Source organism: Gadus chalcogrammus, chromosome 12 (assembly GCF_026213295.1).
Source record: "Gadus chalcogrammus isolate NIFS_2021 chromosome 12, NIFS_Gcha_1.0, whole genome shotgun sequence".
Taxonomy (NCBI): Eukaryota; Metazoa; Chordata; class Actinopteri; order Gadiformes; family Gadidae; genus Gadus; species Gadus chalcogrammus.
This window is the reverse complement of record NC_079423.1, coordinates 19,699,804-19,771,892: the sequence shown is the minus strand read 5'-3', so window position 1 is coordinate 19,771,892 and position 72,089 is coordinate 19,699,804. Positions and strand designations below refer to the sequence as shown.

Genomic DNA, 72,089 nt, shown 5'->3' with positions numbered 1-72,089 from the left:
GTTCTTGAATTGACGTAGAATGGAGCAAAGACTCCTGGGATTGGGAAATGCGTTTATCCAATAAACAGATGGAGGTCAAATCTATTTTCGGAAATGTTGGGGGATATATGAGTGGCCCCACGTCGAATGGTATGACCCAAGATACGTCAGACAGAGAAAGCGCGCAAATTCGACGGTACCACCTTGTCATTTGTCTACCCAGGTGCCATGGCAACACCATTGCTACCTCTCATTGGCTGAATCTTTGAGAACGTTGTAGACTCAATCGATATAAGGTCGCGGGGAGACGAAGCTCTGTTCGCTTGTATATTTTATTTACGTTACTATATTTTTGTTTTATGTTAAAAAAAAGAATCAAAGAACCAGTTCTTCTTGTTTTGGGGAACCAGTTCTTGTCGTTCATGTTCGGGATTCGTTCGTTGTGAACGAATCGGTCGCGACCGACTCGTCCCTACTAGACACACATGCTACCGCTCGCTCTCCTCGCTCGTCCACTCACTCGCTGACGTCACTCACACACGCACACTGCAACTCTTGCGCACACACATACGCTACTCGTAACACTGCCTCGTTATTGCGACGTTCATGTTTTTTCCAATCTATTTGAAAGTTAGGCTATTAAACATGTTGCATTCTATACGGCCTGATTATGTCATTATTTAAGCTACATAGCCTAATAAGAAGCGCTATAGGATATTTGACCAAACCACCAAACTAGTTGAGGGTTTTTGCCTACCTGCAAGCATCCTCCAACTGCAATCTTTGGTTATTTATTTATTAATTTAGCTATACTTTAGTAGTATTCTTTCTGTTCAAATCAGTTCAGTGTTCCAAATTATTTGTTATTAAATGTTACATTAAGTTAATTGTTTTATAAGTGTTAAATAAAATGCTTTTTAATTTAAAAAGATCGTGAGATGTATCGAACCGTGGGTCAAAAATCGTGATACAAACCGAATCGTGAGTTGATGTATCGTTACAGCCCTAATGGGCACGCGTGGAGATACACTTAGTAGGGCATCTGAAGGATGCGTTACCTCTAGCGTTCTAGCCCCCTGGGCTATGTGTTGTGACTTATCTACTGGGCAGTGGACTCAGTTATGTGCTCTGATTGGCTAAGCATGGTGCTGAACTCCCGCCCCCCTGGATACCCGTATGTTTCTTTATGCTGTCCCTTGCAGCTATGTGTTGGCATTGCAACTTGGTTTGTGGTTATGTGCGGGAATTACACTTGTTCTTGTGGCCTTGAGCATCTGGGTCTCTCGAACATCTTGACCACTCGTATCTCTAGAATTGACACATGATGAATGGCCTCCTTATGAGCTGGACGCCTCCCTAGGCTCCAGATCCCTCCTTAGCGTGAGAAAGAAGCCTCTCTTAATTGGCACGGGCATATGTGGCCTGTTGGTATGAATGTGTGAATTATGTTACATACCATGATTGGCTTTGCAGCGTTTGGATGCTCCAATCGGTTCGAGAAGGGTTATTTGGCTTCCCCAAGGACCAAGTGCGCATGAAGAGATGGATGGCAAGGGTCAAAACCGTCAAATGACAGGGGCCAGCAACAATCGAAAGATATGTCATGTAAGGCATGTTCACAGAGGTCACTTGCTAGCATTTCAAAGAGCATCATATTTCTTAGTGTAGAGAATACAGTGAACAGTTTGTTGTTGTTTCTTAAGTTTTACTGGACTAGTATTTTTAAGAGTACCTTCCAGGGTCGGACTGGGAACGATTTTCGGCCCTGGCATTTTTCCATCTACACCGGCCCCTTATGGACCGACCGACCGACCCCCCCCCCTTTAGCGCAAATGAGCCGAACCAACTTCAGCGAACCTACTTAAAGGGGTAGTTCGGAATTTTGGACATAGGGCCCAGGCCCCCAGGACAGGCATATACTTCCGCAATCCACCCGTGCTCAGAGGCCAAGCCTGGTATTGCAGCTGTTTTAGCTGGGAGTGGACGGGGGTCCGTCATTTCATGTGGCCCAGAAGTAGATATCGCCGTCCACTCCAATACAAGTGGGGAACAGGATTGTGTCTCCGCAAAAAATGTCTGGATATCAATCAAAGGCTCATAATTATCTTTCTACCCTGTTCTAAAAAAATGTAAGTTTTTTCTTTTCAAAACGCCTCCTCAAGCGTTTTATTAGCAGTTGATGTTGGGTGGGCAGCTGAAAGGAGCCGTACTGAAACAAACGGCTCCTTGCTATGGACCTATTTTGAAGTGCACGGCTCCATTAACTTCCGAATTAAATTAAATTCCGAATTAACTTCCATTAACTCCATTAACTTCCGAAGTCTGAGATTTGTCCTTTTACTTAACATGAATGGCGTTGAACACGGATATATAACACACATCATTGAAATAGCTGTAACAGGCACGGACGTATTGATTACCTGAATGATTATGGGAGACCTACGTAATTTTCATAATATTGTTAATTGTCTAATATTAACATTTCAGTTGCGTTGGTAGGTATTTCATTTTCATTTGCTTGTTTAGCTATGTATGACAGGGTTATGGTTAGCTATGTATGACAGTTGACAATGTTGGTGTATTACAATTCAATATTTGGGTAGGCTACTCCAACTTCGTTGCTGGTCGATATGTAAACATTTACTTTTATATAAATTATTGATTGCATTCTTCGTAAAATAGTTAGTTGGAAGGAATCTGTTTCTTAAGCAATAACATTGAACTGAATTTTTTAGGCCTACATACGTTTACTATGTTACTATGGTATTATATGGAGCAATCTTACATATCTATGAAGTTTTCCAGATCAATAAAGTTCTATCTCTTTTTTATTTGAACTGCCTGTATGTCCTCTTGATTATAGTATTACAGTGTGTACCTTGGTTATCAGCTATCAATAATAACCGCTCTTAGATGGGTTGTAGATACTAAGTTTTATAACAAATAATTCAATGCGTGAAGATTTGGTGATAGAGGTAAAGCATCTTCTTTTAAATATTATAAGCCTTGGTTTAGTTATTCAGTTCTGTTGGATTCCAGCCCACCATGGTATATATGGCAATGAAATTGCTGATAAATTAGATAAAAGATACTAACCTAATTAGAAGAATTTAACCTTAAGTATATATATATATATTTTTTTTATTCATTTCTTTTGTTAGTTTGTTTTATTTTGTTTATTTTGTTTCGTTAGTTTGGTTTTTTCTTTGAATTTATTTGTATGATTTAAAGTATGATTTGCCAACGTCCTTGTCACAAACTCCTGTGTAGTAGTCCAGTAGGTCGCGGTATATGGGGAAAAACTATGATCCGCCACTAAACTAGAAGAAGAAGAAGATCTCTGCATCCGGTACGTCACGGACTAGGTCACGTGTCCTGGCCACATAACGCGGAAGCAAATCGCTCCTGTATGTTACCATGCGCCACTGAGCAGTTTGCATAGGAATGAATGGGCGGCCATTTTCCAGTCCGTGGTCCATCCTTTATTATGTCCATGATAGGGCCTGATTCCGAAGTGAGCATTGGTATTCTATATCACTGGAGACAGTTTTCAACACATTTCATTCAGTCCTTCTAGTTGCAGAGTTCGCTCTTGCTAGGCTAGCGCACGTCAACGGGCAATGCTAGCCTGCTATTAAAAACAGTCTTACCCACTCCACAGTACACCCGAGGTAAATCAATTATAACGACAGACTATGAATCTAAATGTCTGTTTATAGAATAATGTTAGAAATAAAACCAACCTTGCATTGCATTGCATTTTGAGGGAATTGCGGGGTCTCAGCAGCAGTGTTTAGATTCCTGTACGGAGGCTACTGCAGCGGCGGACTGATACCTAGGTTACCTGCCGCTGTCATTGCTACAAACGCAGAGTACAGTGAACGAAGGAATTCTACAAGCGTATTAAATTAACAAGATATGGCCACGTTTGGAGGAGTTAGCTATGCATCTGCTTTTGAAGACGATTATGAGGAATTTGTTGTATCCAACGAACCGTACATGTACGAGCCGGTGTTTTGATGTCAAAGCCAGCAGCAACAAGCCACAGTTGAGTCCTTTCTGGATCTCGCACTGGAAATTGGTGGAAACTTTGTGGTGCCCATCTGTACAGTTTATTTCTACAATTTCTAAAAGCACACTGAACCATCATGTTGCCTAGTCGTTCAATTGCGCTTCTGTCCCACGCTTCTCTGTTTACGTTCTTCTGTCGTGATTCGGTTACAAACCTAACCAGCGCATAGTAGAATTCCGCTTCTGCTGAGAAAGTAGTCCCTCGATGATTCATGCGATGCAAGGTTAGTTTTATTTCTAACATTATTCTATCAACACAGACATTTCAATCTATAGTCTGGCGTTATAATTGATTTACCACGGGTGTACTGTGGAGTGGGTAAGACTGTTTTTAATAGCAGGCTAGCATTGCCCGTTGACGTGCGCTAGCCTAGCACGAGCGAACTCTGCAACTAGAAGGACTGAATGAAATGTCTCCAGTGATATAGAATACCAATGCTCACTTCGGAATCAGGCCCTATGTCCAAAATTCCGAACTACCCCTTTAAGAAAGACCTGTGAGCCAAATTCAACATGTCGCGGTGGGCACAATTAAAAACCAAACGGCCTACCTTGACGCTGTCTTGATCGCGGGGCTTCTTGCAAGTTGCAATTATTCCACATTAATCCACACGGTTTAACATACCCGGACAGTCCTGCTAGCAAGCAATGGATTATGTTAGGTTGTAGCAGCAGGGACGTCGGGGGCACTAGCAGCAACGGTTGAAGCACTGGCCACATCAAACAAGCGATCTATTTTAAAACATCCAGACGCCTCAGCTTGTAGAGATTTCTGCCTTTTGTCCCGAATCTTCTCCGCTCCCCCTTTCTTCTTTTTGCCAACTCTTTCCATGATTTTTAGCCCATCCACTGAAATTAAAATATAAGCGAAGCAACATCCGCAGCATCCATGGACCGTTAACGTTCGCTGTTAGATTTATAATCCCATCGTGCACCGCAACATATTTTTGCAAAATATTCGAACATAAATTCGCCAAATATAAGAAGAAAATCGTAGTTTAGTTTAAAGAAAGCATTTTAGTTTTATTTTAATTTAGTTTGTTGCAATGATTGTACAGTTTGAAGAAACAGGATTTTACAGTTTGAAGAAATAGAAAATTATACCATATACCAACCGTCACATAGATGTGCATGACAAGGAAGTGCTATATATACTGGATGCACCATTGCAACAATTTGACGTTAGGTTCTTTCTTGGGCTCTTTGAGTTATCCATATTGGCAGGTAAGTAAGGCGGTCGTATAATCAGTATGGGGCCGGTATGATTGAAGGAGGGCCGGCCCTCGCACGCCGAAATGTGGACCGGCCCTTCTGGCAAATGCCCGGTATCACAGATTACCAGTCCGAGCCTGGTAGCTTCTAAACTATATCAAACATTTACCTTTACATTTAACATACACATTTTCTTATTACTGAACTTCAAATAACTTTTCTAAACCCGTTTTTAACAGTATCTTTAAAGTACTTTACAAAAATCAATAAACGTTTTAACACTTTCGAAAACGTCAAGAAATGAGCCACGTGTGGTGTAATTACAATGAAACAAAAAGGTAGAGACGAGCGTGGTCTGTACTAGCTTAAAGCTACTTCAAACAGACTTCAGACTACTTAAGACTTCAAACGGCGCCGCCATTACAAATCTCTCGGCGAGCGTCGGCCCTTACTAGCTAAACACATAACCCACCTGAAACAAAGAGAAAAGAATGCTGACACGAGAGACGTGGCTTGTCTTTTCAAATCCTCATTAGTTATGAGGATCCCACGGGGATTCAGGCAAACCACAATATTACTGTGCCTCCTACTGGCAGGAAAGTGCACTTGCATTGTAAAAATGTAAAACTATAAAAGATATTGCTCATACAAAATAAGATCAATTTAGTAGGAAATAAAGTGTCTTAATAATATAAAATGGTGCAGTATATAAAAACGTAATATACACAAATGTGGGCACACATTAGTGGGCAACACACATTAGTGGGCATCACACCGGTAATGAAAGGTTCTAAAAGACGCCATACCCATGTAGCTAATTACTAAGGAATAAAATGTATACAAAATCTGTCTGACACGTTTTATGAAGAAAACGTTTCCAAAAAGCATCGTACATATGACCCACTTTGTTCTGCTCCATGTATCCAATGTTGACAACGTGACAAGACATGGATAAGCTACCAACATAAACATGGAGATCTAGGAAAGGAAATTAACTGTGTGTTTAAGTTCAGAAGGGTCAAACGTGTGGCTACACACAGCGCTACAAAAGTCGTCAATATTGAAAAAGAAAAATATATTTTTTGCACAGCTGAACGCTGTATCACATCATGAGCTGGCTGTTCTCAATTCACACATTCCATCCAATCTAGCCTACATCAGGCATTCTGATCAAAAACTTATGCACTCCCCCCCACAATTATTCCAGAATTCAAGTAAAGCAAGAATGACCAAGTCACTTTGTGTCAACAAGAGACTGACTTCTGAGTTCTTCAAGGAAAGTGGTCAAATCCAAAGGATAGCTTTTAAGAGACTTTATTTGGTATAAAGTATTTTTGGGTAAGGTAAAAACTGATACTACGGAGCAAAAGGAGGTTGAAGCGTATCTTAACACGTGTCGAGCGTCTCCTAGCTGATCAAAAACATTAACCCTGTATGTCTAATAGCTGCAAAGAAGATTCTGGAGACCTCTCCCCCGTGTTCGCAGTGTTATCGTCTGGTCCGCAAGACCCGGAAGGAGTGGGAGGAGCCGGTGTGACGTATTACCCTCGGCTTCCTCCCTTGTCTGTGGTGCTGCCTTCTGTGGCTTAACTAATTATTGCAGCCTTCAGTAAGGTCTCGCTCCCCTTGTGGCTATGTATAGTATTTACGGCTTATATGTTTGGTTCTGCTTCATAGGGTCTATGTGTGGGTTGCTTAGGTTCTTAAAATACGTAACAATCCCTCCTTGGTCATCTCAGATGACCATACAATAATATTTTAAATCATAAACACCATTTACCACACCGAAAACATAGTCAAAGTAGGATAAATCATCAACACCACCAACCGAGTGGGAACAACACCATATTAGAGTAAAAACCACCACGGGTTACCATAACACTGTAACGGCATTCGCCCTGATGGGTCTCATAGGTAATACAAGTCATATTAACAATACAACAATGAACATATATCCTGGTTATCATACAATCATATGGTCAAACAGCACACAAACAAAAGTATCCATAGAAATCCTAAGCTAATACCTTTTGGTTATGTGCAACAAGGTCATACAATTTTCAACATGTGCAAAAGTAAAGTACAAAATTAGTAGTCATAATAAAAATTTTAAAAATTCAAGATTATTGATAGGCTAGCATGGATTTGGGTGGTTCAGGTGATCTTCGTGTATTGGTGCGCTGTTGCATGTGGGTGGTTTTGGACGTTGTTATTATCGCAGCCATTGTTTCTTCTGTCGCTGTCGGGGCCTGTAATTCATGAACCCAAGACTCGTCCCTCCTTGTCAAGGGCTCAGCTCACAGAGAGGTTACTTTCACATCATGGGAGCCTCCTTCAGGCGTTCAATCGTCGCCGTGTCAGCAACAGGAAATCTGTACAACCGTCTCAAAGAAGATCAACAGTACCATTATCAATGCAGCGATACAGAAATAACGGGTTGCACTTGCAACCAAACAATACTATATAATAACAAACACAACTCGTCTTGGTGGTTCAATAATTAATTATTCAAGTAAATCCAGGATATTGATTATCTTAGACACAGGTGCTACCAATGGTGATGTTTATTCTATATATTGTAACTGGATAGGTTCGGGTCCCTCAGGTGGTATTTCATCCAAGTTCAACGGATTATATCTGATTCCTACGTAAGCATGAATGCCAACTGGCACTTCTGTAGCGCCCACTGCTGTGGTGATCAGCCGATTCAGTAGCCCTTGTGCGCAGGGAATACAACAGCAGCCGACAACAATTAACACGGCTACTGCCATTATTCCCGTGATGAGTACTGACTGGATCATGCCTTTCCACCTACCAAACAGGTTCTCCATCCATCCAGCTATTGGGTCAATAATACCGGAGTTCTCGGCCAACTCTAACTTGAGGGATTGCAGTCCGGCCAACGCCCTGGCCACGGACCCATCTGGAGCTGTGTTATTGGGGATAAAAGTACAACATGTTGTCCCTATCATCCCGCACACCCCTCCTCGTTCTGCTAATAACATATCTAAGGCTAGCCTATTCTGATAGGTCATCCGGGAGGTGGCATCCAATTGTTTGGACAGTCCTCTGACTGCCTCTTCTGTAAAATTAACAAACCGTTGTTGATTATAGTATATGTAATTTATCCAGTCAACATTTTTATTAATAGTAACCACCAAAATAGAATAGTTTCAAATCCTGCCGCTATCTGATTCCGGGCTTTATGTTCGTTGGGGACCCCTCGGGGTACTCCTATTGCGTCTGTGTATATGTTTTTATCAAAACTACCCGGGACTGGTGCATACTCCCGTTTCCGACGGGTCAAATCCGGGAGACCACCGCCCGTGGATAATGTGAGATCCATCACAGTCTTGCTATTGGGTAAAATGTAGATGGGCATTATTAATTGTATGATTGCGCATGTTCCTGAGAATTCAAAGGGGAGAACTCCCCTGAGGATCTGTCCTCCAAAGAACCACCATATATCACTACGGGCATGGGTCATATTGGACAACAAATTTTATCTCTCTAGTGGTGTTACAAGACTCAGGAGGAAATGATCCCACCTTTCTCCCTGTTCCCCTTCCTGTGATACAATGATAGTCCGGAGTTAAATTAACTTCAAATCTGGGGGGTATAGATCTAATCGGGGTCTGAGGATACATGTTATTTAGTTGGGATTTTATTGTAATTGAGCACCCTGGGATGTGACCGTCCACGAACAATTCCAATAGACAAACAAAACCTTGCGGTGAATTATGCGGGGTGATTCTAGCGGGGGCTGTGGTCAAGGAGGGGCGGCCGGCGGCACAGATAATGCAGTTGGTCTTGCCCTGGGCCCGGGCCGTGTAGTTCATCCATTTTAACCACATGTTCTGATCAAGCTCACCCGTCTTTACCTCCCAATATTCTTCGTGCGTCCCTTCGTTTGGGTGCACTACCGGGGGTGGTGAAAGATGTGGCGCTTCTAAGGAATCATACGTCCCTTTAGGTGGAAATTTATTGGGCCCGCATGCATATCCTGATAGATGGATAACTACTTTTAGGTCCTGCCCATAAGTATCCGTCCTTAACACTAGAAAAACCAGGCCTTTGTCTGTCTTATGAGATCTGTTTTCGGGAACGAGTAAATCTGCCCTTAATTTTAGGAATATCGACTCTCCCTTGACTGCTAGACCATTATTGGTCCAGATTTCCTTATAGCCATATACTCTTCTGGTAAGGGAGATTCCCTTTTGGATTTCCTTGTAGCTGGACCTCAGGGGATAATAGCCCTCCTTGTACCCAGGATGGGTAAGCCACGATGCCTGGGACCACGCATGGTAGGCATAACTTCTTATGTAGCTTCCGTCTGGTCTGGTACCTACGCACATGTACTTTTCTGCCTGGTAGACCCGGTCCATCCTGGTCCCACAGGGCAGCATCTCACAAAAATCCAGCTCAAAGATACTTTCTATCCCTCGACAGTACCTTAACGAGACCTGACCTGTTGTTGTTGGTTTGGGCGGTGGGTAGTTGGCGATGTTGTCTCCCGCTCCTTCTTGGAACAGGACTACCAGAAGGAATCCTACCAGATACCTTCCCAGGGGCACGCTTTGGCCCATCGTCTTGGAGTGGGGCGTGTTTGTCCTTGGCTTGGAGTGCAGCTAGGTCGGTCAGGGTCTCAGTCCACGATCTGCCGGGGGTATCTGCTTTGCGGCACCGTCTCAGGTGGTGCCACTGGGCCCCACGTCGGTCTTCTACAGAAACAGAAAAGGGTGTGGCCAAGAGTACCTTGTATGGCCCCTCCCACCGGTCTTCTAGGTTCTTTCGATGGTGTTTTTTCACCCAGATCCACTCGCCAGGTGTCACCGACGTTGGTGAAGGGTCCTCTGGATCGGACGGCTTCTGGTCTGTGATCTGGGAATACAACCTTAAAGAAGCTTGAGTTAGTGCTTGCAGGTACTCCTGCATTACTTCATCAAACCTGTCAGATGGGGGTCCTTTGGATGGTGGGCTGTATGGTCCTTGCATGGGACATCCTGTGACTAATTCATGGGGGCTGAGAAGGTTGGTGTTAGAGGGAGAGGATCTTATGGCCATTAATGCCAATGGCAGAGCTGTCACCCAGGTCATCTTTTTTCCTGCTGTCTTTTCTTTAACTTTCCCCGTCAGCTGATTCACCTGCATGCGTCCTAAGGTTCGAGTTTCTACCTCCTCGGTGCTGTCCCTAGATTTCTCCAGTCTGTTGCTTCTGAGCATTTTTGCTAATTGATTCTTGATTGTCTGGTTTGCTCGCTCTACCAGGCCTTGCGATTGGGGTTGATATACTGAGCCGAATCCGTGTTTGAGTCCTATATATGTTTCCACCTCCTGAAGGTGGGCGTTGGCGAAGTGGGTACCATTATCTGAGCAGATAAGCTTTGGGTATCCCGGGGAATTAGTTCCTGTGTTAACCATTTGATGATGTTTTCCCGTCCTCCTTTTTAACCGGAATTGCTTCTACCCATCTAGTGAACCTGTCGACGGCTACTAACATAAACCGTTTTCCGTCAACTCTGTTCTCTTGTCCCATATCTGTGAAATCAATGTAGATTTCTTGAAATGGGAGCTGGGGCACGGGGAATTGTCACAGCTTTGAGGGCTGGATGCCACCAGTATCTTTCAATCCTTTCCCGGGTCTTGGCCTTTCCTTCGTGTGCCAATCCATGCTCCTTCCTTAGGAGGAACAGCAGGGCCTTGGAGGAGACAACCGGCTTTCCAGTGGAGGAGTAGTATATTCCATCCGGGCTCTCTCTGGCCCCTTTTCCTCTCCACGACGATTTCTCATAAGGTCCTGCTCCTCCTTGCATTTCTTTGACCATCTGTTCATCTGGGTCCAGGGCTGTTTCTTCATTGACCATCATCTGGTGTACCACCGGGGTGTATCCTCCTTTTAGATGTTCTACTGGGACGTATCCGCCTGCTTTCTTAGCTGCTTCATCCGCCGCATGGTTTCCTCTTGCCTCCGTTGTTTGTGTTTTCTGATGTCCTCGGCAGTGCATGATGGCTACTTCTCGAGGTAGTTGGGCTGTTTTGGCTAACAGCAAGATTAGGTCTGTGTGTTTTGCTTTGGTATTAGCACTGGTGATCATCTGTCTGTTTATCATTTATTGTCCGTTTAGGTGGGCCAGCTCATATGCATAATTGGAATCGGTGTAGAGTTTTAGCGTTCGCCCCTTGGCTATCCGTAGACCTTCACACATAGCATATAGTTCGGCTCTTTGTGCTGAAGCGGGCTGTTCTAATATGCCACTAGCCAGAGTGCTGCATATTCCTTGTTTGGTTTGTTCCACTACAGCCCATGAGGCCAGGTTTTCTCCATTGGCGGCTCTTTAGCAGCATCCATCGGTGTACAAGGTCATGCCCACTGGTTGAAGGGGTTCCGCTCTCAGTCCTGGTCGAATCTTCACTGCCTTCTTTATTTCTTCTGAGCATATGTGAGGTTCTCCATCGTTGGGTCCGGGCATGGTGTCCGTCATGTTGGCTCCTTGGGTGGTGAAGGTGACCATGGGATTCCCAAATATTCTCTGGAGTTTTGCGTTCCTGGTTGCTGTGGTGATTGTGTAGTCTGAACTATCCAGGTATGCTTTTACCCCGTGGATAGTGTGGACCACAACTGGGTGTGTCATTACTATGTAGGCCGTCTTGTCCAGGCTTTTGGCGATGGCGCATATATCTTTTCCACACTCAGGGAGTCCTTTTTCTGGTGGTTCCAGAGCAGAGCTGTGGTAGGCTAGGACATTCCGTTGTCTTCGTTGTTTCTGCCATTGGATTCCGTTGATCACACAGTCTCTTACTGACACATCCAGGTGAAAGGGTTCTTTGTCTGGGGCGGCCAGGGCCGCGGCACTATACATGCTTTATTTTAGCCTGGTGAATGCTTCTTCTGCTTCAGGGGTCCATTCCAAGGGGGCTTTTAGATTCCTGTGTCCTGCTTTGGTGATGAGTTGTCGCAGTGTAGTTGTTTCGCCGGTGTAATCAGGGATGTAGGTCCGGCTATATCCTGTCAGTCCTAGGAATGCTAGCATTTGTCGGACTGTGATTGGCTTTGGATAGGTTTTGATCGCGCTTCTGTGTCCTTTGCCGATCTCTCTTCTATTCCCTCCTATTACTTTCCCCAAGAAAGTAATCTCTTCTTTCACCAGTTGTAGTTTTGTTTTCTTGAGTTTGTATCCTTTTTGTGCTATTGTTTGCAGCAAGTTTTCAGTCGCCTGTAGGCAAGCTTCCTTTGTCTCAGCTGCCACGAGGAGGTCGTCCACGTATTGTATCAGGACCGTGCCTGAAGGGAGATCCAGTCCCCAAGGTCCCCCTTGAGGCAGGTGTTGAAGATGGTGGGGGTGCTTCGGAAACCTTGTGGCATCCTTCTGTACGTGTATTGTTGTTCTCTATATGTGAAAGCGAAGAATTGTCTTGACTCAGTGGCCAAAGGGATGCAGAAGAATGCATTGGCGAGATCCACCACCGTGAACCATCGATGTTCAGAGCTTACAGGATTTAGGGCCACGTATGGGTTAGGGACTGTGGTAGAAATTAGTGAGTATATTCTATGGTAAACCATGATTATTAATAGGTTTTATATTTTAAATGGTGGAAAGCATTGTGCTTGCAGAATCTGGTCTCAGAACAGATGGTGCACAGGAATGTCTAGGGAACTGGGGGGAAGCTAAATTGGTCTCAGCCTTTTCAGCCTTGGGTCAAGCTAAAGTTGACCTCAGCCTCTTCAGCTTTGGGTCATCTTGGCTAATGAGGTTGATCCATGCGGACCACAGAACTGGGCAGTTGATAACATGCTGGGACGAAGATTGACGGGCGGAAACCCCATTGTGACTCCATTGTAAACAAAGAAATTCCTATATGTGTATAAAGTGAGGCTGCAGCCCAATGTTCGACCAGTGACTCTGCAGACCCACTCAGGCTGTTGTCGTTGTTGTTTTTCTTCACGATAAAGTCTTTTTCAATTCTTGCTCCGGACCCCTCGATTTATTTTACACTCTCTCTTAAATTAGTCTAAGTGTTTTAAATCTCGATTAATCTCCGACATAATTTGGCGTCACGACCAGAAGGAAATAGGGACTCGTCAGCTGCCGGGCCAGAGGACGGGACGCGAACGGATCATACGACCAGAGCTCAAGGGTAAGTTGTCTTGCCATATATAGGATAGAGTCGTTTGATCTGTTCTTGCCCCGTCTGAACGCCGAGCAGCAGGTAAAGTGTCTCTTCGATCAAACAAACCAAAATTATAGATAAATGAGCGAGTGAGAGATACGGGGGCTCCGGGAGAGATTGACGTGCGCGCGCACATATGCCATAAGGCGTTCTGAGGTTCTAAATGACCAAGACGCTTTGTGGCTCCCTATTTTTGATACGGGTTGTTGTTATTTGGGGTTCTGAGTTTTTTGGGGTTCTGGGGTTCTGAGTTTCTGGGGTTCTGAGTTTCTGGGGTTCTGAGGTTCTGGGGTTCTGAGTTTTTGGGGTTCTGAGGTTCTGGGGTTCTGAGGTTTTTGGAGTTTTGAGGTTTTGGTCAAATAGACCTATTATAAAGTCCTGGGGCTGTATTCTAGAGGATCGAATTAGTGGAAAAGTTCCAATAGGACAGTAACAGGTCCGCAGGTCGATTGAAGTGCCTGTTGGATGTTTGAGAGTATCACAGAGAGTTGAGTTGGAATTCATTGCCGTTGATGAATTCATTTTTATTTTAGAGGTTTGCTTGGGATGTTGACTGGTGAATTTCTAGTTCCGATGTTGGCATTTTTGAGAAGGCAGACTCTCGCGTTTTTGAATAGATAAGTTTCTTGATTGGAGTACCGTTTGAGTTGGTATTTTGAGGAGTTTCTTGTTTGTTTGTGATCTGGTCGAGTGTGTATGTGATTAGCCATTATTTTGAAGGAATAGACTAGTTGTGCGAAGCATCGTTTGTATGGATTCAATGCCCTAAACGTGATTCAGTTAAGCTGCAGATACTGGATCTGGAGGTGGGGCCAGTCTTTAATTCTGATCTTGGTGCTTTGTGGCAATCATTCTTGTTTGAAATTCTGGTTGATTCATTATTTCATCCGACTGTTCATGTGTTAACCAAAAGGCCAGTTTCTACACTCGGTCAACCTTTTATTTGTAATTAATTACAAACAATTCGGACATTTTTCAATATAAGATAAAGAAATTGTATGAACCGGCTTATTGTCTGTATTTAAGTCGTGTTAGGATTAAGTTACCTCGGAGGTTTTTACGACCCGGTTCATTTTTTTATTGTTGATTCTGTCATAAATAAATTAGGCGGACAGAGAATAGTTAATTTGTTTAAAGTAGTTGATAATCATAAATAAATTAGACGGATAGAGAATAGTTAATTTGTTGAAGTACTGAATAAATGTGTAAATCTTCTTTGACATCGTCGCGCTGACTCTAACTGCACGTGCACGAGCAAACACACAGGGGACGAGCAGGAGCCTGCAGGCCGGGGTTAAAGATAACAGTGAAGGGTGGGGGCCACATTCCAATCTTCGGGAGGGAGACGAGCGCTTGAGAAGAGTTCACATTTGTAGCTTAGAGATAGTAAAGTATAGAAAATAACTAGCAGAATAAACTCAAATAAATTGTATTAATAAATAGTGTACTTCAGAATAGATAAATAAAGTAATAAAGTAATAATTAAAAATGGCACCAACAGCGGTAGAGATTTTGAGTAGAGACCGTCTATTGCTCAAAGGTGAGATGAAAAAGATCTCTGAGAATTGGGAAGAAAGGACAGAAGCAGCAGGTACTATATGGCCCATGGGAGGGACTTTTGATCCAATAATGTATCGGGACATGGAGGTAGTGATAAGGAACTACATAGATAACAGAAGTGGAAAAACGGCCTCAGCAAAGAGGGACAGGGAAAAGTTAGTACTAGCTTTGTTCTTAGAGGAAGGAGAGAGATGGCGAACATTACAGAGAGTGGCGGGAGAAATAATAGCTAATAACAACAAGGCTCAACCATTGCCTCTGAAGGTTGAGCCACCGCTGCACAAAGTAGTATCATTGCACCCATTGCTAAAAGGCAACGTAGAATCGAAAGGGGAAGTCACACTAGATCCGGGTTACTCATTGCGCGGCTCACGAGTCACATGCGGCTCGTCAAGCTATAATTGGTGGCTCGCATCGTAGCTTCCTATGTGGTAACACAGCCAATACATTTTTTCAAATGTGCTTCATAAACGTACAACATTGCACTACAAAAACGCAAACATCTGAATTATACTTGTCCCTTCACCCAAATAATGAAGGAGAAATTAAAAGTATTAAGCCTTAATGGTGATCCCTAAAGGGGGAATTGTCAACCTGTCAAACCTGGCAACGCAGCCCGCAAGCGTGTGGCATTGTTTACAACACGTGACCGCTCAAAATTTAAAGGCGGGCTAGTAAGCTCCGCTCGCTCCGCACGCTCCGCTTGCCAGCTGAAATACGAAATGGACCGGTTTTTAATAAAAAAGGGACAGAAAAGAACTCAAAAACCAGACGAACAGACAGACAGTGTTGCTAGTGGAGTGGATGAGGGAAATAGGTCTGAGGACAAAAATCAGCAGGAAGACATCGGAGAGGGGACGGGCAGAGAAACGGCAGGTGTAATTAAAAAACGAAGAAATGCACATTTGCAAAGGTGACTTAGCATGTTGTCATAAAAGTGGCTCTCCTTTTGATTTTGCAATGCCAATGTGGCTCTTGTCAAAAAAATAGTGAGGATCACTGCACTAGATGAAGGAGATAATAAATGTAACACACAAGGGAGGGTCAGTGGGGACCCAGGCACAGAGGTGTCTGGCTGCAGTACATCAATACAAAGCCCCCTGGTACTCCAGTCACGGGGGAAACTAAGGAGAGCACGAAGGGGAAAAAAGGCACCCGACACCCTCCCCGGTAATTATCCTATTCTAGTCAAAGGACAACAGGTCCATTTTCAACCGTGGGGTTCACAAGACTAAGAGGGAGTCATTTCTAAACTCCCTAACATAGTAAACGGGGCGTCCAAATGGATTAGAACATTTGAGGAGCTCACAGTGGGAAAGCTAATTGCAGTGGGGGACCTGAAAGCTCTGTTGGCAAGAGTGTTGTGGTTATCCAAGATGGAGTTTGTACTGAGGAATGGAGGGTTGAATATGCTGGATGGAAAGTATGATGAGACTACACTTGATCATTACAGAGGGGCGTTGTGGGCCACACTCAGGAGGGAGTTCCCGGTCCGCATGGATCCTAAAAACATGAGAGGTCTCCCCATTGGTGACACAGAGAACCCTGCATCCTACCTGCAGGCCCAAGTAGACAGATGGCGCATGGAGACGGATGAGGATCCTGAGATCCATCCGGTGTTCTCTGTCATGTTTAGAAACTCTGTGATAGAGACACTTCCCAGCCAAATCAAAGCCAAGCTAGAGGATGTGGTTGGACTGTCTACATCAGGATCTCATAGAAATTGTAATGACCATTTAGTTCATGCAGTGGATGAACATCGTCAGAATAAACAAAGAATACAGGAACAAAGCAAAGAGGTCCAGAGGAAGCTATATCAGCTTCAGCTGGAAGATCTCACAAGGAAGGAAAGAGATAAGAGACAGGCAGGTGTTTTAGAACCAGCTGCAGTAAATTCGCAAGCCGCCCAGCAGGGCGCACTTCAAAACCAATATCCACGATTGGCATTTTCTCTCCCAGTACAACAGCCTCAGAGCCAACTGTCACCTACTCCACCTGTTACACATGTACACATCCATAATTATGGGAACCCCACAAATAAAAATAGACAGAATCAGGGGCCCCGAGGACAGTTTAGAAACAATCAACAACCAGGATCCCAAGGACAACGCAGAGGTCCTTTAATATGTTTTGGGTGCAACCAGGAAGGACATTCTAAGAAAGATTGTTTAACTAACCCTTTTCCACCACAGCAAGGACAGGGTAACAGCGACCAGGGACAGGCGGGTCCCTTTGTAGGTCAGGGATACTAGGGGTGCCCAGAGAATCCACAGGGGGAGGGTCAGCTTGTAGCAATCACAAAACAACCTGATGAGGAACCAATACTGCAGGTTCTGATAAAGTATAGGCACGCCGATGATGGCCCACACTGGAGCCACTTACACTTGTGTAGGTCCAAATTATGCCTCCCCCTGGCAGGAAAATTCACCAAAACTTTGGGATTCTCGGAGCACACGCAGTTAATACCTATGACAGCTCCAAGGATGACAGTCTGTGAATTCTTATTTTAAGTTGTATATGTGAGCGAATGAGTGAGTGAGTGAGCGAATAAGTGAGTGAGTGAGTGAGTGAGTGAGTGAGTGAGTGAGTGAGTGAGTGAGTGAGTGAGTGAGTGAGTGAGTGAGAAAGAGTTAGCATTGAGTTGAGTTAGAGGGGACAGATGAAGTGATTTGTGAAGAGTGAGACAGAGAAGAGGAAGAGTGTGTAGATTGGCAACGAGAAGTGAGATTGGAAAAGGCTTTCCGGTTAGAATTTTCTTTGGGGACATTCATATCTTTCGATGGCCTTTTAAGATTAATAATCTAGTTTTGGAGTGTGTCCGAAAACGAATAAACCAGAAAGGAAAGGAAAGGATTACTGAAAGTAAAAATGGTTATGGAGATTTGTGAAAGCAAAGGAAGTAGATAAAGAGAGGTAAAGAGAGTTAGAGAGAAGGAACGTAAGTAAGGAAAACCCGCCGGTGGGGGCTGAACAGAGAGACAACAGAGAGAAAGAGATTGAATTTGCATTGTGCTGAATAGATTATTTGTGTGCTTGGATGTACTCTGTAATTGGTCCCTGAATGTAACCTATGTCCACTGTTTTAGAAAAAACGTAGAACCACCACTGGGATTGGTGATTCTGTGGCTCTTGGAGACTTTGCATCGCGTCGGAACACCATGTGGTATAGATCATTGCATCTTGGTACACAGAGCACTGGTGAGACAACGGGTTGGATCGGAGAGAGAAGGTGTTTGGAGAAGGGAGAGGAATGTAATGACAGCAAAAAGGGCGGACACGGACCGACCCGGAGGTAATAAATCAGCGGAGAGGTGGCTGGGGTCGTTTAGCTCAGGAGGTAGAGCAGTTGTCTAGTAACCGAAGGGTTGCTGGTTCGATCCCCATCTCTCCTAGCTGAGTGTTGATGTGTCCCTGAGCAAGTTAAATGGTGATTACAGGATTTAGGAATAATTATTTAGACTCAAACATGAGCAATTAGCGTTAAAAATTGTCTGCACACCACACTCCACAGGAGTCAATGGGTTCAATGGCGCCAGGGTAAAGTGACTCATCAAACGAGGAGCGGACCCAACCCATGGATTCTGCGTGGATAGGTGGATGTTATTTTGGTGCTTGGACCTGACGAGGTCTAGGTGCCAAGATAACACAAATAAAATATTTCCTTCAAGATTATGATAAGTAATAGACAATTTATTGAAAGTGATCTTATAATTTAGAAAAAACAATCGGCAATACTTAAAAATTAGACCAAATAAGTATGATAAAACATTATCCAAATTTCTAATTTAGGTTATCCACAATGACAAATGTCATTTAAAATAAATAAGTTAAATAAAATAAAAAAGGGTGTGTGTGAGCCTGTTCTCATGTGTGTGTCAGGGCTGCCGAGGTAGGGGAGAATCCTCTCCTACTCCAAATGACTGAGTACACAAGGGGATACCCAAGCACACTTCAGATAAAACAATATGGTTAATTAGTAAATAGAAACAATGTATCAATTCAGTGTTGAATAAACTAGTTAAGATCAACATAGAGGATTTGGGTTTGGTATAGTAGTGAATCAAAATATGGAAAACACTAAATGCAAGCAATAGGTAGAATAAAAGGTTTAATTAGGTCGTCCAATTTAAATAGATAGTGAAGGGCAATCAGGTAGGATTATGAAGAGAATTGTGATTTTGAGTAACGGTTAAGACAAAAGTGAGTCGCCCAATATTGAAGATGCAAGTTTTAATATTGTGATTTTTGTTGTCTTTCACATCTCCCTAGTTAAGGACAATAGTTGGATTGACGCCACATCTGCTGGGAAGGAGTCATACATGCTATGTTGTCAAATTGGATTCGAAAGTAGTGGGTTTACCTTCAAATGCCACTAATACTGCTGCAACACTTTAATAATTTTAACTCTGATAAATTATCTTTTGTTTTATAGTCGCCCTGATGTGTATTTCATGACGCACACATATGGTTGTATAAGGCAGATGCGGCTGACGACTCTGTCTCCATCCCTCCACTTTGCGATCTATACCACCATATAGGTGGGGATTGATCGTCTCCCAGGTACGGCATCCTGCAATAAGCCAGTATGGAAGGCTGGTTAGCCAACGACGGGTAAGATCCCACCTTGAAGCCCGGGACAACCTAATTCAGGCACAGTCACGATTACTTGGCAGAGTCACTGTGAGCACTGGCTCACTTGAACATGTAGTGACGAACTGCAAGGGAAAGCCGGCTGATGAAAGGTGGAGGGGGAACAGGAGTCACATATGTCAGCTCTGGCAGCAGAGGTCGTCTTGAAACGGGGCATGTCGTGTTTTATTTCATTTTATTTTACCTTTGTAGTATAGAAGGCCACTAACGCATGTACGTTTTTCCGGTTTAGTGCATGACTTTGGAACAGGGTGGTTTCAGGCGGCTGATGGTAAACCCACCCATATTGGGCTTTGGATTTGGACATACTGGTTTCGATTTCCCTTCCCAAAAGATTGGTTTCAGTTTGCTGATGCTTAAGGTTAGACTTTCAACGTTGGGTGCACCAACGGCGTTATTAGATTTGCTTATCATATAATGCGCATGGTTTTGACCATTGCGCAAGGGGGGAGGTATTGAGGAGAATTAGGAAAATTTTTGAAAACAAGGTTTTTCTTCACCATACTTGCAAACAATGATTGACATCCAACTAAATGAGTGTGAAATATTTGGAAAAAAAACAGTGTTCAACAGATAGGTAGAAGCAGTCCCATCAGAAGACCAAAGTGCGGCTACGGTAATCAAGTTCCTGACTACAGAAGTCATGCCAAGGTTGGAATTCCGTCACAAATTAGCTCAGGCGACAGAGCAGCGTTTTTTCAGAAAACAATCAAACAAGTGATTTAACATCTGCATGTCAAACAAAGATTAGGCTGTGTCTACATTCCTCAAACCACAAGGTATGGTGGAGAGAGGAATCGGACGCTTAAGACAAAGATTAACAAAATTAAATTAGAGTACTAAATTAAAGGACTAATGCACTACGACTGACACTAATGAGTTATCGCATGAAAACTAACAGAACGACGCATCTAACCCCGCATGAAATGTTTACGGGTCGACCCATGCCTTCACCTGTCAATCGAGGGCCTAATAAAGGACCTCCATTAGAACAATTGGAAACTGAATTAAGACGTTATATGGGACAACTAACTGGCATACACAGGCTTATTTTTCAACAAGAGAAAGGCAGAGTTCCAGAGTTGGAGAAGGAGCCACCAAGGGGGGTGGAGCCGGGTGACCACGTGTACCTCAGAGTCTTCAGGAGAAAGTGGAACGAGACTAGGCGAGAAGGACCATACAAAGTCACCAGCGCAACACCAACAGCCATCCAAGTGGAAGGAAGTGCCACGTGGTATCATCTCAACCACTGCACAAAAGCTGCTCAACCCAAAGCCAGAGACGATCGTGAGGAGGAGGAGCCAGACGCAGACACACGTGGGGCTGACCAGCTGCCCCAGGACCAGATCCAGTCGAGCCAAGAGATACAGCAGCATGAAGATGCTGAAAACGGGGAGCCTGTTTCTGATCCTTTACGGGTTGTGCCAGATTTCGCTGGCACAAGCACAGACCCCGAGGAAGGATGTAACCACGGGGACAACACAAACCTGGAAGGGCTAGGAATTAGGGGGTGGTAGGCCTACTGAAGAAAGCCAGAGAGGAACACAGGATAATCCGGCCCAAAATCATTCAGGACTAATTGACAACAAAGGGAAAACAGTCTTGTATGCTCACATACCACCGCAAGACCAAGTCAATGACTTTGTGTTTACTGTTATGTCGGATGAACAACACCTATGTGCATTAACCCTCCGCCAGAATTATGAACATGCACATAGGAAAGATCGGTGTAAATTACATATCCAATTTGATTCAATGAAATGGTGTTTAACAGTAACGTCAGGAATGCATGGGGCTATAACAGAAAGTATAAATTAAATATGAGAGAATATATACTTCTTAAAGCTGCGGCTTGGCAGAACAGACAGGCTTTAGATTGGCTTTTAGCAGAAAAGGGGGGAGTTTGTGATCTTATAGGTGAAATGTGTTGTACCTTCATTCCAAATAATACTGCCCCAGATGAATCATTTACACTTGCGATGAAAAATTTAAAACGTTTAAGAAAAGAATTAAAGGAAAACGCAGGCCATGATCAGGGAATGTTTGGATGGCTTGAAACAAAGTTTGGTATGTGGGGAATGATGTTCGCAAAGATAGGTGTAGTGCTCTTAATAGTACTAACAGTCATGGGTCTGATCTTCTGCTGCTGCATTCCCATAGTCAGATCCGTAATAGCATCCAGGCTTTCTAAAGAGATGGCCCTCATGGTGACTGGCATAGAGGAGTCGGGGGAGTGGGAGAAGATGCTCTATGGGGAGATAGATTGGAGTGACACTAGAAAGGAGACCGGAATGTGAGAATCAGACATCAGAAGGAGGTCCTATTCTCTTAACTGGTGACCTCTCCATGGGAACCACAACCATTTCAGACAGTGTGAACAAATGGACATTGGACTAATGGGTTCCAGGGCATGGTGGCTGCGAACAGGAGCAACTACGGTGCCCTAACCCCCCACGTTATATAGTATACCAGTACATGACGATAAATCAGAGCTATCCAAATCCATGCAAGCTTGTTGACAATTTAAGTTTTTAATTTCTATTATTTACTTATTTTTTGAAATATCATTTTTTGAGTTTCATATTTTTATGTCATATATTCTGAAATGCTAATTTTCAATGCATGCTGAAAATACTGTGTTATGTGTGAATTCTAGTTAGACATGTTAGACATTTGAGAGATCTTTTTTGCCTTAAACCAGGTTGAGACTCCTGAACATGTTGAAAGGTTTTTTAACGATGATCAAATGTAGTGCAAAATATGACCTAAACGACTGTTATGTTTTTGTTGTGATCTTAATAATCACAAAAGGAGGGATGTGTGGTAGAAATTAGTGAGTATATTCTATGGTAAACCATGATTATTAATAGGTTTTATATTTTAAATGGTGGAAAGCATTGTGCTTGCAGAATCTGGGTTCAGAACAGATGGTGCACAGGAATGTCTAGGGAACTGGGGGGAAGCTAAGTTGGTCTCAGCCTTTTCAGCCTTGGGTCAAGCTAAAGTTGACCTCAGCCTCTTCAGCTTTGGGTCATCTTGGCTAATGAGGTTGATCCATGCGGACCACAGAACTGGGCAGTTGATAACATGCTGGGACGAAGATTGACGGGCGGAAACCCCATTGTGACTCCATTGTAAACAAAGAAATTCCTATATGTGTATAAAGTGAGGCTGCAGCCCAATGTTCGACCAGTGACTCTGCAGACCCACTCAGGCTGTTGTCGTTGTTGTTTTTCTTCACGATAAAGTCTTTTTCAATTCTTGCTCCGGACCCCTCGATTTCTTTTACACTCTCTCTTAAATTAGTCTAAGTGTTTTAAATCTCGATTAATCTCCGACAGGACCTTCTCCGTGGGGGCTACGGTCCGAATGTTGATGGCCCTCAGGTCATGCACCATCCTCCAGGTCAGCCCATCGGCTTTTCTCACTGGCAGGATCGGTGTGTTCCATTCTGAGGTGGTCTTCTCCAGCACAGCTGCTTCCAGCAGGCCCGTTATGGTGTCGTTGATTCCCTCCTCCGCATCCGGCTTTATCCTGTATTGATGTCGCCATTCCGGGCGATGAGGGTTCTTCACGTTCACCACAATGTTGTGCTGCGGGGTGTGTCCCACATCATACGGTCCATTTGCCCACACCGTCTCCTTAATGCGTGTAAGCATGGTGGTCACTTCTGGGTCTTCTGGGTCGTCGCTCTCTGTGTTGTTGTCGTCGATCACCATCCGATGTCCGTCCACTCTTCGGCCGATCGCCTTGTTTGTGGTTCGTGAGGATATTCTCCAGAATTCTGCATCCGGGCTTCTGTACAGATATTGGTTGTCTGTGGATTGCCATTCACGGACCTCTTGTGCTCTTTTTACCATTGGTCCGAGTTGTTTGGGTTCGCGGTCTGTGCTGACCAAGAGGGAGACATGAGGGACACTCTCTGGTTACAGCTGGAACCAGGATAGTTGTTCTTCTGTGAGGTCGACTCCTGCCGCCACTCCTTCGGGTCCCAGGTATATATCTCCACATCGTAGGTCCTCCAGCTGTCCATCCTTCTGGTTGTACCATGGTTCATCGTAGGTCAGGTCCTGCTCGTGTGTGATGTTGAGCGTGCAGTGTAATGGGTCCAACAGTTCATTGTACTCCCCGATCTCCTGGATCCACATTTCCCAATCCCGATATGTGCTTTCCAGTCCTGGAGTTGTCTGTGCTGTTCCCGTCAGTTCCTGCCAGTAGATGGTGGTGTCGTCATGAGCTTCTGGCTTCGGGTCGTCTATTAACATGGACATGTGTGCTTCATCTGGGGCGGGTTTGGCGGGGTGGTACAGGGTGATGCCTCCCAAGTTGCAGGCAAGAGTGATTTGTAGGGAACCCATTAGGTCCCTTCCTAATAGATTGATGGGGCATTTTGGGGCGTATAGGAATGAATGAATTCCTTTGTTATAGTATGTCGAAGTTGAGTGGGGTTGTGAACAGTCGTTCCATGGGTTTCCCAGAGAATCCCATGGTTTTTAGAGAGCGGCGAGAGAGTGGGGGTGTTTTTGCCGCGAGACTTCCGATAGTTGATACGGATGCTCCCGAGTCCACTAGAAACGTGCATCTGTGTCCACCTACGTATGCGTCCACAGTAGGTAGTCCGAGGCCCAGTTCCGTTCTCGCCCGCTCGTCCTCTGGGCATCCCTATTGTTGTAAGGTTAACATGGAGTTGCCCGTTGCGGGCAGAGCCTTGAGGCCAGTATTTTGATTTTGTTGTTGTGACGGGAACCTAGATTGGGCCATGTCGGAGTGGTACTTGGGGCAGTCCCTGATCCAGTGTCCCATTTGGTTGCAATGCATGCATGGATACTGACGTATCGTCCTTTCTCTTCCTCTTCCTGGTCCTCCTCCTCTGTATGGATGGTTCTGTCTCTGTTGACCTGATTGTTGCATGGCGGCGGCCACGTATGCAGCGTATGCGGTGGGGTGGCCGCCCTGTCGTAGCCACTCTGGTAGTGGGGTCACCTGAGGGAATGTTTCTTGTTGATGTGGATATTTGGATTGGATCGGCCGCCGATATTAGCAAAAAAATGCATATCAATATCGGATCGGACTGCACAGGAAAAAAATCCCGATCCGGACTCCCGATCCAGTTTGTTTTCAAAATTCCATTCCAGTTTTTTTCAGCTTTTCCCCCCAAATCCGGTCCGCGTTGTTCAGCACACTTAGCGCACACCTAGTGACCTGTCCAGCATCCCACTTGTCTGTGCATGTCCCACTAAGGATTTAAAGTTATCGATAAAAATGGCAGCTGTGTGGGATTATTTTACCCTAAAAAACGAAAAAGACGAACAGGCGGAGTGCAATACTTGCCACAACAAAGTCAAGCGTGGTGGTAAAGCAGTAAGACATTTTAATACGACCAACCTGATCAAGCATTTAGCGAAATACCACCAAAAACAACATGAAGCGTTTCTAAAGAAAACCGAAGACAAGAAAAGGAAAGGTCCTACACAACTAACACTGGCAGAAACGTTTGCAAAGCGTGACAAACTGCCACAAAACAGTGCCAAAGCCAAGGGAATAACAAGAGTTATTGCCGAGGAAATAATACTGGATGACGAGCCACTATCTCTCGTGAGTAAAGTCGGGTTTAGACGCACCATCGAACACCTTCAACCGCGGTACAATATGCCCAGCCGCCATTACATCGTTGAGAAGACTATCCCCCAGATACACAAAGATGTTAAAGGTTACATTGCCAAACAAGTGGAGAGTGCAAATGCACTTAGTTTCACAACGGATATCTGGAGCTGTGATCACCGCCCTTTATCTTTATTGAGTTTAACTGCACACTGGATTGGGCCCGACTTCACCCCAAAGAGAGCTGTTTTGCATGCGCGTGAGTTCAGAGGCTCACACACAGCGAATGCAATCACAGACGCCATGCAAAATATGCTGTGTGCCTGGAAGATTGACAAAAATAAAGTCCATGTCATTTTAAGAGATAACGCGGCCAATATGAAAAAGGCCATGGATCAGCTTGGAGTGCCAAGCCTGGGATGTTTTGCGCACCTCTTACAGCTCGTTGTCCACCAGGGTCTATTGGCACAGCGAGCTGTAAGCGATGCCATCGCCAACGGGAGAAAAATTGTGACTCACTTCAAACACTCCCCCAAGGCCTACTCGGAACTCGAGAACGTCGAGGAAGAGTTGAACATTGAACCGAAGCGTCTGCAACAGGACGTACAAACCAGATGGAGTAGTACTAAGATGATGATCGACAGCCTACTACATGCTAAGCGGGCACTGCAGGCCTATGCATCGGATAGCAACAGCAATCTGCCAGCCACTATAACAGGCAACCAATGGTCGCTGCTGGAAAAACGGCGACAGTTCTTAAACCCTTCCAAGAGCTGACAGCCGAGGTCAGTGCAGCCTCCGCCACAGCAGCCGATGTGATCCCCTCTGTCCGTGTCCTGACACGCTTTCTGGACACTGAGAGCGAAGCACACCAAGGGATTCAAACCATGAAGGCCACACTACTCGATGCCTTTCACAGACGTTTTTACCATGTGGAAATGGAACCCCTCTATGCCGTGGCAACACTGCTCGATCCACGCTACAAAGACAAGTAAGTGGTTTATAATTATTTGGGCATGTTTTAAGCTTTAGTATAATATTATTGAAAATATTTTACTGTACAGCGGGTATTTATTTCTTTGTCAGTACTTCAATATTCAACAACGATCCACTAGACTAGATCATTCTCATAGATAAGAAAAAAAAATAGAAAGTGTGTGTTAATTGTTGTCATTGAACATCATTGAACATGTGGAGACTAGGTGAAACAATATAAAATAATTGATACATCTTTATGACATTATATTCATATTTCTTCCAGGTTCTTCACTAATGCAACCAACCTGGATCAGGCAAAGAAGGCACTAAAGGCAGAGCTGAAGAAAACCATGCCACCATCTGGAGAAGTGTCTGAGGCTGAGCCAGCAAGGCAAACACCAGGGGCATCATGTACTAAGGTTGCGTACGCACAAAAACGTGGCGTACATCCTTTTCCACGCTCACGTTCAGATGTACAAAACGTGAAATGACCGTAAAAATGTGCGGTCCCCACGCCAGCTCCAGAGCTGTCGTACGCACGTTTCTACAGCTATTGATCCTTTGGCGACACTTAGAGGTGACGCTGGGGAACTGGGAAAAAAGGTGAAAACAATGACTCAGAGTGATTTGCACATCAGAGACACACTAATGAACAATTAACACACCTTGCAATTATATGGGTGGCTATAAAAGCATGCGCAATGGATGAAGAAAATTGTTTTAAAAATGGCTGCGTTAGCGTTGTTAGAGGACATCGCAAATGGTCAAATCCGAAGGGCGCTGGAGACGCCGGGGCCGACGGAGCAATCCGTTCCCTCTCCTTGCTTGTCTATTCAAAAATAAAAAATTTAAGTTAATAAACACGAGTCAAAGTCTTTAATATCCTGGCATCTTTACGCACGACTTATGTGTATTGCAAGCAGCCAATTGTATGACCAGTATAATTACAGCATTTATGACTTCAGCATATTTACCTTGGGGATGATCGGCGTCCCCTTCATGGGCTCCCACCACTCCGGTGAGAGCTGTGTCACCGATCAAAGCGGCCACTCTCAAATCGAAGGGGGAGAGTTCCCCTACTCCCGTCCCCCCACCTGTTGCGGTCACGCTTCGGCGGTGGGCAGAAACCCTCCTCTTCACCTCCACCTTGAGGTCTGACCACTTTTTTTTAATTTCAGAGTGTGTGCGCTGCTGAGACCCCACTGCATTGACGGCCTCGCAAACACACTCCCACTCACTTCTCTTTTGTTTTGCATTTATCCCTGTTGACAGGGTTCCAATAGCATATGCTTGCGCATTTCTACCTCGTGGAGCAAAATCTCGAGCTCAGACTCCGTGAAGTTTCGTTTTTTGCCTCTGTTCATGGTGCCAGGTGATCGGATCAAGAGGTGAATCTCAGGTCCAGAGGCCTATTTAAATGAAATTGCATATTTAAATGAGGGCGTGGACAGGGAGGAGTTTGGCACCTCGGCATGTGCGCTCAATTCCACGTTGATCGAGATGTACAAAAGAAACGTGCTTGGATCCATGCGTTCGCACACTTTGATACATCTGAATTTATTTGTGCGTAAGACAGTTTCTGGGTTTTGGCGTACGCCAAGTTTCAGTATGAAATCCACGCTAGTCTTAGTACATGAGGCCCCAGGGGTCTCATTTATAACCGTTGCGTACGCACAAAACGGGGCTGAAAGTTGCGTACGTGACTTTTCACGCCAAGGTTGTGATCTATAAAAAACCAACTTGACGGGAAAATGTGCGCAGCCCTAAGCAAACTCTGACCCATGCGTACGCATGGTTTGGAGGAAAAGGAGAATTGGCGACACAGACGGTGTGGTGGTGAACTGAAGTCAGACCAAAGAATTGCAGAGTGAGAAGAACGATTATGTTTTATCATCGCCCTTCATCAATTTAATTTCAACCCGTATCATGCGTTAAATCCTAATCAGAATAATTTAAGTCCACTGCGTTATTTCTCAGTTATAACTCCAGAAATATCTCCTTAGAATAGAAATAAAAAGAAATTCTCTATATTTAATCCCATCGCTCCATACTGTCCACTGACGGCGCGACTGCATGGAATTAAGCATCTGTCCAACATGTGTCAATAACATAATATTTTTATGTGACACTGTAAACACATGATCAAATGTCAATTTAATCCCAAGTGTGAAAAACCAAGCCACACTCATCACAATCGTTGTCCGTTACTCTTGATGCTTTTCATGACAAATCAGGCATTAAAAAGGGGTTATGTTCAAGAACATTTTACGTGGGTACCTACAAACTGATTATCCAAGGCGTTCTCGTCAGTCTTATTACCGTAACCCTATAAATACAGAGGTGAGCGCCGTGGTAATGCTGCACCATATGGCACTTCTGGCGGACCATGCAGGATTCGGAGGGAGAGGGTATTTAGGGACCATAACGATTTATTGGTAGGCTACATAAAAATATGTAACTCTATGTCAGACCACTTCTTTTTTAATTCTGGGACTGTGCGCTCCGTGCTACTGACAGAGTTCACTGCTGCAGCAACATGTTGCCACTCACTCTGCTTTTTGTTGTTGGCGATTCCAATCCCGTGACCGCCGAACAAAACTACCTTTCGGGCCTCCATCTCACCCACAAGTGTCTCCACTTCAACCTCTGTGAAATTTCGCTTTTTTGATTTTCTCAGTACTTCTGCCATTGTTTCCAACAAGACATAATACCGGCATCTGAGTCTGTTTTATATGCAGATCGCATTCATGAGGTCATTTGCATTGACCATTTATGGTTAAAAAGGGGCGTGTAGAGGGCGGAACGTGAAACTGATTCAGCTGCGCACAATTATAGTCAGTATGTGATTTATAAAGCAAAGATTGCGTACAGGTGTGCGTACGCAGTGTTTTATAAATCCGAATATTTTTTGGCGCACGCAAAACTTGGCTTCTGGGCGTACGCACATTTTTAGTAACGATCCCACGCACAGTTTTATAAATGAGACCCCAGGAATGGAGGCTGAAAGCTCAACCAGCAGCCTGGGCAGCTACTTCGATGAAATACTGGAGGAGAGCAGCACAGCAGTAGCAGGTCCGTCTGAGCTGGAGATCCCCCCAGGGGCACTGATTCAGTTGGAGAGCTACCTCAGCGAGGCTCCACTTGGACGTAAGAACAATCCTTTTCATTACTGGAGAGACAATCAGGCTCGACTACCCACCCTAGCAGCAACAGCAGCCAAGTTCCTCTGTGCTCCTTGCACGAGTGTTGAGAGTGAGAGGCTTTTTAGCGCAGTCTCACTTATCATTGATGAGCACAGGAGCAGGCTGACACCTGAGCATGTTGAAATGATCACCTTTGTGAAGAAGAATCTCCCCATCATGCTCAGACTGCAGTCAGGGCAAACAGTAGAAATTGAAGGGAGTGTGGAGATGGAGATGGAGCAGTAAAGTGTGAAGGAGATAGCAATACTGTAGAAGGCGTGACCGTTATTTGGGTTGTTATAGCCAATTCAGTGTGTGTGTGTGGTAATTTCACTATTTTCTACTCAGGTTTTGTGTGTGTTGCTTTTATATATAATGTTATATTGTTTACAATATTGTTTACACTCTTGTTGTTCAAGAACAGAGCACTGATGCCAATTCAGTGTGTGTGTGTGGTAATTTGACTATTTTCTACTCAGGTTTTGTGTGTGTTGCTTTTATATATAATGTTATATTGTTTACAATATTGTTTACACTCTTGTTGTTCAAGAACAGAGCACTGGTGCCAATTCAGTGTGTGTGTGGTAATTTGACTATTTATTATTTTGTCTATTTTGTGTTTATTTAACCCTGAATAAACAGGTCAGCTTGTCATTACCAACTATTGTGAATTATTCAAACTAACCTAATTAAGTTGGCTAGTTGTTCTTAAGAGTAAAACCCTTTTCAACATGAGTAGTACAACAAAATAAGTAAATATCTTTAATCTTTAATACATGCTTGGATCGGCCGGTATCGGTGTCAGCCGATGCTAAAAGCTACAATATCGGTATCGGATCGGAAGTGCAAAAAGCTGGATCGGGACATCCCTATTGGGTTGTAGCTGTTGCTGCTGCTGCTGCTGGGTTGAGTAGGGTTGGGGGTTGGGTTGTAGCTGCTGTTGCTGCTGCTGTTGCTGGGTTGAGTTTGGTTGAGGGTTGTGTTGTTGTTGTTGGGTCGAGTAGGGTTGGGGGATTCCTTGTTGCTGTTGGGCTGAGTAGGGTTGGGCAATGCCTTGTTGCTGTTGGGTTGAATAGGGTTGGGGAATGCCTTGTTGTTGTTGCTGGGTTGAGTAGGGTTGGGGGTGTAGTAGCTGCTGCTGCTGTGTTGGGTAGGGTTGGGGGTTTGGTTGTAGCTGTTGCTGTTGAGCTGGATAGGGTTGAGTGGCTCCTTGGTAGGCCTGCTGGTTCGGGTTGCAGTCGTCGACGTTCGTTGCGGTCCGCTTGTCGACAAATTATGGCACCCGGGCCTCTCCTCCCTTTTGTCACGCGCTCGGTCCCATCCATCGGCCCCTTCGTCGAGTCGTACTCAACGCCACCGTAATCCTGACGTCCTCCTGCGAACGACGTCGGGGGTTGATCGTTGTAGGAGATATCTACAGGCCCCTTCTCTATGTGGAGTATTGGGAATTGGAGGGCGGGGTCCTTGGAATTTCGAGGCGCCGGGTGGTCATAGCAGCCGTATGGTGGTGGGGCCTTTGTAATGTTTGGAACAGGCGGGTTTTCTTCGAGGCTGGGGTAGGTGTTGTTGCGGAGGCTGGTGTTGTCCTCTCCACATGGCGTTCCTTTGCCCTCAACGTCCGCTCCTTTTAGGGTGAGTGGGGCCGCCCGCTCCTCGACGTGAGGTGGTGCAGACAGCCCTTTCAATATTGTTTTCTCTTGGTGGGAAAGGTCGGTCGGTCGCCCTTCCCTCTTCCGTGCTTCCATGTTGATTGCCGCATTGTAGGCGTTGAGTAGGGCGTAGGTGTACTTCTCCCTCTTCTTCCTGTAGTCGACTGAATCCTTGTCTCGTACCTTCTTCGCATTTGCGCGTCTCGTTGCAGCCCATTCGCTCTCCTTCAGGGTGTGCTCCCAGGCACACCCTGGTAAGGCCGGTGGTGACCTTTACCCCAACAGCCCAGACTCCAACCTGTTCCCACTCCTTTCTGTACTTTTCCTCTCGCGCAGCCCATTCTTTTTGTTGTTCACTGGACAACGCCTTGTCCTTCAGGGCGTTCGCTGCCAAATACCTGGCTACTGCCACCCTCATCTGGGCCGGGGTGTCTGGATCAGGTCTCGCTTCCGTTAGGCGAGGTTGCACATTGAGCGAGGCCATGATGTCTGGAAAGGCGCGTCTGCTGGGGCTAGGCGTGGGTAAGCAGTTGGGGGCCGCTGTCTGGAGAGTAGGAATGAGGTGTTGTGGCAGGAGTGAGGCAAGCGTTGTTCCGGCCAGCAGGGGGAGGCGTTGAGGTAGATCGGGATAGGCGTCGCTGCAAACCAGCAGGGGGGGTGTGATGAGGTAGACTGGGATGGGCGCCGTCGTTGGCCAGCAGGGGAAGGCGTAGAGGTAGATCGGGGTTGGCCAGCAGGGGGAGGCGTAGAGGTAGATAGGGGTTTGTCAGCAGGGGGAGGCGTAGAGGTAGATGCCGGCGTTGGCCAGCAGGGGAAGCGTCGAGGCAGGTACCGGGGTTGCCCTGCAGGGGGAGGTGTTGAGGTGGGGGCGTCTGTCGCGGCACAGGGGCTGCGAAGTACTGAGAGTATGACGGTTTGGAATTCACAAACTTATCTACCGATAAAGAAACTTTCCTCGAGTTTTATCTGTATGACAAAAAGCTGTGATAACCTATTACTTTTGGCCAACACTTAAATAACAAAGCACACACTATCCGCACGTCGCGCTGCGAGTGTATCCGTCACTAAACAAGTACTTTATGGGATGGGGACGTGGTTCCGCGACAGGACCTGCGGAGAGGGAGGAGTTAAGGTGGCGAAGGGTTAAAAAGGGGGGGGGGGGGTCGCACTCCAGGGCCTGCGGAGAGAGATGAAAAGGGTGGGAAGGGGGGGGTTTACGACCGGATCTGTGGAGACAGGGACAAAAGGATGGGGAGGGGGGGTCTGACGACCGGACCTGTGGAGACAGGGACAAAGGGTGGGGAGGGGGGGGATCTGACGACCAGACCTGTGGAGACAGGGACAAAGGGTGGGGGGCGTTTACGATAGGATCTGTGGAGACAGTGACAAAAGGATGGGGAGGGGGGGTCTGACGACCGGACCTGTGGAGACAGGGACAAAGGGTGGGGAGGGGGGGGATCTGACGACCAGACCTGTGGAGACAGGGACAAAGGGTGGGGGGGGATTTACGATAGGATCTGTGGAGACAGGGACAAAAGGTGGTGGGGAGGGTTTACGATAGGATCTGTGGAGACAGGGACAAAAGGGTTGGGGATATCAAGGGAGTTTTTTAGGGGGTGGGAGAGAAAGAACAACACCCGCTTTAGGTATCTTGTTTCAGTTGTTCCAGTCCTACCGGACTGCGCACCAAAAAGTGTGTGAGAGAGAGAGAGAGAGAGGGGGGGGGAGAGGGGGGGGGAGAGAGGGAGAGAGAGGGAGAGGGGGGGGCGGGGGGGGGGGGGGGGGGAGAGATAGATCCGCTATTGTCCCAGGTAAGAGATCATGCAGTCTTAACAAAAGACTAACTATTGCAGCCCCTACCGACTTGCAGAAGAGAGATAGAAAGAGAGAGAGAGAAGAGAGAGAGAGAGAGAGAGAGAGAGAGAGAGAGAGAGGGGAGAGGGGGGGGAGAGGGGGGGGAGAGAGAGAGAGAGAGAGAGAGAGAGAGAGAGAGTGGGGGGGGGGAGAGAGGGAGGGAGAGGGGGAGAGAGAGAGAGGGAGGGGGAGAGGGAGAGGGAGAGAGGATGTAACACTTTAGCTGGGCCCCCCGCTGCTCTTGGTCTATGCAAGACCTCCTACACAGAGCAAAATGGCGCTTTGTTTTTAAAAAGGGCTTTGACTACAAAGATGGCGGAGGTCTGTAACAAAAGAAACCCACGTGTCCAAGACGCGCCGTCTCTTTAAATCGTACACCAAGTGGTACATCCAATATCCACGGTAGAATCAAACTGGTTTGGTTCGACCCAGATAGCACTGGTCAAACACACTGTATTGGATCTCTATAAGAAGTATGAGATTCCTGCAAGTTTGTCTCCACGGCGGGTTAGCGAAGCGTACAAAACAGTCGGGTTAAAACTGCGCAAGTTTGCCTCTACGGCTGCGTTATACACTATACAAAATTGCACATTCGATTTTCACATGAACTGGGCCGGGAGGAACCAATCCCATTCGAACTCCACAGCAAACAAAGCCAAGCCACCGGTTATAATATGCAAGTAAGCTAGATTAACTTTAATACCTGACCTGTTTTCACCGCACCGTAACAGTTCAAACGTTTGTGGTCGGTTGTAAATAATACCTTATGCTGGTACCGGCTGAACTTCGGTACTTCACCATTTACCTTATGGTGGACTGGCTTAACATCAGTACTTCACCATTTAACAATTAAACCGCATTGAATATGTCTCCCACGCAGTACAAACATTAGATCTAGACGGGAGTGGATACAGTCTATCAACAATCCCATAAACAAACACACTCCTAGCCCTTTGCTCCTTGTATATAATTATTTAATCTAATCTGTTAGCGTATCCGAGGCCGTTTATCTAACCGGCTGTTATGAATTTCAATCTAGGCCGAGACCACGGGTCCCCGCAACCAGACGGAGGCAGTACAAGCTATTTGCCTAAATGTTACTATTCTAACTATTACAGAGATTAGTCATTGACAACAGGTTCTGTTTACCTTTCAGTGGCGCCTGCAAGAAGCTTGTATTGCGTCCCGATGGCCGGGCGGCCGCGAGTCTCGGTCCAGAACTTCCCAAGAACGTCAAGAGTCACCAAATTTGCTGAGTTCTTCAAGGAAAGTGGTCAAATCCCAAGGATAGCTTTTAAGAGACTTTATTTGGTATAAAGTATTTTTCGGTATGGTAAAAACTGATACTACGGAGCAAAAGGAGGTTGAAGCGTATCTTAACACGTGTCGAGCGTCTCCTAGCTGATCAAAAACATTAACCCTGTATGTCTAATAAGTGCAAAGAAGATTCTGGAGACCTCCCCCCCGTGTTCGCAGTGTTATCGTCTGGTCCGCAAGACCCGGAAGGAGTGGGAGGAGCCGGTGTGACGTATTACCAGAGAATGTCTAATATGAGGAGAACTGGCACTCGCGGGTTAGTTCCGGTTTTCTGGACTGGTTGCAGTAATAATCTTTGACCACGCGGGGCGCTCGTAGGCGAGTCCAGAATGAATGGGAGCCAACGGGGTTTTATCCTCAGAATCCACTTTTCTCACGATGTAATTTTTTGTCAAGTAATTTGAAAGTTTCTATCAAAGGGTGGGGCTAAGATAATAAACTCAGCTGAATATTGCATTTTTTAAGGTCACGTATCTGTTCTAAAAAGGCGTCAAAAACATGCGATGACGTCACACACTGTAATACTGTCAGAGGTACTGCTTTACGGCAGTTTCTAAAGCACTTCCCTTTTCCCGCAACGATTATGAGCCATTTCTTTCTCCTAAAATAGAAACCTGGATTAGAATCATAATTTTAAGACTGCATCAATTTAGTTTACATCAGTAAACAATCTGCTAGAGAGCAGTGTTCTGTTGTTCTCCTCATGCCTCTTCCTTTCTTGATCTCTACAGTCGGACCTTGATGCTGTGACAACGGACAAGTCTTCTTCCTCTGTCCTTTTCCCCTGCCTCTGTTCAGTATGTTCAGTGTTGTTAAATCATTTCTCTTTTTTTTTATTAGTTACTGTTCTTATTGTGTTCTTGTTAGTGTGATGTTTGATTAAACTTGCCTGTTGCAATGTTGGTATAATGTTTGTATAATTACTGTTATACAACTGTTACTGTTTCAATGTGACCCAGACCATATTTCTCATTTAACAAACATGTGTAGCTTATAATGTGTTGCATGGCAGAGCAATTATATTCAATGGCTTAAAACAAACCCATCTGTAAAGATCAGTGAATGCATAGAAATCAATGACAAGTGGTGTAGATGGTTTTCCCTCTGTGCAAGGTCATTAGCCCAAGTCCTACAAAAAAATAACGACTGTAATAGCAGATGTTGAAGTTGTTAAATCGTTAACTAACCATTTGTATGGAACAATCGGTTAAGGTAAGTTAAGTGCTTGAGTCTCGACACTTTAGAGAATGTCTAGCGCGCAACTTGAATAAGCCATGTGCGATATTACCCGTTTCCACTGTAAGTGAAGTTTATCATTGCACATTTACGAGGCATTTCTTTTTTAAACTATCTTTATTTTCGAAAAATAGACAATGACAGATTAAATGATATTGAGTGGGATATTGACTGTATTATTTAAGGTGGTCATACCGTACCTACCATGTATATAACACATTGAACATTGAACACAAGAAATTGAAGAAATTCCATTTATGCCCATGTACTTTCACCATACCTTTTCTGACTAATGTACGGCCAACAATGTTTCTAATGTGAAGCTTCAGCTTGACGCTCCGTTTTCCCTTCTTCGCATACCTCATCCACTATCCACGATAATAATCCACCGGACCACGACGTGATGTTTTTAAAGGGTTTACTTGTCCAACGCAAAATACAAAAAACAATCCTTTTCCACAATGAGGTTCTTATTAGAGGTACGAGAACGAGAGAGAAATTGAGAGAGGTTATCTAACAAATAAAAGGGCCTGCAGGAAAATATAAATACAGTACGCAAAAATTGAGTTAACACGTTTCTGAATGCTCTTCAGCTTCAGATGCCGTCAAGAGGGGTCTCTGGTCGTAATCAGTCGCAAGTCCGTCCCTGACCAATCAGCGTTCATTAGCAGAATGCTAGCGTGTATGGCCAACAACGGCCCAAACTGTAAGAAATCGAAAGGACATAAGTACTCACTCATTTGACTTTTGAACCATAATCTATATTGAACTTGCGGAATCTGCAATAAAATTTGCGATATTTCAACGACAAGCAGGTGAAAGAGGCATAATTAGCCGTTTAGCCCCATAGACTCCCATTCAATCTGGACTCGCCCGCGATCACCCCCAGTGGATGTCTCATGGAACTACAACCAAAATCGGTACAATGGGGCGTATAGGGAGTGCCCAGGCTCTTCGTAGACGGGCTCTGGTATTACTCTCGGCTTCCTCCCTTGTCTGTGGTGCTGCCTTCTGTGGCTTAACTAATTATTGCAGCCTTCAGTAAGGTCTCGCTCCCCTTGTGGCTATGTATAGTATTTATGGCTTATATGTTTGGTTCTGCTTCATAGGGTCTATGTGTGGGTTGCTTAGGTTCTAAAAATACGTAACAGACTCCACCGACTATCAATTGCTAGTTAAGTTAAACCAGCCGACCACTTGAGTGCAAAAAACACAAAAGACCTTGCCACAGCACCAGCAAATCTTAAGCAATAAATATTGCGTCTTACCTTTATTTATGTGGCAGTGGTCTGCAGATGCATCCCGTGGTTTAGCCTCCATTTAGTTCAACAGGTTATCGTTCTATCGGTTATGGTACTAGCAACGTGCTCTGGTGCTTTTTACCTATGTATTCAGGCTAAAATGACTTGATTGTCTGATGCCTCATCATCCCAGCCAAAGAGTATTGGCATTATTAGTATGGCAACTTGCCAAAACGAAAAAATAACTTCACACAGTGTGTCTTTTTCCAATGTATTTGTTATCATTCGTAGCGTTGATCAGCAGAGAAGTAGTTTGCTAAAGTAGTTGAAGTCACTTAGCAACCGAATACACAGGAGGAGGACTCCTTCTCCAGGTCGGGGAATAGGGTTTGCAGATACCCGTAGGCGCACTGAAAGGGAGAGAGGCCGGTGGATGAGCAGGTAAGGGTGTAATGCGCATACTCTACTGTTACGTCCCCCTGGTAACTCTTACCATGGAGGCGCTGTTTTCCCACTTGGGCAATTTGGCTCTTCCCTTTTTTCAGCAGGTGCACCTGATTTACCTGATTGGCCTATAAAAGGAGGAAGACATCCAGCCATTCGGTCTCTCGCTGCCTGGGTGACAGCAGCTGCTGTTGCCAAACCCTCTTCTTCTTTATTTAGGTTTTGTTGCACATTCTCACTACACCAGTCCATAAGACACTACACATAGTTAAGCTGCCATCTACACTGATACTTGATTTCCTTGTTAGGGCTTATATTTTGAATATATATACACTGCATGTCTCCCTATTTGGTATGTCATGCTTGAGCCATGCGGTTGTAACCCTCATGAAATTAGGGCTACAAACCTCAGGTGTAGTTAAAGTTATTGCCTAAAGAGGGCGCACTAAGCGCGCCGTTCAAGGAAACCCCTTATTCCTCGCAAGATTTCCCATGAAACGTGTTGAAAGAAGCTCCTGGATTTCGGTATGAAAGAACAGATAAAACACTCAAAATATTATCATAGTTTACATGCAATTATACTAATAAGGTTAATTTCCAACTAGATGTCCAACTTGAGAGTGTCAACTGATTGCAATAGAATATCTGATACGGGAAACTCCGGTGAGTGAACACGAGTTGGCTAGTCACTAATATAATCATAGTGAACTTGGGAAAGAACTAATGCTGCTTATAAGTTGCTGTTTGAAAGATTACCTTTTTAAAACCAATCATAATAATTGATTGGTTATAATATAGTAATTCTCAATGTTTCAAACGAACTTTAGTAGCCTGTTATCATAGTTAGCACCATGTTTAATGTCATAGAGGGAAAGAGTAAATGTTAACCCCCACGCTGGTGCTTATTGTATCGTTGAGGTTACAGCTAACGTTTTGACTGACTGGCGCAGCCTGCGAGTCGAGTCGGCGTTGCGTTTTGGAACGTTACAAGATTTGGAATGTTATATGATGCGTGGCACTAAATTGTTTACGGTTCAGCCACGCAGCTTACGTTAGTAGCGGATAGCAATGGTTTACTATGGTTTATTTAATAGCCCATGCAATTTTAAATGAAGTTCAAGTTACACTAAATTATTGTCATGTGTAAGTCAAGTATATTGAAGTGATAAAGTAATCATAAGTAAGTTAAGTTATCATAACATTACTGGAAAAGGATGTGTGGAAACAGATAAGCACTTTGCTTATCGGTGAAAATCATTTGAAATGCATTGCAAATGAAAGCTAAGCATTTGCGTTTACATTTAGGGCATTTAGCAGACGCTTTTATCCAAGGCGACTTACAATAAGTACATTTGTCATAAGAAGTGTAACAATATATCGCTGTCGGTACAGAAAGGATGTTCATAGAACCAAGTGCAAGTACAACAATCGCTAGGCTAACCAATTCCTCGTGTTACAGCAATGATAGCAGCTACTGCAGTTGCTACACAGGAAAGTACTATAATACAATACAATACAACACAATACAATACAGTGTACAATGGTGGCCAGAAGGGGGAGAGTGGCTATGCAGAGTCGAGGTGGACTCTGAACAGGTGAGTCTTGAGTCTTTTTCGGAAGATAGTGAGCGACTCTGTGGTCCTGAGAACGGCAGGGAGGTCGTTCCACCACTGAGGTCCCAAAAACGAGAAAAGTTGTGACTTTGCTGAACGGCCTTTGCCAGCTCTTAGCGATGGCGGTACCAGACGTCCAGCTGAGGTAGTTGAGCGGAGGGATCGAGCTGGGGTGTTTGGCTTTAGCAATGCTTGGAGGAAGGCAGGGGCAGTTCCATCGACTTCCTTGTATGCCAGTAACATCGTCTTAAATTTTATGCGAGCTACTACAGGGAGCCAGTGGAGGTCCTGGAAGAGGGGGGTCACATGGGAGAACTTCGGTAGGTTGAACACGAGGCGCGCTGCCGCATTCTGGATGCACTGCAAAGGTTTAATCGCAGAGGCAGGAAGTCCAGCCAGGAGTGAGTTGCAGTAGTCGAGGTGGGAGATGACCAGTGATTGGACTAGAAGCTGAGCTGCTTCCCTTGTGAGGAAGGGCCGGATTCTGCGGATGTTGTAAAGTGCAAATCTGCAGGATAGGGCCACCGCAGTGATGTTTGCGGTGCAGGATAACTGATTGTCCAATACCACACCGAGGTTTCTGGCAGTTGGAGAAGGAGATACAGAGATGTTATCAACGGTGACCAGTAAGTCCATGTGTGGGCAATCTTCCCTGGGATTAGAAGGAGCTCGGTTTTGTTGAGGTTAAGCCTCAGGTGATGGGCAGTTGTCCAGGTGCTGACGTCCGCCAGACATTCCGATATGCGTGTTGCAATCAGGGCTTTATCAGATGAGGGGAAAGAGAGAAATAGCTGAGTGACGTCACCATAGCAGTGATAGGAAAAGCCGTGTGATGCAATTACAGAGCCCAGAGATCTGGTATAGAGGGAGAACAGAAGAGGCCCCAGTACAGAGCCTTGAGGGACACCAGTTTCAAGCGTGCAAGGTTTAGACAAGGAGCCATTCCATGTCACTTGATAGGTGCGGTTCATCAGGTAGGATGTGAACCAGGAAAGAGCAGATTCAGCGATGCAAAGTTCGGCAAGAGTGGCAAGGAGGATCTTGTGGTTCACCGTGTCACGAGAACCGATGAGAGGGATGAGGCTCTGGCAGCACGGAGGGACTCAGTCACCGCGAGGAGAGCCGTCTCAGTGGAGTGTGCCTTCTTGAAGCCTGACTGGTGAGGGTCAATCAGGTTGTTGGATGAGAGATAGGAGGACAGTTGGTTAGCAACTGCATGTTCCAGTGTTTTAGGCAGTAATGAAAGAAGGGATACCGGTCTGTAGTTCTGGATGTCGGTGGTATTAAGAGTTGGCTTTTTGAGGAGAGGCTTTATTCTGGCAATCCGGAAAAACGCTGGAACAATGCCTGAAGTGAGGGAGGAGTTGATAAGTGAGGTGAGAAATGGCAGGATGTCGCTTGAAACATACTGGAGGAGAGAGGAGGGGATAGCGTCAAGGGGGCAGGTGGTGGCATGGTTAGATGATATTATTCTGTTGACCTCGTCAGAGGTGAGAGGGCTAAATTTGGTAAAGACAGAGGAGGGGATGGGAGGAGGGAGGATGGAGGCAGGGATAAAAGAGGAGCTAATGTCCTTCACTTTCTGGGTAAAGTAGGTAACAAAGTCATCAGCAGTGAGGCAGGAAGGAAAAGATAGTGGGATAAATCATTAGGACAGTCGGATCACTTCCATTTCCTCTCAGCTGCCCGCAACTTTGTTCTACAAGTCCGCAGAGGATCGGACAGCCAAGAAGAGGGGGTGAGGATCGCACTGGTCAGGAGTGAAAGGGACAGAGGGAATCCAAGGAGGAGGAGAGGGAGGATAGCAGAGTGTCTGAAGATTCATCTGTAGATAGTTGAGAGAATCGTTCGATAGAGGGTAGTGAAGACAGAACACTAACGTAGAGGGAGAGAGGTTACGGCGAGTGGTGGCAATGTGGGGACTCGAGAGGAGGGGTGGAGAGGATTTCAAGGGGAGAGAAAAATCAACAAAGTGATGGTCAGACACGGGGAGCGGGGTAACAGAGAGAGCAGAGGTGCCGCAGGACCTAGTGAATATTAGGTCATGCAGGTTCCCGGCCATGTGTGTGGGAGGAGAAGGGGATAGTGTTAAAGGTCCCATGACATGAAAATCTCACTTTGGGAGGTTTTCTAACATAAATATGAGTTCCCCTAGCCTGCCTATGGTCCCCCGGTGGCTAAAACTTGCGTTTGGTGTAAAACCAAACGCAAGTTTATATGATATTATCTAGATATAGAGCTCCAGGACTGTAACGCAAGTGTTGTACACTTCCTTGTTATTTGGATAACTGTTCTGCTGACGATATTATGAACGATATTATGAATCACAAACGACTTTGTCGGGTTCTGCGACGTCTCTGGTTCTTCCACTTTCACATCAACCTGAAGTCGACTGAACCGCGCGCTGCCTGCTGCCGGCTGCCTGCTGCCGGGCGATGGTGCCTCGCGGCAACCGGCGGCATGTCGCAGTTCATGTACTTCAGCGAGTCTAACCAAAGTTCCTTTCCCCCAATTCCTTCTCAACCATGGCTCAGATAACCCCCACGACAGTCTCGTTGTGGAAATACAAGACACGTCAAAGAACCGACAAGAAACACTGTGTGTGTATTCACATTGATGTGGACGTTGAAGAACCAGGAACGTCGGAGAACCCAACGCGGTCGTTTGAGATTCATAATATCGGCTCACACAGCTTTTGGCCGTGATAATATATATTATATGATATAGATATCTGTGTAGGCTATATGATAATATTTAGATATAGAGCTCCAGGACTCCCGTGTGTTCTAGAATATTTACAGAACACGGCTAAAGGCTGTGTGCGCCTCGCCATTGCGATACATCCACTGTAAACAGAGCGCATGGTGGCTGCAAGCTGCTCAGGGCCACACCCCCACCCTCCTCCTTGACACGCCCACCGAAACAGCGCATTTGGGGGAAGCTCAATGTGCGACTGGCTCGGAGTGGCTGTAACTCTGCACCACGGCTGAATTTAGGGAACGTCTTTGAATACTGTGTTAGTTGCCCACTAATACCTATATTAAAGAATACATAAAATAGCATGTCATGGGACCTTTAAGTCAAAGGTGGCGAAAAAGTTGGTTAGTTCAGGTGAGTGCACCTTCTCTGGCAGGATGTTGAAGTCGCCGAGGATAACGAGTGGTGTGCCATCCTCAGGAAAGCAGGTGAAGAGGTCATCCTTCTCGTCTTAGAAGTCACGTAGAGGACCTGGAGGACGGTAGATCACCACAATGGAGAGCTTGATAGGAATGGTGACAGTGACAGCGTGGAGTTCAAACGCAGATCTGGCACAAGTGTTCTTGTGGAAGGACCTGGTAGGACCACATGGGCGAGATGAGGAGCCCTCCTCGCCCGGATGGTCTAGGGGTGTGCGAGAATGGTGGAGAGGGCAGCAGGAGTAGCAGAGTTCTCTGGAGTGATCCAGGTCTGTCAGGGCCAGGAAGTGAAGGGTCATGAGGGACGCGTAGGCTGAAATCGAGTCCGCCTTCTTGACCACCGACTGGCAGTTCCAGAGTCCTCCCATCACCTCAAGGTCAGTGTAAGCAAGGTGGATGAAACAGATTAGACGGGTTACTGCGCCGAGCAGAGTAGCCATGGTAACGCCGTCTACGGGTAGAAATCCTGACAATGATTGAAGTACGACACATAGCTACAATAGGGCAGGTGGCCTCCCCAGGCTTCCTCTAGGTACTCCCGCAGAGAGACTCCCTTAGTCTTTGTTTCCCGGGTCTTGACTTCCGCGGAGAGACTCCCTTAGTCTTTGTTTCCCGGGTCTTCGTTTGCTGGGTCCTGACGCTACTAATAGCTAGCCCTTAAATGGGCATGGTAGCTCAGGCAGACTTAGCTCCGCCCAGCTATCAAGCCTTTTGTTCCCCCCTTAAGTGGCAGAAACTAGAAAAAAGTACTAACTCTTAACTGATAACAACGGCACAGGTCTAAATCACACTGCAGTAACAGATGGAAAGTTAGAACAAGCAATCGTAATTCTAAACACTAGGAATCTTAGTTACCAAACTCACCTACAGCCAGATATGAGACAACCTACTTGTAAGACAAAATGTATTATACTATACTGTACTGTATTATACTATAAGCAAGTGAGTAATACTAGTGGTTACTGTGATGTTGTTATATCGTCTCAATGTAATCTGAGTGCATCCAGGTAATGGTTACACTTGTAGAAAATAAGTTAATGAGATTTCATGTAAGAAATAGATTTAGAAAGCAGACACTGATTATTCTGCACTTTGTGTAGATTGGTTTTATGTGCACACTAGAAGAATCAGAACTCAGTGAATCTGAATGCTGAGATGGCGAGCTAAACCCGGATCGTGGATGCAGTGTTGCCAACTGTATGATCCAGAACAAACCTGATTCGCTTATCAAGAAGACATCAGACCCCAGTCCTGCCCGTCAGGTAGACAGTTAGTAAGATAGAGATACAGTACACATAAGGACCCGGAACTCGCGGAACCTTCAAGCATACCCCATTTCATTGGACTAAATGGACTATATCCTGGAACATTACACACACTGAAAGGATTGACGATTTCCAAACAATCTTCTCTTCTTTTTTTATTTTTCATTGATTTATATTGTGGTTGCTGCATGACCGATTGTGAAGCAATAAACTGTTCTTTTATTCAACTTATTCTATTTGGTTCTTAGGCTGCCTCTCCTTTGAATCTGGGTAGATATTTAGTGCTTTTTTCCAGTACTGGCCCCAGACAAGCGCTACACGTCATAACAAATTGGGGGCTCGTCCGGGATAGGATTTGTTGAGTTTTTTTTATTCATATCTTACCAAAGACTGCATAGTTAGTTTGAGAGTGATATTGTTGGGACACTTGCAGTGTTTGAGTAGTTGGTTAATTGTTTTGCTTGGTTGCATATTTGGTTCATTGGTAGTTTTGATCTTTTGTTTGTTTGAATATGGGTTATTGAGTTGGCCTGTTGATTGTTTGCATTACTACTGATTTAACTAATTGATTTGTTTGGCTTGCAGCAAGGGAGAGCTTGTGGGAAGGATTGGTGGCAGTTTTCCTTCCTTTCTGGTGACCTGGTTACCGGTTATGATCCTCGGCTGGTCGGTGGCATGGGATTGTTTTGTTAAATGTCACTGAAGCGAGTGGGTTAGATACGAGCTAAGTGAACCCCCGTGTAGGAGTAGAGCGCTTATCGCTGTTTTTGTTTTATTTGTTTGTTTTGTTTTGTTTGTTGTTTTTGGGTGTGTCGAACACGCTGGGGTTGCTAGCAATCAAATTGCATGAGGGCACACATCGAAGACTAGTTGGTAGCTAGATAGGGACTTCTACTTCCAGTTAGATACGGGGCAGCTCTGATAGTTATCTCTCCTGTGCTTTTTGGTGATATATCACGCTACTCACCGTTCTGAGTCGAGGCATTATAGCTGATAACAGGTTATTGGTACTGTTGCAGGCTTACAGAAACGCAGGCGGAGGCTGCAATTGCGTTGGAGTAACACTCTGTTTATTTTAAAGCAGAACAAGAAGCGATATGTTCCAACAATACAGTGTGCCAGCGTTCTTCTCTCTCAGGCTGTAAGTAACTCCATCAATCAAAAAACTTCTTCTTCTACACCGTAATAAAAACACATCAACAATGGAGCTTTTTTCTTCTGCTCCAAACCTCCTCAGTACTTCAATAGCATCGGTTAGTGGCGGAACTTAGTCATTACACCTTAGAATATTAATTGGCATGAAACAGGAAAACTCAATTATACAATTATAGAACATACATTAAATAACTTGGGGGCTCTAAATAACCGTCTAGATTGCCAAAAAAAACTAAATGAATACAGTTTTGACCATGTAAACCTACACCTCTACATTCTCCCCCACTTGAAAAAATGTCGTCCCGACATCTTAGTATACCTTCTTGCCTTTCACACAAATACAGCGACATGCATAAAATTGGATGGGAACATCAAGGTTATAACCTTGTTTATGAGATACCCAGACTACCGTGCACTGCAGTCAGGGATACTCCTAATGTCATGTCATTAGTCTTCGTACCCAAACACATTTAATGCATATTACACATCCCTGAAGTCGCACATTTGGTTGAGTCATTTATTTTCTCTATAACTGATACCCAACACACACAATAGGGAAGGGCATGATTGATCGACGATAGACTAATTGATCGTTAAGAATTTCGTTGATTATGTAAATTTTTCATTGATTAAACTAATGCATTGTGCAATTAAACATTTTACCACATGGGGGCAATATTTACATTTGCGGCTCCTCCCCCACAATAAACATCCCGCTTTGAACGGTGAACTCTTTACGCCTAGCAGCTATTTTTTGAGTATGTATTTTAATGTGTCATATGTGTGTGTGTATGCTGGATGTGAGTGGACCATCTGAGTCCTTAATAAAGATTTATATATAAAAAGCTATAAAAACTACAAAATGATTATTAATGCAGGCTATGTGGAAAATGCGCCGACTTTGGCTCAGCCTGGCTCGCCACACACTTCGCGATTTGACCGTTTTGAGTACACCATCCGGGTCCTTTCAGTACATTTATTTTCGCCCGATGTGAATCGGAACGCCCTACGTAGGCCTACTCAAACTTATGCTAGTAAGTACGGATAGTATGGATATTGGAACACACGCTGTTTTTGTATTTTCATTTCATTTTGATTCTAGCATATAAATACTTATATGCTAGAATCAAGCAATATCACACGAGAGGGAGTGCGTCAGCACGGCTGTGATTGTGCAGAAGATAATCACAGCTGTGCTGATATTCACTACAACAGCACGACCTCGAGTGTGATATTGCTTTTATAAAACAGTTCTACAAGCACCATTAATTAGTTAACATTTGTTTGTTTATTTAATGATTTATTTGGCACCGCCAACACAAATGGATCCGCGACTGGGACTGAACTGTTGCAAAGCAACACACACACTAGCTAGCAGAACATAAACAGCGGAGTGATACATGTATAGTTAAAAGTCCTGGTGCTGTTATACTTTTGCTGCATTTTAATGTAAAATATTAACGAATAATCGACTAATTGATCGTTAATTTTCCCGACGATCGACTAAGACAACTTCGAATGCCCATCCCTAACACACAGCACATCAATCAGCCAACAGTCTGTGTTACCTACTACAAAATAAACACAAGGTACATCACGGTACAATTCAAAATAGGTAAGGAGTGTCTTTTCAGTTTACAAAGTCCCTTTTAGTTCACTACCAGGGCCGCCAGTAGCCTCTTACATCTATCCCCTGGGTGGAAACTATTCATTCTGTGAAGTGAGATCATAAGTCAGTGTTTGGGGATGTCTCCTCTGTCTCTTTGGATATGAGTCCCGCAGCTCTGTCTCAATAATTTCATCCTCTGAGCTCACTTCATCGACACCAGCAGCCTCTTCTGTCCAAAGCTGCTGTGTGGGCCTGTTCGTCTTCAACAAGATGAGGCTCACACCCTTCTTGGACAGCCTCTTTGGCTTGTGGATACAACTCCTCAGCTGTGGGGTTAAGCGATGGTGGGCCTCGAGGTTCAGCTGGAGAACAAGTGAATGTCACTGCAGGAAAATCATCATCAGAGTCCTCACTGTCCATTTGTTGTTGTGCTTGTCCAGTCACATGTTTTTGTTTGTTTTTGTCCCTGTTACATCTCTTTGTATGAGTTGTGGTGGGAGTGTTCTCTCCATGTGTGGTGACTGGGAGGAAGTCACAGGGTAAGAGCATGTTTCTGTGAAGGATTCTTGTCCTGCCTCGACCACATTCCGGTTCCACTTCAAACACAGGACTGTCCTCACCTTTTTGACTCTTGATGACATAAATGTTATCCTCCCAGTAAGAGCGGATATTCCCTGGTCCTCCTCTCTCAGTCACATTTCTCACTAAGACACGGCTGCCTACTTGGAGTGTGGGACCGTACCTTTTTTTATCATACTGTCTCTTTCCTCTGTCCGCTGACTTGGAAGTATTTCTGGAAGCAATGTCATACACTTCAGCCATCCTCCATCCCCACTTTTCCACATACTCTTGGGAGGAGCGGGCGCAGCTCTCACTCTCTGTCTCGAACAACAAATCCACTGGCAGTTGAGGTGGCCTGCCAAACAGGAGAAAGAATGGAGAATAACCTGTGGCCTCGCTAGTAGTGCAGTTATAGGCATGAGTGTGGTTTCAATACTCAACATGGTTGCCCTTGACTGTCTGTTTGGTTTTTTCCTCTTGAGGCACTCACACACATTTGTTATGAAATGTTCAACATCCCTTTAAATTTTGGGCCAAAAGAAGCGGTCTCTGATCAAGTTTACTGTCCTTTCTGTACCCAAATGGCCCATTTCCTTGTGAAGCTCATTTAGGATGAGCGGGCGGTATGTTTCTGGGAGTACAAGCTGACTTTTTGTTTGAGTTCTCCGGTACATAGTCCTATCTGCTCTGATTTCAAGTTTGCCCCACTCTCTTAAACTCAACACTTTCACCCTTCAGCTCTTGTACAGTAGGCTTTTCATTTCTCTCTTTGTATTCATACATTCTGCCTATCACAGGGTCTTGTTGCTGAGCTGCCTGTATCTCTTCTCTGGATAACGGTTGAACAGTATTGAGCAAACGCTCATCTTCCATCTGTGCCTTGAGAGCATTAAACGACACTGAACTGAGGAGTGGGCTTGGTTCTTTTTGTTGGACTAAAATGCCCTGTTCTGTTGCTCTGACGGCATCCTGACAGACTGACTGGGTACACTGATTCATGTAGCTCTCAAAATCCATTGGCATTCTTGAACCGTCTGCATCAGCATTTGCTTTGCCTGTATTTAATTTTGAAATTAAAGTCAGCTAACTCAGCAACCCATCTCTGTCCAGTAGTATTCAACCTTGCTGTTGTCAAAACATATGTGAGTGGATTGTTATCGGTATAGACGAAAAAACGAGGGAGCGTGAAAAAGATAGTCTCTGAAGCCCATTTAAGCGCTAGGAACTCAAGCTTTCCAGAGTGACGGTTATACATTTTCTCTGGGGGGGTGAGCGTTCTGGACCCATAGGCTATTACCCTTAGCTTGCCGTGACTGCGCTGGTAGAGCACTGCTCCTAGTCCTGCCTGAGAAGCATCCGTGTGCAGGTTGAATGGTTCATTAAAGTCCGGGTAGCCTAGAATTGGAGGGCTGGAGAGTTTGTCAATCAGATAACACAACACCTGGTGGTGATTGTCAGTCCATGAAACGTGTGTCCCTGAGGGTAACTGTCCTGATTTCCCTTTTTTTGTTTTCCCCCTTTTAGCAACTTTGACATTGTTTTCAGGAATGTAGGCAGTGGGCGGGGCAGCTAACAGTTCATACAAGGGATTAGCAATGCGAGAAAAGCCTTGAATGTATGATCTATAATAGGATAGGAAGCCCAACATTTGCCTGACTTCTCCTACTGTAGTGGGGTGTTTTTCTTTTAGAGCCTGTACAGGGGCCACTTCAGCTGGATCCATGCTATGACCTGCGCTTGACACCACTCTGCACAAAAATCTCACTTTAGACTTAACCAGTTCACATTTCTTTGCAGTGAGTTGTATTCCATGTTGCTTGTACCGATGTAGCACTTCCCTTATTTGTTCTACATGGTCCTCAAAGGACTTACTGTTGACTAAATTGTCATCTAAGTAAGGCAGGCATGTGTCGTCAAGCAGACCCCACAGACACTCCTCCATACTTCTTTGAAACTCAGTTGGAGCTGAACTCAGTCCGAATGGGATCCTTACCTACTGGTATAAGCCCCACGGAGTTATAATGGCAGTGAGTGGCTGAGTTTCTTCATCTAAGAAGCCTTGGTGGTAGGCCTTTCCTTGGTCTAGCACTGAAAACCAAGAGCTTCCACTGAGACTGTCTAGCATATCCTGTATCCTGGAAATAGGATATCTATCCGGCACTGACTTCTTATTTAGTTCACAATAGTCCACACATAGTCTCAATTCACCAGATTTCTTCCTCACAAAAACTATGGGTGATGAGTATGGTGATTTTGATTTTGTAATCCAGCCCCGGTTAATCAGGTCCTGTAAATAATCCTTTACTTCCTGATGTAATGGCTTAGGCACACTAATGTATGTATTTTGGACTGGTGTTTGGTCAGTTAGAGTAATGTGCATACGGAGTGAAGTGATACAGCCTACGTCATACTCATCTTGGGCAAATGCTTCACATTCCTCTTTAAGCATTTCTCTTGCAAGGGCCTGCTGGTCACCAGCTAAGTGTTCTAATGTTACAGGGGGATCCCAAACTGCCCTACTGTCTGTGTCCGGGCAGTCTGTCTCTCCTGGTTTAACTTTGACTGAACTTACTTGTGCTAGTGTCACAGGTTGTATGGCCGCCGGGTACACAGCTTTAACACTCTCTATGTGTCTCAGGCTGATGCGTGGGCCCAGAGTGATACTGTGTCCTGTGGTATTAATAACAGAAACAGGGACAGTTGAACAGTTACCTCTTTTCATGGTGAACAATAATTCTTGTATTTGTAACCCCTCAGGTAAGTCTGTACTCGTTTTTGGACAGAACAACATTTCTGCATCTTTCTCAGCCCCTGTGTGTGTGCGACATCTCACTGTAGTGGTTTTACCTGGATGCAGTATCACTTTACTCTTGCCAGTACTTACTGGAATCCCCTCATTACTGGATTGACGAGTATGTTTCAGCTGGATAAATGTTTTTCCTGCACAAGAGTCAATGTCAAAAGCGCTATGGCACTGTCTGTATGTGTAACACATTGCTGTTGTTTCAGTTCCTTAACCACCTCCTCTATGACATTAAAGCCAATGATGGGGTCTTCTGCCACATTGGGGTCGCTGGAAACAAGTACTGGCACTAGCAGATTAGAACTAGCAGTGTCTGACATGCTTAGTTTGAATTCTACAGGTACCCACCCCATAAATGGTATCTCTGTCTGATTGGCAGCAAGTCTGATTAGTGGTACTGGCCCTAATAGTTAATCTATTGCTCTGATAGTGCTATTCGGCAGATGCTCAACTCGCCATTTGTCATTTTTGGATCACAGTTGCTTGAGCACCTGTATCCCACAATGCTGTCACTGGCCCATTATCAAATGTACATTTTACCATTTTACGTTCCCCAATTAGTTGGATAAGCTTTTTACCTTGTTTTGCTGAGAGGTAATTAACTTTAGCGATTTCTGGTAACTTGTTTTTTTGTGCCTCTTCCCCAGCTAGGTGTTGCTCAATCAACTTAACTGTTTTACACAGGGCTTTGTGTTCTTGCCAGTGATGCTTCTGACCTGTACATAACTGTAGCCTTCTAACGTGCCTATTTCCTGCAGACAGAAATGGCAGCCTCAGGACTCTGACGATCATGGCTGGGTCACTGCCGGTCCCTCAGCAGCAACCCCTGGTCGTTTCCCTGCGCCTGTAAAACTCTGCATCCTCTGTGGGATGTGGCCCAGCTCTCCACACTTGAAGCAGTGACTGCAGCGGTCTCCTTCTCCTTTGTCCTGGCACGTCCTGCAGCCTCTCCTCCGGCGCGGGTCCCTGTTGTCTGCCATTGTCTGCTTTGAGTTTGTTGGTCTCACCACACTCATGGAGGAAAGCATCATCCGCTTCATGTCAGCTACCTCCGTCTGAAGCTCTCTTACCAAGATGTTCACCTCGGGCTCAGATTGATGGTGAGCGACTTTTGTTTTTTCCTTGGAGGGCCCTTTGGTGTTCTTCTCTGGCTGTCTGTTCTGGGTTGAGGAGAAGCCCTGCGTGCTGTCCCAGGTGTTGCTGGTCGTCTGTAGCTCCACCACTCTTGGAGTCTTGGCATTGTTCCTCTTCAACTTCGTTATTCTCTCTGTCTCCAGATTAGTTGCTTCATTTATTTTTTTGATCAAGAGTTAATCAGTCACTTCCAGATTATCAAGGTATGGCTTAATCTGGAATTTGATGTTGTCATTTAGCAGTCCTGTACTCACTGAAGTGTTTCTCTCTTTATTTGAATAAAACAAGCGGTCTGTCCTTAAGTTCAATGGCTCTGAACAAAAAATCCTGTACTGACTCTTTTGGATCTTGAGAAATAGTAATAAACTTTTGGTACAGGTCCGAGGCATCATCCTCTTTGTAATGTCCCTTTAATATTAGTTTTAGCTGAGGCAGGGTCAAATCATGCTTTATTTCAAGCATGTCTCGAAGCTAAAGCCTGGGCTGATGGCCCTTATCACTGCTTCTATGACGTCTGACTCACCATCACCCTTACGGAGCCCGCTCTCTATCTGGTGGAGGAGATTGTTGTATGACAATTTGTCACACTGTCCTCCCTCGCCGATTTGGCCACAGATGCGAAACTCACGGCGGATGGTCACTTCTGGCGCTCAGGCTAGCGGCAAGTTCGGAATGTAGCTTGCTGCGGTAGCCTCAGTTTTATTTAATTTCACACCCAGCTCTTTTATTTCCTCTTCTAAGGCTTGGCGGGACTGCTGCAGCTCCTGGAACTTTCCTTCCATCTCATCATGCTCTGACTTTTCTTCGTCCTATTGGATGGCTTCCTCCACGATGAACGACAACAGTTCTTTCATTAGCTGTAGTGCTACATCTGTCTCTGTGAAGTTTTCTATCTCGTCCAGCTTATTTTCCGCCATTTTGATCATTGCGCGCCTACTCTTATCAGCGAGAGTTTCATCATCTCCTTCAATAAATTCCAAATGTTTGCAGACATTCAACAATTGGTCCCGATTTAGCTGACTTAGCCTGGTGGTGGCTCTGTCTAAGAGTAGCTCCAAATCCATCTTGTATTTCTTAATAGTTCTTTTCTTTTCTTGCTTTTTAGTTTTAGGTTTGTCTCCGGGGAAAAGTCCACTTCTCTCGTCGGGTGCCCGTAATGGCGACCCCGCGTGCGATTTCAACTTGAACTCTTCTCCTGGCTAGCTCGCCAAAATATTTTGCAGGCTTACAGAAACGCAGGTGGAGGTTGCACTTGCGTTGGAGTAACACTCTGTTTATTTTAAAGCAGAACAAGAAGCGATATGTTCCAACAATACAGTGTGCAAGCGTTCTTCTCTCTCAGGCTGTAAGCATCTACTCCGTCAATCAATAAGCTTCTTCTTCTACACCGTAATAACATCGTAATAACAACTTCTACACATCAACAACTGAGCTTTCTTCTTCTGCTCCAAACCTCCTCAGTACTTCAATAGCATTGCTTAGTGGCGGAACTTAGTCATTACACCTTAGAATATTAATTGGCATGAAACAGGAAAACTCAATTATACAATTATTATATTGTATAATTGAGTATTAAATAACTTGGGGGCTCTAAATTAACCGTCTAGATTGCCCACAAAAACTAAATGAATACAGTTTTGACCATGTATCCTATACCTCTACAGTATTGTGCGATTAAGCATTTGTGGACCGTTGATGTTTTGATTGGCTTACAGTAGGATGGATCTTTTTAAGGAGTTTGTGGCCAGTCCACTCGAGTTACTTAAAGGATTGAAAGCTGAAGAATTGTGGCGGGTCGTCACACATTATAACCTTACCCCCGGTGTTATGCAGGGTCGGTCTAAGAAAAAGGAGGTGTTTGCTGTAGTACATATGGGTTTAATTGACCAGGGCGTGTTAGAAGATGACGAAACATCTAGCCCAGTGGTCAACCTTTTTAAGCCCAAGATCTCTGACCTCGACCTGTGTGAAAGGCAAGATCTACCTATTGAAGACTTGAGAAAAAACAGACAGCGCAGAATGTATTTCCAATTAAAGTGTCAGGGTTAGCGGGTGACAGGCAGGCAGGTAGGACCCAATTGCGGACAGTTCAGGTAAAAGGATAATTTATTAACTCAAAAGGCAAGGAACACGGGTGACACGGGTAACACAGGTAACACACAGGACACAACTCACCACAAACTAAAATGTAACACAGGTAACACACAGGACACAACTAACCACAAACTAAAATGATCCGACAAGGAACAAAGGAAAGAAAATACCAAAATAAATAAATACCAAACACAGGGCACGCAACGATTAACAGCTGGAACACATTAGGGGAGGGACCATAATCACACAGAATGGAAACTTAACAGGACATGGGGAGAAACAAGGCAGATACTAAAGTAAACCACGAACACACCAAAACAAGACAAGGAAACAGACAGACCATGACAGTACCCCCCCTCAAAGGTTGACTACCAGGCGACCCACGACATCCAAAAAAAAGGGTTGAATCCAAATAGGGTGGGTGGAGGGGAGCCAGGAGGAGGGAACCAATACTGGAGTGAATTACGAAGACGAGGTAGAGGGCGGGCCCCTTCTGGAAGGTCTGGAAGGTTTGGAAGGCAGAACCCCTCGGGAAGGCAAGGTAGAGGGCGGGCCCCTTCTGGAAGGTTTAGAAGGCGGGACCCCTCTGGAAGGCAAGGTAGAGGGCGGGCCCCTTCTGGAAGGTTTAGAAGGCGGCACCCCTCTGGAAGGCAAGGTAGAGGGCGGACCCCTTCTGGAAGGTTTAGAAGGCGGCACCCCTCTGGAAGGCAAAGTAGAGGGCGGGCCCCTTCTGGAAGGTCTGGAAGATCTGGAAGAGTGGCACCCTCGGGAAGGAGTAGGGTTCAGGAACCGGACAGGGCTCGGGGACCGGAGTCAGCTCAGGGGCTGGTGAGAAATGTGAACCGGATGGCACTCCAAACTCACCAGCCCCAATCTGATAGTCCGTAAGGCACCGTCCAGCCCGGGCCTTGAAGCGACAGCGCTGCACGTACGCCCCAACACAGCCTCCAACAAAAAGAGCGTCCGCAGGGTCCAATGATGGTCGGATCATTCTGTCACGGTTAGCGGGTGGCAGGCAGGCAGGTAGGACCCATTGCAGACAGTTCAGGTAAAAGGATAATTGGTAACACTTTATAATAACTACACACAATTCATAATTTATTAAGCATTTGTTACCTATTAGGTAATGGTTTGTTCACCATTAGTTATTTATTGTTCATACATAACATTCTAGTAAAGCATTTCTTCACACAGTTATAAATGGGTTTGTTCATAGTAAATAAGCCTTCTAAAAAAACTATTAAATAATGGTTTGTTCACCATTAGTTATTTATTGTTCATACATAACGTACCATTAGTAAAGCATTTTTTCACACAGTTATAAATGGTTTGTTCATAGTAATTAAGCCTTCTAAAAAAGTAATTTTACCATTATTATCTAGGTACTTAGGAATGTATAAGGCCGGTTAAAACCTGGAAGTTGATGATTAACAGACTATCTAGACCTACATTTGTTCATGCCTTAAATTAAAATGTTATGATTTAGAAATAGATCTCAACTAATAGCTGGGGTGTTAATACATATGTTACAAATACTTACCAATTAGGTTACCCATGATTAATTCATGAGTTACTACGGATTAGTTGACTACATGGTGTGAGCCCATCTAAAGTGAGCACTTTCTATGCTTTACAAAGCATTTATAAATGAATTGCAAACATAACCTGGACACAAATATGTATTATTCTATTTGGACATGCCTTCAGAACTATGCCTACGGATAGTTAATGTTACTGCATCTTTAACAAGCACTTAACAACACTTCAATTCATGATTAACTCATGAGTTACTACTGATTAGTTGACTATATGGTGTGAGCCCATCTAAAGTGAGGACTTGCTATGCTTTACAAAGCATTTATAAATGAGTGGCAAACATAACCTGGACACAAATATGTATTATTCTATTTGGACATGCCTTCAGAAATATGCCTACGGATAGTAAGTGTTACTGCATCTTTAACAAGCACTTAACAACACTTCAATTCATGATTAACTCATGAGTTACTACGGATTAGTTGACTACATGGTGTGAGCCCATCTAAAGTGAGGACTTGCTACGCTTTACAAAGTATTTATAAATGAGTGGCTAGCAGATACCAAAGAGACACAAGTTAAAACAAAATATTATTTTAAGAAAAGGGAAAGAAGCTATGTGCTGAAGTGCTGAAAACGTACAAATATTTATTTTAAACTACATAAATTCTTCTTTTCAACAAAGAACACACAACAACAAAAATACAGATAAAATATGAACAGTGGTATTGTACCGAAAATTTAAAAATTACTTTACAGGAACACATGTAAAGCATAATACAAAATGCACATAATTATTGCTTTTTCAGTGGTAGCAGCTTACCACTGGCTTTAAGAGTGTTGACTGCGTCAACTATTTCTACATCGCCTAGAATTGTCAAGGCACAGTGTTCCGCAAATGCTTTCAATTTTGTGGAATGGTATACGTTTTCAAAGCTTCCTTGTACTGGTCTGGGGCAGCAATGGAAAGCTCGGCGATTGGTGCATTGACCACCACTGTATTACGGTCAACACCGACCTTTCAAAATGCCCCAGACATGGTTCCAAGCCTCTTGTAGTATTTAAGAATCTTTTTGTACCGGGCCAAAGCCTGCTCGGGATTCCGGGCTGCAATTAAGAGAACATACAATTAGTGCTATCTATAGTAGTAGTTTTGTCATTTATATTACTGTACTCATACTGTACTCATCTTTAACACACACACACACACACACACACACACACACACACACACACACACACACACACACACACACACACACACACACACACACTATCTCCTTGCACACACACACAGGCACACACACACACAACGGCAACTATGCTCAGTATGTGTTGCCGGTGAGAGGCAGGAGAAGCTACAGTGGTGGAATGCCTTTCCAAAACAGCCAGATTCCGCCTCCAGTGAAGGGCCACAAGCACACACACACACACAGGGTGAAGGAGCACACACACACACACACACAGAGGGAAGGAGCACACACACACAGAGTGAAGGAGCATACACATACACAAAATCTACTTCCCTTCACACACACACACACACACACACACACACACACACACACACACACACACACACACACACACACACACACACACACACACACACACACACACACACACACACACACACACTCACAGAGGGAAGGAGTATCCATTTACTCTGAAATGTCCGGCATGATCAAACGATAACGGAGGAACGGTGAATTCCAGTCTGGTGCGACGCCGTCTGACAACACACCACCACACATACCAGCATTTTCACCACAATCACGGCAAGACACACAAAAAGAAACAATCACAACAACGAGAAATAACACAAGCTCCTTAAACAACCCACAAGTGATACTCAACTAAGTATAAATCATAATCCAGAGATATACAGTGTACTCATACTGTACTCATCTTTAACACACACACACACACACACACACACACACACACACACACACACACACACACACACACACACACACACACACACACACACACTACACTACACTATGAATCTAGTGTGGCTTGTCAGCTACACACTTAAATCTGATTTCAATCTAGAATATGAGATGACCACAAGCTATTCCTCTAAAATTCACTGTGTGAGTGCTAGAAACAATCACACATGCAATGTCACATCATATGGGAAGAGCCAGCCTGGAGAACACAACACAGCGAAGCAGGAGTGATCTAGCACCCAGGTGAGTGGAAAGTGGTGAAATTAGTATTTCTAACCTCTTTGCAGTGTTTTTTCCATTTTAACCATCTTGGATGCCTTCTTTCTCCCTTTCCCCTTCTTCTTCCTCTTTTTGTCCTCTGAGGATGAGCTGTTGGATGACTCTGAGTCGGTACTCTTTGAACTCATCTCGGAGGAAGATGAGTCCAGTGTAGAGACACTACTGGAACCGGCAGTTTCTTTGGGCTCATCTTTTTTAAGAGCTGTTTAAAAAGATTATAATACAAACATAAGAGTCACAACACATAATACATAACAACACATATGTGCACGCAAGAGCTGTAGCGACGCGTAGATGATGTCGACGTGTCGACGTCAAAAATTCGTCGACGTCAAATTTCTTCTTCGACGATTTTCGAGGGCAATGGACAACAACACAGAGAACACAGTTCGCACTTTGCTGAGTCTGTTGCTTATTTGGATATATGTTTACCGTTTAATGGGAAAGAAGGCTCGTCGCCTTTATTATGTCCGTGGTCGTCGCATGGACTATACGTCATCCAGCTCAGGTTGCGTAGCCGTGCGTGTGCGCGACTGCGCACTTCGGCTCATTAGCATCTGTACCGTAGCGGCCCGTACCATAGCAGCACACCTCTCCCAAGTGGCCAAATTGGCCTGGCCTGGCCAGACTGGCCACACTCACACTGGCAGATTTGAGCACGGCTGGCCTTTCATTTTGTATAACAGTGAAACTATTTTATTTATTTTATTTTGTGTAAAGCAGAAGGTTTTTTGCTGTGCAAAACTGTTGCTAAATAAAGTATATTAAGAATTTTTTGGTATTTATTTGAGAGACATTATGTTTTTTATTAATCGAGCAACAGATATAAATAACCATCCAATTAGTCATTAGATTAGTCGACTAATCGATGAAATAATCGCCCGATTAATCGTTTAATAAATAATCGTTTACCCCCAGCCCTACTGCACGCATACAATGCACAGCCAGATCCTGCAAGTTCATGGTCACACTTTTTCCCCCACTACTTTTTAAAGTAATTTTAATACTAATGTGAATGTTAAAACAACAATCACAATACTAATGTAAATTGTATTCGGGAGATATGCGAGGTACACAAACACACGCAGACTGAGAGACAGACGTTCCTGTCATTAATTGATAGATGTAGCCTGCTGCCAAGCAATAGTAGTACTATTTACGATGATAGCAAAGACTGCCTCTTAAACCAGAACCTTACTAAGCGAAGACTTTAACATCATGAGTTTGCGGTTGTGTGTTAATAACAGCAGTTCAATAAAATGATGGACTGGAAAGGGAATGTGCGAATCTGCTAATATGGATCTGTACATTCTTGGACCACTCGGCAGATGACTGTGGCGGACTGGAGGCGAAGAGGACACGCAATGCCTTCCTTCTACCCTACTAAAAACAAACCAACACTTTGACTAAACATTGTGTTAGGAGACTTGCCGGATACTAGTTGTTCCTTGAGGAAATCTCTCTCCTTGGTCAACTCCTCTATTTTCTCATTCTGCCATTCCATTTTCTTTTTGCACATCTGCAACTCATGTGCTTTATTGTTTAGTGCCAGCTGTGCTGTGGGGGCTGCTGACACACCTAAAAGAAATACATATGTCATTATTCAATCAATGTAGAAAATCTAATTAAAGTCAAATCACTGGACACTGGACAAATCACAGGAATTCAGTAAAATGTGTTTCTTCTATTCAAGCACGGGTTTCATAAAGTAGCCTATAAAACATTAACTGTTAGCCTATTAAAGTAACCTCATCTGACAGAAAGAAATTAAACTAATGGATTTCAGTCAATTTCCTTTTCTAACGCCTGTATGGCTTATTGTTCAGGTATGCAGTGAGAAATACTATACAATTAGTTCATTACAGACTGCATTCAGAGGTTTTCATTCGGTTATCTTATACTGTCTTTATAATACGTTCACAAGATTAATTTGGTTTGCTGAAATCAGGAGAAACATGCTGAATTAATTTGTTGACGTTCCATGGTAGTTAGGCTACAGTAAACTCTCACTTCTTATTCATTAAACTGCTTACTGCTTCCCAATTTCGTTGTATAGGTGACTGTTCAATGACAATAAAGTCTATCTTTATCTTTATCTTTTATCTTTATGCAGTTCAGCGCCCCCGCATATGAGTAGCTAGCTACTATATGTGGCTGTGCTGTATAAGTAGCTAGCAAGCTAGCAAGCAATCTACCTCATTGTCAATCAATGTAAGTTTAAAAAAACGACAAAAACACATATTTATACTCACCAACACTGCTGCCTTCCGCTTCTGTCTCCTCTACATATTTTCTTCCTCTAGTCTGTATCCGTTTTCTGTTTGCCATTATTACTGCTACTGTCCACCAACTGGAACAGGTGGCTATATCACTATAGAATAAGCGCGAAACCTTTCTTTGTCCCATGTTGATGACGCGATCCCTACTGAACGCAGGCGTTAGATTCTGTGGCAGCGAAGTAATTTAACGAAGTAATTTATTTCTTCAACTTCATATGGGACTAGACTGAGCCTACTTGGGGTGCACATGTTGCACACTTGAAGAAAGTAACTCTAAACAGTGTGCTGGGAAAGATTGCCTTCATTTATTTACACATTTACACATCTTTCAGCTCACTTCATAAGCAACGACTGCTTCCCTTTTCTCTCTCTCGACAACTTGACAACTTCGTCTCTGTTAGCTCTTTTTCATCCTAACCGTCATGCAAACTGCATTAACTCTGGTTTAACAGCGCCATCTATAGGCCAAAACATGCAACAGCATCGTAAGTAAATAAAATAAAAGGCCACAAAATCATGAAAGAGGGACCAAAGAAAAAACAAAATGGGGGGTATGCCACACACATTTGAACTAAAGCGCGCACACTCTCTTCTCGTGAATTTAGCCTATTTATGGCCACTACATCTTTTGGCGCTGTTCAGTAATATGCATGACATTTCCATTCATAGTTCTCGATATGTGGGCTTTTCCTTATCATGTATTTTGTAGTTTATAGTCAAATATGGGGACATGTACAATTGTGCAGATTGTATTTTAATTGTATGATGCACCTCTCTAAATAACAACAACGGTATGTTACTGTTTGTTAGGATCTGTCGACGGGCTGCACATTACAGAAAGCCCACACAAAAATCTGTGCGGCATAAGTCAATGTTCAGTCATTCAAAGGTCTCTCTGAAAAATTGGATGCAATTCATGTACAGGTAGGTAAGCAATACATTTGAGTTTTAAGAAATCACCTCGCCATTCTGTTAATGTAATTGATTATGGAGCCATACTTTTATTAACTTTTTATAGTTTTACCTTTTTATTTTAATTGATTTGTTTTGTAGCATGGATAACATGTTTAAGCCTACACTCAATGTATTATGATTGCATTATTATTCGTATTATTGTAATGTATGTGCTATTGTTGAGTTAACATTATATTTGTCATTGCTTGTTATTATTGGCTATGTTGGTACTTTTTAGTGTTATGCGTTATGTGTAAGGTTAACAATAGGTATATAATATAACCACCTTTATACAACCCTATTAGCAAAAATAACTACAAATGTTATTCCAAGGAATTACCAGTGCATGACAATGCAAAAGTGACTTAACATGTCATTGAAAGCTAAAACAGATAATGCGTAGAAAGACTGTTGTGTTGCTAGACATGGTGGCTGCTAGGTAGTAGAGACAGAGAGCCTTTAAAGTTCAGCAGTTAAGTGAGCAAGGACCAACAGCACAACATTTTTTGTATTTACCTTTGAAGATTTTCACAGGGTCTTAGACTTAGACAAATTGACATGATGGAAGACAGCATTGCAGCCAGTTCAGCCACTCTGACCAAAATGGCCAAAAAAAGAAGGGAGGTATGTGTGTTTGCGATGGAGAGGTTGAGGAGGCGGACACGTCAGCAGATTGGTGGGAGAAGGGAGTTTGAGCCACTTTCGACACAAACGAAAGGTATGTTTTTAGCTTTAGTTTACAACATTTTGATACTTGTGAAAAACAGTAGTTAATCAAGTTATTTTTTTATAGTAATATCATTGTATAATAGTAAAATATATAACTGATTATATCTGTATTGTTTTTTTCCTGTATAAGTATGGAAGAGGAAGGATGGCTGGTGGGTGGAGACGGCGGAAGTGGGTATTTGGGATGCTTGGCGTGAATGGAGAGGCAAGGATGCCAGTTTTGCGCCTTGTGGAGAAGAGATCCAGGGGGCACCTCGTGCCTTTAATAGTTCACCATGTCAGACCAGGGACATCAATTATAAGTGATGAATGGCGTTCCTACCGTGTACTCTCAGGGCTTGGGTACCACCATCATACTGTGAATCACAGTAGGTGGTATGTTGATCCGCGTACTGGGGCTCATACTCAGCACGTGGAGAGGGCCTGGCGCTCTTACAAGGAGCAGATATGGAGACTGAGGGGAAATCGGTCAGAAAGTCTGCTCTCTGACCATTTGTCCCTCATAGAGTGAAACGAGTGGCTGGCGAAAAAGCACCACCATGGTGCATTTGGTCGGCTAATGCACGACATCTCAAAAAAATATAAGTAGGCCTAGGTAGTGTTAATTAATTGTACATACATATGTTTATATTGTTGTTTGTTTGTTTTATGACAACATAAGTATGCATTAATTGTATTTTTTTATTTATTGTAATTTGCCTTTTTTTAATGTTTGTTCAATACCATTGTTCATAGCTTATTTTCAGTTTCTTTTTTTCCCCCTGGGGTGTGTGATCTTAGTCACTGTTTAAAAACACAATTTGTGTTGAAAATAATAATTATAATGTATTTAGTTTTAAATAAATATTTGTACGTTTTCAACACTTTGACATTTCTTTCCCTTTTCTTAAAATAATACTTATTTTACTTGTGTCTCTTTGGTATCTGCTAGCTTTTGCCACTCATTTATAAATACTTTGAAAAGCATAACAAGTCCTCACTTTAGATGGGCTCACACCATATAGTCAACTAATCAGTAGTAACTCATGAGTTAATCATGAATTGAAGTGTTGTTAAGTGCTTGTTAAAGATGCAGTAACACTAACTATCCGTAGGCATAGTTCTGAAGGCATGTCCAAATAGAATAATACATATTTGTGTCCAGGTTATGTTTGCAATTCATTTATAAATGCTTTGTAAAGCATAGAAAGTGCTCACTTTAGATGGGCTCACAACATGTAGTCAACTAATCCGTAGTAACTCATGAATTAATCACGGTTAACCTAATTGGTAAGTATTTGTAACATATGTATTAACACCCCAGCTATTAGTTGAGGCCTATTTCTAAATCATAACATTTTATTTAAGGCATGAACAAATGTAGGTCTAGATAGTCTGTTAATCATCAACTTCCAGGTTTTAACCGGCCTTATACACTAAGTACCTAGATAATAATGGTAAAATTACTTTTTTAGAAGGCTTATTCACTATGAACAAACCCATTTATAACTGTGTGAAGAAATGCTTTACTAATGATACGTTATGTATGAACAATAAATAATTAATGGTGAACAAACCATTACCTAATAGGTAACACATGCTTAATAAATGATGAATTGTGTGTAGTTATTATAAAGTGTTACTGGATAATTTATTAACTCAAAAGGCAAGGAACACGGGTGACGCGGGTAACACGGGTAACACAGGGAACACAGGGAACACAGGGAACACCGGGAACACAGGTAACACACAGGACACAACTAACCACAAACTAAAATGATCCGACCAGGAACAAAGGAAAGACAAGGGCTTAAATACCAAACACAGGGCACGCAACGAGTAACAGCTGGAACACATTAGGGGAGGGACCAATAATCACACAGAAGGGAAACTTAACAGGACATGGGGAGAAACAAGGCAGATACTAAAGTAAACCACGAACACACCAAAACAAGACAAGGAAACAGACAGACCATGACATAAAGGCCTTTTATTGAGTCTAATTGTATGAATTACATGTAATTCTTTGCTCAGCTTCTTTTTTTTATGCAATCAATCAAAACTAACTGAAAAAATAAAGCCATGTGCCCTATTTCCCATTTATAATATTGTACAACTGTACAACAACACACACACACACAAAACAGCAAACAGAACACAACAAAGAGGACAAAATCTACACACTTGTGGACAGATATTGAAGTGTAATTAGCTGTTTTGCTTACCCAATAACCACATGGAAGTTAACGAATGTATGATTCACATTTTAGAATGTGAAACTGTAATGTGTATTAATAAAATTCTCAGTGCAATTAAGTCAGCGCCATGTCCCATGTAAAGCAGCATCACCTCCCAACGCCATCTAAAGGCAAAACTCTTGCCGTCATGTTACTCAAATTAGTGTGATGGCAGCGACTGAATACTGTCAGTGAGTGCCTTGAAGTCTGGCTCATAGCTACAGACAGCCAGCCTGAGACAGTCAGTGAGCTGTCGGTCTGTAGGGCGGCTCCTGTACTTAGATTTGATTATTTTCATTTGTGAAAATTCCATTTCACGAAGATAAGTAGATCCAAAGTAGGCACTCACTCTTAGTGCACATGCAGTGAGGAGAGGATACTTCTCTTTGCTGACCAGTCCCCAAAAGTCACTGTCCCTTGATCTGGTTTTCAGCTCTATGTCATTTTGCCAATCAACCATCTCCATGTCAACTCCACTTGGCAAAGCAAATACCAGCTGGAATCTGTCTGCTACCTGTTCTATATCAATGCGCAGAAATGGGTTTGAGAGGAATGCAACAATATCGTCCATGACTTCTAACTCAACAATACGCGATTGAACTCAGTTGTCACTTTGTCCAGCTGGGCACAGTACTGCTCTGGGTTAAAAACATCCTTGTTTTTGATGGCGTGTGACATTTTCTCCAGGTTGGGGAAGTGGGTCAGCCTCTTGTTCTTTAGGGTTGTGGTCCAAACACCTAGCTTGGCCTTGAACCCATTCACTGCGCTAATCATGTGGGGCAGGTGTCTGTCCAGCAAGTCAACAAATCGCTGCAACACTTTGCCGCAACTCAACCACCGGACTTCAGCATGGAGAAGCAGGTCTCTGTATGCGGCATCGAGCTCATCGAATAACGCCTTGAATAAGCGGTGCTGAAGTGCTTTTGCTCTAATCGAGTTCATCAGTTTGACCACCAGTGTCATGACATGGGAAAAATCCAAGACTTTCCCAACGAAGGCCTGTTGATGGATAACACAGTGAAACAATGAATGCGGGAAATTTGGGGTCATTACGACACAGCGCTATGAAACCTACCCACACAGATCGCATTGCCGGGGCCCCATCAGTAGTAATGGCAACTAGTTTATTAATGGGGATGCCGTTTTCATCAATATACTTTTTGAACTCCTGGTAAATATCCCCACCTCTTGTTCCCTCCTTTAAGTGCAAAGGAGGTTGTAGAATCCTGGAAAGCCATTCTGACGAATACAACAAGCTTGGCTGTGTTCATTACATCCAGGGATTCATCGAACTGTAGAGAAAAATATTCACAGCGGGACAAGTCTTTCAATACTTGTCGATCCACATCCTCTGACAGTGATTCGACCCCCCTTGTCACTGTCGCAGGGCCAAGCGGTACACCACGAAGTGCAGTTCTAATGTCGTCTTGAAAACTGTCTCTGCGGTGATGGCCATCGCTTCTTTGATTAAATCTCCATCTGTAAAAGGTTTCCTGTGTTTAGCTAGCAGGTGGCTAATGCGAAGGGATGCTTCAGTAGCAGCCTTATTTTTTCGTAGCAGGTTTTGTGAAAAGCGATTGCTGGGCCTTCAACCCCGATTTCAGCTCCTCAATTTTTCTTACACGGATTGCGCTCTTTGGGGGGTAGCTGTCTTTGAATTTCGAGTGGTTGGTGTTGTGGTGTCGTTCCAGGTTTCCTCTTTTGGACAGTGCTTGTGTTTGGTGGCATAACATGCACACACACTTGTCTTTCACCAAAGTAAAAATAAACTCCTCTTCCCATTCTGAATGGAAGTTGTACGTTTTCGTCGTCTTTCGTGGAGCCTCCGCCATGCTAGCTGTCCCCAGAGAGCCGTATCGTACAACAGGCCTATATTGACGTTCGCACCCCACGCCCCCCTTGTTTTATCTCATTGGTCACTTAAATCAGACACCTTTAAATGCAGCACTGCTACACTGAAAAAAATAATAGGCCTCCAGAGAGGGAGAGAGATGTGCTTGCAAAACGTATTATGAAAATGTATCATGCATAATATAGGATATTTGTATTTATTTCTCTATTATTTTCGGGATCTACATGGAAAGCCTCAAAGATAGACCAGTCGATCGCGATCGACGGGTTGGCGACCAATGATCTAGCCCATGTGGTTCACCCATCAAAGGGGCAGGGGCTTGATTTGTCTCAGTGGGTACGGGTCTATCCTTTGCAGAGCAAAAGGAATTGTTAGCCATGTATAGCAGATGCAGGAGGGGCGTCTTGAGCTAGAGATGTTGCGCCAGGCAAGACCTAATGCTGACGTAGCTTTTGATGGAAGGTCTAGGGACAGCTTGGGTGATATGGTCCGACTGATGCCGAAATTTAATGAGAGGGATCCTGATGTATTTTTCTCTTTATTTGAAAGTGGCAGAGGAGAGAAGTTGGACAGTTACAGACTGCACTGCACTGATTCAGAGTATGCTTCCGCCCAGGGCTCAAGAGGCCTATTTAGCACTTGATCCTGTAGAGAGGAAAGTGTATTCTAATTCTCCTGTCTTATGAGCTGTGTGCTGAAGCCTATCGATTGCGCTTCAGGAATTGGAGAAAAACTGAGACGCAGACATATGTGGAGGTAACGAGGGAGATGGTAAGCCACTTTAAACGTTGGAGTGAGGCAGAAAGGGTTAAGACTCTCGATGACTTGTGTGAAGTGTTGTTACTAGAACAGTTCAAGAATATCACACATGAGCGCATTGTAAATCATCTCAATGAGCGTAAACCAAAAACCGCCCTTGAGCAGCCAGGTGGGCAGATGAGTTTGTGTTAACTACCAAAGTTCCATCTTAGTCACGTGGTCGCAGCGGGGGAGGTTCTAGTTAGCTCCATACCCTGCAAAGTTCCCTAGGGGGAACTTTGGATTCTCTGCTCCTAACCCACAATATGAACAAGTTAGTCCCAGCAAGGGTGATTTTAACTCCACATGCAACTATTGCTTGGGGAAGGGACATTGTCCTTAGGTCTCTGTTCTCTGGAAATTGAACTGTCCTGTGCTGAAAAGTAAAAGAAAAGTTGGGAAGGGTTTATCCGGGGGTACTAGTAGACCTCATGCCCTGGCAGTTCCGGTTGGTGGAGGACAGGGGGCACTGGGCCTAGATGTAGAGAACATGTGTCCTGAAAATGCCATGATGGCGTCTGTTGTGCCATGTCTTCCTGTGGTTGTCGAATTTCTAGTCGTCTCGGAAGGTTCTAACTTGCTATGGGCAGATATGGTTCCGCCTGATTACAGTGAGTTCATCAGGGAAGGTTTTGTCTCATTGGTGGGTAGGTCACAGAAAGTACCTGTAAAGATTTTGCGTGACACCGGGGGTTCAGCATCCTTCATTCTAGACTCGGTGTTGGATTTTTCTGAGGAGTCAAGTCTGGGGAGGAGTGTTTTGATCCAAGACATGGGGATGCATACTTGGCCTGCACCCTTACACAGAATCGAACTTGAACATGAGCTGGTAAAAGGAGAAGTGGCAATAGCACTGAAATCAGAGATGCCTGTAGAGGGAGTGTCGTTCTAGGAAACGATTTAGCTAAGGGGTGGGTTTGGGGAGGTGATCCGCCTCCTGTGGTGACTTCTGGGACGATTATCTCCACTGTGCCAGTAGTGCGAAGGAGTTTCCAGAGGTTTTTACTGCTTGTGTAGTAACTCATTCGATGAGTGGGACAGGGCCTGAAGGGGGGATTAAGGAGTCGGGAAAATTGAAAAATGTTGTGGCACAACTTCCTGATCTGCCTCTTGCCCTGTCCAAGAGTGAGCTGATTATAGCTCAGCAGGAGGATCCTGAGCTGAAGAGACTGTTCAGTGAGGTGAAGCCAACAGACGAGATGGAGAGTTTAGCCTGTGGGTACTTTCTACTGGATGACAGGTAGTTGTGCCTGCCGAGTTTAGAGAAGTCATTTTGGAGACTGGACACATGGGGGTTAGGATGACTTAGAAAGAGGTTACCAGGTTCATTAATTCTTGTCATACCTTCCAGATCATAGGCAAGCCTAACCAGACTATTAAACCTGCACCCCTTTAACCCATTCCAGCAGTGAGTGAGCCATTCCAGCATCTCATCATCGACTGTGTGGGGCTGCTCCCTCCATCCAAGTCGGGGTGCATCTATCTGTTGACGGTAATCTGTTGACGGTGTCAGACCACAAGTTACTGATGCTGTGTACCCTCTCCGCTCTATCACCACACACAATCTATTGTTAAGGCTTTATCACAGTTAATATCCTACTTTGGAATTCCTCGGGTCATACAGAGTGACCAAGGGTCACACACTGGAAAGGTTCCACCAAAGGCTGAAGTCGCTTATGCGTTCGTACTGTACTGAGCTTAAGGGGGATTGGGAGGAAGGGCTACCTTGGCTTATTTTGTCAGCCAGGGAGTTGGTGCAGGAGAGCACAGGGTTTAGCCCCAGTGAGTTGATGTTCGCACACAAAGTGAGGGGTCCCAATTCAGTTTTGCAGGATGGCCTGAAAGTTGAAGAGCCGCCTGTCAACCTGATTGATCATGTGACGGTTTTCATCGTAGACTACATCTGGCGGTTAAGATGGCGGGTGATCATCTGACAGCCGTCCAGAGTAAGATGAAGCGGAGACCAGGTGTTGGCATTGCTGCCTATCCTCGGTTCGCCATTCCAGGCCAAGTTCACTGGACCATACACCGTGGTACGACAGGTCTCTGAACAGAACTATCTGGTTGATACTCCAGACCGTAAAAAGTCAACACAACTGTGTCATGTGAACTTGCTGAAAGCTTACTATGCCCGTATATCTGTGCCAGGAGCAGATGTGGTTCAGGAGGTTAAACCTGCTATGTTGACTACCGTAGCTCACATGCTCCCATCATCTGTTTCAGTGGAGGGCCTGGGGACGGCGTGCTGCGTCCTCGGCTCAAAAACGCAGATTTAAGTGGTCTATTCGGCCACTTGTCAGAAGAACAAGGCAGGGAGCTTTTGGGACTGTTGGCTGCTTTCCCTTCCCTGTTTTCTGATACTCCTTCCTGTACCCACTTAGTGCAGCATGACATCGATGTTCGGAATGCAAAGCCAATTCGGCAAAGGTTCTACAGAGTTCCCCTGGAGAAGCGCCGCCGCATGGACGCTGAGGTTCATTATCTGTTAGATAATGAGCTGGCTGTGCCTTCAAATTCCAGTTGGGCCTCTCCATGCCTACCGGTGGGAAAATCAGACATGACAGACAGGTTTTGCACAGACTACAGGAGGGTGAACGAGGTGGCTAAACCTGATTATTTTCCCTTACCGAGGATGGAGGATTGCGTGGATGCGGTAGGATCTTCCAGATTTGTGAGTAAATTTGATCTATTAAAAGGATACTGGCAGGTCCCGCTGACGCCACGTGCCCAAGAGAACGCTGCCTTCATTACACCATCAGGGCAGTACTCCTACAAGGTCATCAGTTTTGGGCTCTGAAATGCACACTTTTCAGCACCTGACTAACATTGTAGTGGCAGGGCTGGAGGGCGTAGCCGTTTACCTAGATGATGTCGTAGCATACAGTGACACTTGGGAACAGCACAGGGATCGAGTCCATGCATTGTTGGTTCGTCTCCAAGACGCTAACCTTATGGTTATCGTGGCTAAATGTGAATTTCCCAGGGCCACTGTTACGTACCTGGGGAAGGTTGTGGGACAAGGAAAGGTCAAGCCAGTAAGGGCCAAAGTCTGTGCTATTGACAAGTTTCCACCACCTGTCTCCAAGACTGAGCTTAGACGATTTTTTGGTATGGTTGGCTACTAAAGAAGTCTTTGCCCTAATTTCTCTACAATGGTTGCCCCATTGACCGGCCTACTACAGCAGAAGGTCAAGTTTGAATGATCTCTGCCCTGTCAGCAGGCTTTTGGCCAAGTGAAGATGCTGCTGAGTACAGCTCCTGTCCTGGCAGCGCCTCACCTAGATCAGCCATTCCAGTTGCAGGTGGACGCTAGTCACGTTGGGGCTGGGGGTGTCCTGATGCAGAGTGATGATCAGGGAGTGGTTAGACCGGTCAGCTTCTTTTCTAAGAATTTCAACCGTCATCAACTGAACTACTCTACAATAGAGAAAGAGGCGTTGGCATTGGTGTGGGCTCTGCAGCATTTTGATGTGTACGTGGGAGGTGGGGTCCACGTGTTGTGGATCCAACGTAATAGCCGATGCGCTGTCGCCAACACATTCTCACTCCGAACCAGTGTTAATTTTGTCAGCTATTTTAGATTTAGTCTTAGTCTTAGTCTTTTGACGAAAATGCTTAGTATATTTAGTCACATTTTAGTCATTGTTTTCCTTTGTAGTTTTAGTCTAGTTTTAGTCGACGAAAATTCCTTACATTTTAGTCAACTTTTAGTCATTACTTTTAGTCAAAATGTTTTCTCTTTTTAAACTAGTTCAATTAGGCTAACCCTATATAGGCTATATGGACACCTGCTAAGTTGTTCCACTCAAATAGAGTACTAAAGTGAAAACGTTACGTTGTCCTGGCAACCGGATTTTCAGTTCTAAACAACCGAACGAGAGATGGTGTTCTCCATTGCTTCCATGTGTTGTTTCTTTCAAAATTAAAATAAATCAATTTCAAGAGGTGAAAATCACTACCAATCGAAAAATGTCGAGGCGTTCATGTATTCCCCTGGGGTATTAAAAGGAAAAGTTTGTCAACGTTAGTTTAGTTTAGTTTTTTTTTTAATATGAAGACAATCTATTCTCAATATTACTTACATCATTGGTAAAGCAAACTCACAAATCAATTCGCAAAAAGATTGTTCCTTTTCTATAAAAGGTTTGTGGGCCATAGGATTTCCCCTTGTTAATTTGGTTTGTGTAGAACCGAAAATCTGTTGCTCTCGAAACGTGACGTCACACTTTACTACTCTTGTCTGTTCAGCCTTCAAAACGATAGCCGGTAAATTGTGAAAAATGAATTAAACTGTAATCAGACAACGCGGTTATATGCTATAGACCCTAGTATCTGTGGAATAAAAGCTGGGAAGTATTTCGAATCATGTACAATGCATAACGTTAGCTCATAGCTGAGTGGACCATACCTCCCGTTGCCAAGTCGTAGCTAAGGTCCGTCCTATTTACTGGAGGAGTGAACAGTTGCATAAGAACCTTACGGGAGTGTACTGATTGGAAAATATCGTGCATTTTGAATGTCCAAATAGCACACCAATAACATTTTCGTCCTGTCTCGTCTCGTCAACGAAAACAAAATGACATTTCGTCATCGTTTTTATTATCACAGATCTATTTTTAGCTCGTCAACGTCTCGTCTTAGTCACGGAAAAAAGGTCGTTGACGAACATTTTTCGTCATATTTTTCGTTAACGAAATTAACACTGCTCCGAACGCGTCGATTTTTGACGAACGGTCAGTGACTTTGGCTTCAGTTTCTGACGCAAAAGGGTACACTTGCGCTTCTTTTTTCGACGCAAGGGGTTTTCAACTCCTTACAATGTAACCCCTTCACGGGGGACCCGATGGCTGCACATAGAGACGCTATGAGCATTCATCCCATTGGCTAACGCAGGACCATGTGCTTCTTTTTTCGACGCAGGGGGTTTTCCACTCATTGCAATGTAATCCCTCCATGGCAATGTATGAAGCTATGAGCATTCGATTGGATTTTGGATTATTGCAGAAAAATCTTTGAAGCCGCTCCTCAAAAACTGAAAATAAATAAATAAAAATAACCGTGCCTCAAAGAACGAAATATAAACGAATGCATTCTGAATGGGAGTGTTTCTCAGATTTTTCCATGCTACACAGAACGAAATGCAAATAAAGACTTCATGGTCCTAATAATTTAAACATCATTAATCTCCTGAGTTTGTAGGGTGATATTCTATTTTTTTCAACGGGGCTGCATCCAGTCACTTGACCGTCATGGTTGCTATGGTGGTTTCTATCGACCACCCCCTCTAATCCTTACATGGCTCAAAAAACCACGCGGCAAAGGAGCTGCCGTCAATTGTGTTGTTTTTGTCGTAAACTAGGGTCCGATGGTTAAAAAATAGACAGATATTCCAAGGTATACTTAAAGGCAGCTTGGATGTTTTTATTTTTTGCAGTTTAGACTTCTTCTATAACCTATTTTTGATAGCAAAACACCAAGCTCATTGATTTAACGAGGCAGGGTTATTTGAAACAATTTATTAAATATAAAAAAAATATTCCTTCTCCTGAGTTTGCTTCCTATTCATGTCTAGTGTACACCCCTACTGTCCACAAGCATCCCCCCCCCCCTCCCCATATGGATTTGGAGAACTGTTGCCACGTCCCAGTGTTGGAGGTATCATATATATGAAAGAGGGCATTCAATTATACTACAATGATCAATTAGGAGGCCGAAGCCCAAAAGGAAGTGATGCAATAGGTGACTGAGGCGAGAAAATTAAAATTAGTAAGCTGTACCTTGGGGTCTCTTATATATCACAGGGGGTCTCAAAGGACGCATACGCTTCAACCTGTGGCTCCAGCCCTACAGGAAATGACTCAGCAAGTGCTCCATCTCGTTGCACCTCACCCAGCGGCTTGCTTGCAAGATTTTGCCATCCAGCTCAACGTGTAGATGCTAAATAACATGTCATTTGTCACAAATTTCTATCGGGAAGCAAATCAATAGCTGCTCATTATTGATTAAGGCCTCCAATTTCGACAGCTAATTACTACCATTATTAACATGTTCGAATATGCTCATCTGTGGCACTGTTGCAATCGCCTGGAAGCGTAGATGTTTAAGTCTTGTTCACCCTCTTACGCCACCGGGAAGATATTTACATACTTCTGATTGACTAATGAATTGATTCAGCTATTCCCCAAGAAGTCTGGGGTCAAAAGGTCAAAAGGAGCTGGCACCACGCCGCTTATGAGACAACAAAAGTTAAAGGGGTAGTTCGGAATTTTGGACATAGGGCCTGATTCCGAAGTGAGCATTGGTATTCTATATCACTGGAGACAGTTTTCAACACATTTCATTCAGTCCTTCTAGTTGCAGAGTTCGCTCGTGCTAGGCTAGCGCAAGTCAACGGGAAATGCTAGCCTGCTATTAAAAACAGTCTTACCCACTCCACAGTACACCCGAGGTAAATCAATTATAACGACAGACTATAAATCTAAATGTCTGTTTATAGAATAATGTTAGAAATAAAACCAACCTTGCATTGCATTGCATTTTGAGGGAATTGCGGGGTCTCAGCAGCAGTGTTTATATTCCTGTACGTAGGCTACGGCAGCGGCGGACTGATACCTAGTTTACCTGCCGCTGTCATTGCTACAAACGCAGAGTACAGTGAACGAAGGAATTCTACAAGCGTATTAAATTAACAAGATATGCCCACGTTTGGAGGAGTTAGCGATGCATCTGCTTTTGAAGACGATTATGAGGAATCTGTTGTATCCAACGAACCGTACATGTACGAGCCGGTGTTTTGATGTCAAAGCCAGCAGCAACAAGCCACAGTTGAGTCCTTTCTGGATCTCACACTGGAAATTGGTGGAAACTTTGTGGTGCCCATCTGTACCGTTTATTTCCACAATTTCTAAAAGCACACTGAACCATCATGTTGCCTAGTC

At 44.2% G+C, this 72,089-nt stretch overlaps 1 protein-coding gene and 1 pseudogene across 3 annotated transcripts; both read right to left on the bottom strand.

Annotated features, from left to right (window-relative positions):
- Positions 1-30,271: 30,271 nt before the first annotated feature.
- LOC130392749 (uncharacterized) lies at positions 30,272-42,335 on the bottom strand (annotated as a pseudogene).
- A 12,449-nt stretch (positions 42,336-54,784) lies between these two features.
- On the bottom strand, positions 54,785-58,781 carry LOC130393464 (uncharacterized protein DDB_G0280579-like). Of its 3 annotated transcripts, none has more exons than XM_056604148.1 (5): positions 58,576-58,781; positions 57,755-57,901; positions 56,322-56,525; positions 55,732-55,821; positions 54,785-55,196 (listed from the first exon to the last, which is right to left on the bottom strand). In XM_056604148.1, the coding sequence occupies exons 1-4, from the start codon at positions 58,727-58,729 to the stop codon at positions 55,751-55,753; spliced, it is 576 nt and encodes a 191-aa protein (XP_056460123.1). In that variant the 5' UTR covers positions 58,730-58,781; the 3' UTR covers positions 54,785-55,196; positions 55,732-55,750. The 3 variants fall into 3 exon arrangements, with proteins under 3 accessions (XP_056460123.1, XP_056460121.1, XP_056460122.1); XM_056604146.1 differs by having other exon boundaries at positions 55,755-55,821; XM_056604147.1 differs by lacking the exon at positions 55,732-55,821.
- Positions 58,782-72,089: the final 13,308 nt, after the last annotated feature.

Coding starts and splice junctions, on each gene's coding strand:
- LOC130393464 (XM_056604146.1), bottom strand. CDS start 58,729: ATGGGACAAAGAAAGGTTTCGCGCTTATTCTATAGTGATATAGCCACC. Junction 55,822..56,321: donor GGAAAAAACACTGCAAAGAG/GTTAGAAATACT, acceptor GTGTGTTGTCAG/ACGGCGTCGCACCAGACTGG. Junction 55,197..55,754: donor ATCATGCCGGACATTTCAGA/GTAAATGGATAC, acceptor TCTTAATTGCAG/CCCGGAATCCCGAGCAGGCT.